The sequence below is a fragment of the Hordeum vulgare genome, chromosome 2H, assembly GCF_904849725.1.
Source record: "Hordeum vulgare subsp. vulgare chromosome 2H, MorexV3_pseudomolecules_assembly, whole genome shotgun sequence".
Lineage (NCBI taxonomy): Eukaryota > Viridiplantae > Streptophyta > Magnoliopsida > Poales > Poaceae > Hordeum > Hordeum vulgare.
In genome coordinates, this window is record NC_058519.1 from 14,945,660 (window position 1) to 15,017,748 (window position 72,089).

The following is a 72,089-nucleotide window of genomic DNA, read 5'->3' on the forward strand; positions in this document are numbered from 1 at the left end:
TCTTAGATTATTGCTTAATTTTGCTATTATTAATAGTTTAATTTTGCTATTGTATATGCTTAAGTGTTAATAGTTTATTTTTAGCAAGAAAATTAATAGAACTAGTTTATTTTTTAGTTCATTTTACGATGCCTATCCCGCATCCTCGTCGTCGACTCGGCGGACGACACCTGCTTGATCAGAGGGGCCCTGTCCAGGACTGGGCTCCGCCCGGCTGGTATTGGGAGGTGCTACCTTTCGGGGGGCGTAGGTTGGTGAGGAGCCAGCCCGTCGTTGACCCGATCCTTGTTTGGTGGCGGTCGCGTGGGCCAGTGAGGGTGTCGAGGCTTCCGAACTCCGCGGAGGTGGTACGTCACCGTGTCAGCGAGGAGGATGAGCACGTCCGTCGCTACATGGTTGCGTTGGAGGGCAGGTTCGAGCATACCTGGCAGGTTCTTCGGGGATCTCACTGGAGCTATGATCGTGTGATGGTTCCTTCTCTTTGGGTGTCCACCGCCAGCGCCGATACCCGTCGGGCGCTACGGTTCTATATGTATCAGTGATGCTATATGTATGATAGTATTCGAGGAGTATTAGTGATAATATTCGACGATGTACGGACAAAAGAGATGATGTATTTGCTTATAATTGAATGCATGCTAATTTGAATACTACTTTATTTTACGATTTGGTTTTGCTTATTGAATTCTCAGATTGGAAAAGTACTCCTACTTTGAATACTATGCAGAAATCTAGGAGTCTCAAATTGGAAAAGTACTCCTACTTTGGTTTTTGGTACAAAGGTTAAGAGAATCCGTTTTTTGCAGAACTATGGATCCACATATCAGGAACCTCGAAGAGGAAGAACATCCGGAAGATATAATCAAAGACGGCCCCGACGTTGAACCAGCTGAATCTCCGTCGTCATATCTAAACCAGGACGTTGGAATGGAGGTCGAGCGACACGAAGACGAAGCCGATGGGGCAGGAGATAGGTCCAATGACGGAGAAGGTGATAGCTCCACTGATGGAGAAGCCGGTGAAGAGGAGAAGTCCGGCGAGGTATACATATGAAGTTCAACAATCACTTGTAATATGTGAAAAATATTGGAGATAGCTCTATATTGTATACATATACATTCATTTGACGAATGTTTCTCCCTCTTAGGCCTCCACATCGAGCAAAACTATGAAACGAGGCCCGACTAGAAAGTTGGATGCACGAACGTATTACACATTTGAGGTGATATTGCCTACGGTCGAACCCAAGCTTCCTAAGAATGCTGCTGACACATTCAAGAAGCAATGCGGAGTTCTCGTTAGGGATCACGTCCCGATCAGCGTTCGGGAGTGGAACAAGCGCAAAGGGGCAGCCGATAGTGACTATGTCGCCGAAAGGTACAAAGATAATCTTTGGAATGATCTCATGTCACATTTCAACCTGCCAGAATGTGAGAATGAAGACGTCGCAGACAAACTGAGGGCCAAAGTCAAGCAGTGGACTCTAAAGAAGATGGCCGAACTGTTCCGTAGCTGGAAGAAGAAGCTATGGAAAAACTATCTGAAGACACAGAAAGTGCCAGTATTCGAGGGGTATCTAGCCAAGCAGGCGAATCACTGGAAGGCATTTCAAGAGTACAAGGAGTCAGAAGATGCCCAGGCATTATCAGAAAAGAACAAGATAAATGCCGACAAGAAGAAATATCACCACAAGCTGGGGCCAGGGGGCTATGAGACTGCCATCCCAAAGTGGTATAAGAAAGAGCAAGATCTGATAGATAAAGGCGTCGTACCTGAACCACTCCGTGATGAGTGGGAATTGAGAGCAAGAAATTGGTTCCTTGCACATGGTGGGTCGTACGACGAAACAACAGGGGACCTCATCTGCAATGACAATCTTAGGATACCCAGGGAGAATTGGAAAAGGATAGTGAAAGAAATTAAGGAGGGACAAAGAAAGTTCACTGCAGATAGAGATAAAGATTTGCTCACACTGGTCCGCGGCAATGACGAACATGGAGGACGAACGCGAGCCTTCGGTCCTTCTTACCCGTGGTGGCTTGCGTTTGCCAGAGACCAGGACAGTTACAGCAGGATGAGGAGAATGACAAGTTCAACCAGTTGCTTGCCAGGATTAACGAGCAACAGAAGCAGATTGATGAGCTTAGAGGAGTACCGCGCCAGGAAGATCCTGCAGTTGATATTACCGGCGCCCCATCTAAGCGGAAAAGCAGCGTGGCTGAATCTGAGGCCCCGCCCGACGATGAACGAAGAATGATAGAGGGCGGTCCCGGCTACCCCGTGGATGGAATAAAGGAGTCAACATCATGTGAACTCCATCAGAAATTCAAGAACATATCCATGAAGGTGGCCGTCGGACAAGCTTTACCTTCTGGCCCTGATGCACGCTGGCATGGTCGTGAGATTCCAGCTGGCTTTGCTAAAGTCGGGGTGGATGAAATCATGACGGGGTTTAATGATATGGAGCTCGACATAGCTGGACCCGAAGATGAGAGGACACTCGGAGAAGTACTGGGTGGAGTCATCCTATGGGACAAGAACTACATCAAGCTTCCAGGCTCGGCCCCAAGGACAACACCGCCTCCGAGTTGTCGCAGGTCACCTACACCTCCATTACCTCCAAGCCCTCCACATGACGTCGGCCAGCACAACACGAGTCCATCTCGATCACCGCCGCCGGACTTGGGTCGTCCGTCTCCGCCGCCGCCCGCACATGATACTAAGCGGAAGCGTGCCAGCAAGAACGCTTCGTCGATGATTTCTAAGGGATGGAGCTCCCCAAAGCACAAACTGTCGCCCCTCCCAAAGGTACCTCATGCTAATCTTCCTATCAGACCTTATGATCGTACCCCCGAGGAAAACGCCAGGATAGCAAAGGAACAGCATGATGCGCAGATGAAAAGGAAGGAACCCGAGCCCCGCCCGGAATACACCGAGAAGCACATAGCATGGGCAAAAGACTTCATAACCACTCCATCACAGTATGACTTACACTATAAGCCTGATGACTATACACGCACATTGCAGAAGGAAGTGAAAAAGAGCAGCTCACGTGCAAGTGCAAGTTGGAGCAAATCAAGTTCAACTACAAGCAAGAAAAAATCAGACGTTCCTCAGCTTGGACAACAGGCCAAACAGTCGATCCCACCCCTCAAGGTGTTAACCGAGAATGTTCCCCCTCCGGTGCAGGGGCAAGCTTTTGAAAAAGCAAAGGAGTTGGCGGATGAATGTGGTATCTCGGTTGAAGATTTGCTGGCTTCCCAAGACAACAGGATACCCAAGGCTATGGTAGCCCCTAAGCCACAGTTTGTCATGTGAGAGCCTTTGGTCAGCAAAGATGATCTCCCAACAAAAATGCGTTACTTGCATAAATGATACTTAAGTGAATCAAAGAATGGGAGAACGATGATCGTGCTGAGTGTCCCACGGGAGTACTACGGCCGCACCGAAGAAATCCATATCGACTTTGATGAACTCTTACAGATGTACAATGGCGACGCCCTCGACAAATCGCTTATGAGTTGCTATTATGTGTAAGTTTTTCAATTCTTTGTCTACATATAACTTGTTTAGTTATTTCAATTCATTGTCTATATATAACTTGTACTCTATTATGCAGAATGAAGATTCTGGAGTGTAAAAGTAAGAGCATCCTAAATATTGGGTTTATTGACCCAGATAAAATACATATAGCGACGCTAACTAATTATCCCAAGGAGACGGAGGAAAACCTTCTAAGGTTTCTAATAGATCAAAATTTCTGTGACCACATATTGTTTCCATACAACTTCAGGTGAGGGTCTTTACTCTGTTGTGTCCATTCACTTATAAGTGTAATTGATAAGTTACTAACACACACACACACACACACACACACATATATATATATATATACATGTGCAGCTTTCATTGGATTCTGTTGGACATTCAAATTGATAAGGGAAGAGTTGATGCCTTCGACCCATTATCGAGACCCTTGGAACAGTTCCAAAGCCTACAGGACATGCTCCAAGGGTAATTTTAATCATTCTTGCGCTCTATCGGTCTCTTTCGATGATTTTCTGATATATCAATTAATGAAAAACTTAGCAAATCATTATCCTTGTCGGGCAGGGTTTGGAAGCGGTTCAAGTGCGTGACTCCCGGTATCGAGCCTGAGAAGCTGACCTTTAGAGCGGCTCAGGTAAGTAGTAGTATGATATACTTCTATTAATTTTCAATACATTTATGATGCTAGATTATTATTTTGATTATATATATTCTATTCTCGTAAAGTGCGACCAGCAGCCACGGGGAACGCATCTATGCGGATACTATGTTTGCGAGACCATTCGCACGTTTACCTCTGAGTTCAAGGATCACAGATTCGACGTAAGCAATGAACATTCACAACTCTATTTTTACCCGTCATTCTTTGTTATCATGATTGATATTCATATTCATCTCCTCTTTTTATATAGCACACGGCCATGAGGACGAAGGTCCTACCAGAGCAACGTGCGATTGCTGTTGCAGAGGAGCTTGCGGGATTTCTGAGGACGGAAGCTATAAAAGACAAATGACGATTTAGTGTAGCTAAGGGCCATTACTGATGTTCGTCCATGTAATTGAATATACGGGCTCTAGTCCCGATAATTCAGATTTCCATATAATTGTATATATATGATCGTTTGTAAGATAAGTTAATCTTATATATATATATATATATATATATATATATATATATATATATATATATATATATATATATATATATATATATATGCATAACTATTTCTATTTAAATTATATGAAAACTAATTCCTGAACACCAAACGAGGCATCACGTTAATCTCCCGAACACCTAAACCCTAAAACCCTAGAACCCAAAAATAATTTCATTCAAAAAAAAAACCAAAAACCAGCAAAATCTGAAAATCTTTAGTCGCGGTCCTTGTAACGAACCGGGACTAAAGGGTCTGCCACTGGGGCGCTACGAGGCGCCCACGTGAAGCACATTTAGTCCCGACGTGTAAGAGGGCCGGGACGAAAAGGTTAGGCCTTTAGTCCCGTCCCTTTAGTCCCGGTTAGTGAACCGGAACTAAAACCCCTTACGGACCGGTGCTATAGGCTCCGTCCCCACTAGTGACTCTTCTCCCTGTGCTAGCACGCAGACCATCGACCAAGGAGGAGGTAGGTAGCTGAGACCTGAGAGTTTGACCATCTCTAGCACACCTTTTATATTGCAAATTGTAAAACTGCGTTTACAGTTCACGGCATGTCACGGATAAGGACAAAAAACAGACGCGGCCGAACATGGACTTTAAATCAATCTGTAAACAAGCGCGGGACCTACTTTTTTCATATTTTTTTTCTCTTCTTCCTTCTCACGCACGGACTAGTTGAGGCGCGACCCGCCGCTGCCCCTTCTGCCCTACCGCCGCCACCCATCCGCTGCCCCTCCGGTTGTGCCTCCCGTTAGTCCATCCCTCGCCGCGTATCCGCTCTCCGCGCAGTCTCGTGCACCGTCGCCGCGAGCTAGCGCCCCAGGACCGCATATGCCCGCCTGCCATGCATGGCCGCACGCACACGCTGGCTCCTTCTCCCCCTATCGCCGCGTTCGACGCGAGTCTCAGACAAGGCGTACCGCGCGGCGTGCACGGCGTTTGGGGCTGGGCGGTCGGACGCGGGCCGTTCTGTTGCTGCAGCCGCTGCTAGGCCAGTTGCCCGCCGGAGAAAGCCGCGGCGGTCGTGAAGGTGAGGTCTATGCTGGCCATCGCGTCCGCGCAGCAACACAGGCAGCAGCACCACGAAGCTTTGAGGGGAATTTTGGCCTGTCTTCGGCAAGCCTATGGGCGGAAGGCGTTGGCGGGAGCTGAAATTCCCCAACTGCTAGCGTTGACTGGTATTCAGGGCCGTGGCAAAATTGCCTCTGAAACTGAAGATATACGGGTCTCGGGCGTGTGTTCACAGGGCCCTGTAAAAAAATTAAGGGTCGGACAATTTTAAGGGGTCTGTTCCAGTCCGTTTTTCGATTAAAATTATAAAAAACGGTTATTTACAAGTTTGATCATTTATAAGGGTCTTTTAAAGATGCTCTTAGTCCGACAAAGAAGGGGTGCAACACGCACCTTCCTAGGACCTTTTCTCATATCTGTCAACTGTTACATTTGGTTGCCGCCTCTATTTAATTATCAAAACATATTATTTTATTTATTTATTTTTGGTTCAAGCTTTATGTGGGACCAGAGACAGCTACTTGATGGCATTCCTCACGTTTATCTCGTCTCCTTCACCGCAGGCGCGCCCACGGCGGCGCTCCTCATCGCCGGCGGCTCGGGCCGACACGCAGGAGAGAGTGACCGTGGGGAGCATCCACGTACCCCTGTGCGACCGTGTGCCGCAAGCCACGCCCGAGTCGGGCATTCTCGGGCCTAGGCCCGTGTCGAGCGTCGGGCAGGGAGAGGCCCCGGCCCCGCTAAGGGAAGGCTCGTGTGCTACAGGAAGCGGCGATAGGGTTTCGGCGATATCCCCACCCACCCCCGCAGCGTCGCCCATTCCAGATCTCGCCTCTCTCTTCGGCCACTTCTGGGGAAAAGCTAGGGTTTCGCCACCTAGGGTTTCGCCTTCCTTCGGCTGGTGGGAGGGGAAGGTTGGAGGGGATAGTAGATCATTCGCCGAGGTGACAGCGTCGCCGCCGCGGAATCCACCCATGGCAGGGCGAGAGATGGGTGGCCGTGGGTTCCGTGGAGATGGAGGTGGCGAAGGTCGATTAGGGCGCGGTGGACGTGGTGGTCGGATCGGACCTGGAGGAGGTCGCGGCCGTGGCGGAGGCGGAGGCGGACGCAACATGGTGTGGACGCGCGAAGCCGAAGACGGCAGGCAAAACTCCTCCAACATAGATCCACGACACGGTGGTTCCGACAAGGCCAGATGGGAGGCGGCAGCCATGGAGGTGCAAGGAGGAGCCCGTGGGAAGAAGTGGGGCGACAACAGCACCCAGGTCGCCGCGGGTAGATCTGCGGGAGGACGACTTCAGGAGACGCGTCCGCAACAACTTCATCAACCTCATGATCGTCGACATCCCACTCCCGGCAAGAGGAACGCCTCTCCACTAGTGGGAGGCGCTGAGGTTTGCGTCACTTGCAAGAATCCTGGGCACTTGCCTATTTGCTGTCCGCGTGCTATTTGTGGTAGATGGGGGATTCATGGACATCTGGCCCCTATATGCAATACTGTTCTTCCATGGGAGTGCGTAGCACCCATGTGTGGGTTCCAGGCAGAGTGGAAGGGCTTTTTCTATATCCATGATCATAGTACACCGAGCCAGACTACTAATAGGAACAGATTTATTGTGATTTTTGTGGTGGAGGGTTATGCATCTGGTAGACAGTTGGAGGAATTTTTTAACGGTGTTGTGATTAACCTGAGAAAATGGTTTGAATCTGTGGGGGCTAAAGGGGTGCTGAATGTTGCTTGGGTCAATGTGAGTAACATTCCTCTAGATAAGAGACATGAGAAGAATATTGCTTATGTGGGATCTCTTGTGGGAGTAACCTTGGAAATTGATAAAGCAACTATAAATAGGCCTGAATCTGTTAGAATTAAGCTGGGTTGTAGAGATGCTGAGGACATCCCTGCTTCAGCGGAAGGGGTGTTGGGAGGACACTTTTATGATTTCTTCTTTTCTGTTGATAAAATCCTGATTAAAAATCCTCCAAGAGAGAGAATTGGAGTGCATCAAGAAAATGAGGAAGGTAATGCTACTAAAAAAGCTAGGTTTAATACTGATACTCGTGTTGAAAGAAACATTGCATCCTCATCTAATATGGGGGAGTCTTCGGCTCCCCCAGGAACAGCTGAAGGTGGTTATGGGAAAAATGTGGTGATGAATCCTGTGGAAGAAAACATGGAGGAGGAAAAGAAACAAAATGAGAGTGAGAACATGTTGTCTGAGGAAGAAAGTGGGGGAAGTGGGAAATGGGCTGCTTATTGATACTATGGTGGAAGAGGCTGAAAAAAATCAAAACAATGAGGAAGGGGGAATGTGGACTCTCGGATGGTATCCTATGATGAAATTATAGTGAACTCTATGCAGATTGTGCCATGCTCTATTTCTGTTTCTGGTAAAAAATTCTCATCATATCTTGATGCTTGTATGGGAGAACTTGTGGTGACTGAGATGGACCCTAGTGAAACCTCTGGTAATCAAAAAAACAATCCTATTTGGTGCAGTCCCGTGATAATTCTGGTGAGAAAGTGGAAGTGATTCCTACTCCCCCTGTGAGGGAGGAAATGCAAGTCTGATGTAGCAAGTGGAATGTGGGGGCCAATGTGGAGCATATGGGTGTTACAGCTGAGAGGCTGGCTCAAAAGAGAGATCTACAAGGTAACAGCATATCTCCTGGTAATTCTTTTGAAGTTTTATCAAATCTTGAGATTATATCTGTTGTTGTTAAAATGGGCGTTAATATTCCTGATGATAATTTTGAAACCATAGATATCATAAGAGAACTTGAGATTTCCAGAGCTAACATTGCTAAAAAGGTTGATAAGAGTGATAATCAACATGATAAAATTTTGTTTATCACTAATGCTGCTGGAAAAGCATCTCCCTTAGATACTGAGTGGGTAGGAGATGAGGGCTTAGATGCTGATGACTTTACTGTGGTTAGATCCAGGAAGAAAGAAAGGAAAAAAGTTAATATTACTATATCTAAACCTGTGACTAGAAGTCAAAAGCAGAAAGTGGGGGATGGTCCAGGTAAGGCTATGGCTCCTGGCAAACCTAGCACCAAAACCCAAAATCCAAAAAACAGAAAAAAATGATTAGTCTCTTTTGGAATTGTAGGGGGATTGGGAAGAGAGGCATGGGGACATATATTTCTGACTTGGTCAGAGACTTTAAGCTTGATTTTGTTGGGATTCAAGAAACTATGAAGAAAGATTTTTCGCCTAAATTCCTGAGAATAATTGATCCTGGAGAAGCTTTCAGTTGGAAGTGGATCCCTTTGGAAGGGAAGTCGGGTGGAATATTAGGTGGCTTTAGAAGTAATGTGTTTGATCTTGTTAACTGTGTGGAGGGCAAATATCTTATGAATTTCGAATTGTGGAACAAAATTCTTAAGATGAAATGTTGTATTCTGGTGGTATATGGATCAACACATGAAGAATTTAAACTGATTTCCTGACGGAGCTTGCGGCTACATGCAGTCACATTACTTGTCCCTACATTGGGGGGAGATTTGTTGGGGAGAAAAATAAGAGGGTGAGCCTAGGACACTCCTCAGACCTTTTAAATTCCATTATTAATGCTCTTTCCTTGCGGGAGGAGGATATGAGTGGTGGCATTTATACCTGGTCTAATAATCAACAGAATCCTACTTTGGAGAAACTGGATAGAGTTTTCATGTCCAAATCCTGGGAACATCTGTTTCCTTTTACTTTTGTTAGGAAGATTATTAGAGAGATTTCGGACCACTGTCCCCTGATTCTTAATACTGATGATAATATTCCCATTAATTTTGGAAAGAGGGAATTCAGATTTGATCTGAATTGGTTGAGCAAACCTGATTTTAATACTTTAGTGGCTAAAATCTGGATGCAACCTGTATATTCTGGTAATCCTATTGATATCATGAATATCAAATTGAAGAGATTCAAAAAGTATTTTAAAGGGTGGGACTCAAATAATTTTGGTCAAGCCAGGAAGAGAAGAAAGTGGTTGAGGGAGGAATTAGGGCATATTGAGGAGTTGCAAGAAAATGATACTTTGAGCCCTGAGCTTTATTGCAAAAAAGTGGAGATGCTGGTAGAATTAAATAGCTTACTGATGGAAGAGGAGGTAGCTTGGCTACAGAAATCACATGACAATTGGTTGCTAAAGGGTGATAGTAGCACTGAATATTTTCATAGGATGGTGAATGGGAGGAGAAGGAGAAATACTATCATCTCTCGTAGTTGCGGGGATATGATAATAGAAGGGAATAAGAACATGCTTAAACATGCTACTGATTTTTATAAAGATCTTTTTGGCCCTGCTCCTGGAAACCTATGTAAGATAGATGGGAATATGTGGGATGATAAAGAGAAATTGGGAGATATTGAGAATTTTCTCTTACTTAGGCCTTTTTCGGATACAGAAGTTAAAAATGCTTTGTTCTTAATGAAACATAACACGGCCCCTGGACCTGATAATATCCCAATTGAATTTTTTCAATCCTGCTAGGATGTTGTTAAGGAAGATGTGATGTCACTTTTTAAATGGTTTCATGAAAATAATCTCGATGTGGAGAGAATCAACTATGGTATAATAACACTGTTACCTAAAGTAGCCGGAGCTGATAAAATGCAACAGTTCAGACCTATTTGCTTGCTAAGGTGTATTTACAAGTTGATTACCAAGGTGCTGACTATCAGATTAGAACCCCATGTAGACATCTTGTTTAGTCGACATCAGAATGCCTTTATCAAAAATAGAGATATTATGGACGGGATCATGTCACTGCACGAGATTCTACATCATACTTATGCTCAGAAGAAAAAAGGGATTGTCCTTAAACTTGACTTTGAAAAAAGCATATGATAAAGTTAACTGGGAATTCCTGTTGGATTGTCATAGCAAAAGAAATTTTGACCCGCGTTGGATTGATTGGATTAGGAGAATTCTGGTAGGTGGTACCATTAGCGTGAAGTTGAATGATGAGGTGGGAGAATATTTCCAGAGTGCTAAGGGAGTGAGACAGGGTGATCCCTTGTCCCCTTTCCTCTTTAATCTAGCTGCTGATTATCTTACTAAGATGGTCCTGAAAGCATAGGAGAATGGCCTGTTTACTGGGTTAGCGGCGGACTTAGTGGAAAACGGGGTAGCAATTCTTCAGTACGCGGATGATACTATCCTATGCTTTGAAGACAATGTTAGTAATGCTTTGAATATTAAACTGTTGCTTTATCTCTTTGAGATTATGTCTGGTTTGAAAATCAACTTTGTGAAGAGTGAGATTTTCTCAGTTGGTGTGGATGATGATACTATGAGGAATTATGCTGATATGTTCAATTGTGACATTGGGGCTTTTCCTATTAAGTACCTGGGTATGCCTGTTAATTATGCTGGGCTTAAATGCAGTGACTGGCTTTTTGTTGATGACAAGTTTATTAGTCATGGGGAATCCTGGATTAGTGAATCTTTGTCCAGTGGGGGTAGACTAATTAAAGTTAATGCGGTGTTATCTCATATTCCCTCATACTATATGTCCATGGCTTTGATAAAAAAATCTACGCTGGAAAAATGGGACAAACCTAGAAGAAAATTCTTTTGGCACCGCAAAGGGAGAAAAGGGTATCATATGGTGAAATGGACCCGTGTTTGTAGATCTAAAGCAAAGGGGGGTCTGGGGGTTAAAGATTTAAGGAAACAGAATATCAGCTTGCTAGCTAAATGGTGGTGGAAGTTGGAGAAGAAGAAGGGATTATGGTAAGATATTGTGAAAGCTAAGTACCTTAGAAGAACATCTGTGGCTAAGGTTTAGCAGAAAGCTACTGATTCCCCGTGTTGGAAAAATATTTTGAAAGTTAAGGAGCATTACATGGCTGGAGAGGGGTGGTGCTTAAAAAGGTAACATTGCTAGCCTTTGGCTAGATGATTTGGGTGAGAATATCCTTCTTAAAGATAAATATCCTGATCTTTTTGAAATTTGCCTAGATAAGGAGTGTACTATGGATAAACTGGAGAGTATGAATCATCTAACTTCTTTTAGGAGAAGGTTATCTCCAGCTATGCTTCAGAAATGGGATGAAATGAAGCAATGTGTGTTGGATAAAATTTGTGCAGATGAAGATGATGAGGTTTACTGGAGATTAGATAACTCCAGAGAATATTCCACTAAATCTATGTATAGATGGTTAGAAAAAAATCTTGCGGGGGCCCATTATAAGTGGATTTGGGGGACTAAAATTCCTTTGAAGATTCAAATCTTCCTGTGGCAGCTATTTCAAAACTCCATTCTTACTAGAGATAATATGAGAAAACGACAGTGGCAGGGAGATCCTAAATGTTCTTTCTATGATGAACTTGAATCGGCGCAACATCTGTTCTTTGGGTGCTCTGTGGCCAAGATTGTTTGGAGAACGGTTGGTGCTGTTTTTGGTACCAGTTATATTCCGAAAACAATTTGGCAGGTTTTCTCTTGTCGTATGCTTTTTTGCCAGGCTTATGCGAGATCTATAATGTTGGCTTAGTTGTAGTTTGCTGGTCTATTTGGTTGGCTCGGAATCAGGCTACTTTTGAAAAGAAAGTGGATTAAAACTCCTTTCGAAATTGCCTTCACAACGTGTGCGTTTATTGAATACTGGGCAGGTATGCAGAAACCGGCGATGGCAGAGAATGTCAAGAAGGGAGCTCAGTTGCTGAAAAAGAGCGCAGCTCAAATGCTGCGGCTGTGTGGACCACCAAGGCCAGAAGCGAGCGAGCAGGCTGGTGAAGAAGAAGTCTGGGATGAATGGTAAATGCAGGAAGGAGATGTTCGATTCCCCCCCCCCTTGGTGATAAACTTTGCTGGTTGCGGTGCTGATGGCTTGGTTTCCATGGTGATGTTTAGGCTCTATGTCCGAATTGGTGAAAACTTTTCGTTTTATTTCTGTGCTCTTTTGTGAGCCTGGTTCGGTGATGGTTGTTGTGGGGCTCCTGGTAGTGGTGTTGGTACATGGCAGTGTAATACTTTTGATCTTTGTTGCGTAGTTTTGGATAATATCAGGTTTTCACCCCGCAGTCTGTGTTCCTGATGACAGGCATGAACGGTGGGTTTCCTGATATTGTCCCGAACTCGCTTTTTTCCCTTTCCCTCTCTAAACATTAAGTGGCCACATTAAATGTTTTGACACCATAACGGAAATACAATGTTTTGACACCATTTAACCACCAATCGCATTAAGTGGCTGCCGGAAAAACCCACACAACAGGCATGCAGCCGAAGCTGATCTTGCCACATTGCCAAGTGCACGGACCACATATATCCTGAATATGAAGACTATCTTAGTTAAACAAAATTAGTTTAAGAAGATAAGTAATAAATCTCTCTCAAAAAAGGAAAAGAAAAAGCTGATTCTATTTGTTGGCTGGCCACTTTTGATGTCCACCGTCAGATCTTCGTAATGTCTACACGAAGCGGTGCCCTCGTTCTAAAAAGAACATAAGTGAAGAATTGGACAATGATACTAAACATTCCGAGTATGACTTTAGTATAACTGTATGCATCGATTTATACAGAGACTGAGGATTTGAACCTCCTTTTCGAAAAACTGTGGATAGGAAAGCTATCCAGCTCTTGTATTCTGTTTGTACTATGGAGCCAGTGATACCTAAATTACTTGTGTAATTTTTTGGGAGTCTTTTACATTATTGTAATAATTAAGGAGATAATGCAACCAAATATGAGGTTTGAAAGCTATGACCTGGACAGTGACGATTTACCAATACACCTTCAGAAAAAGGAGTTTCTATGAAAACCAGAATGTAACTAGTCTGTAATTTCATCTCTTTTTTATTTATTTTTAGAAAAAGAGGTTCAAACCCCGGCCTCTGCATCAATCGATGCATACAATTATTTTTATTAATTATTCCATAAAGGTCTGACAAAATCATACATCAAGCCACCTGAAGCCGCCATTCACACCTACAAACATGATAATGTTGAGTGCTCTCACTCTTCAAAAACCGTTGTCATCATCGATCCATCCCCATAACGTATCGGAACAACAAACGGTGCAGCAAACCTAAATCGTATACCACTTGCACACGTTTTAGAAGCCGTCATCCTCATCGAACCACTTTCCCATCTTCAGGAGAGAGATCCGTATCACCCTTGCCAGTCCGTCCATCCGTCGACGCCACCACGGCGCCCAACAGCGCCACCGCCCTGCGCTCGTCCATCCTGAAATGAATGCTCCGAAAGATCTGTCGTGCGTAGCACCTGCCGAGCAGGCATGATACAGCGTAATACCTGTCGGCCAGGCATGACTTGACATCTCCACCGAAGCTCCGATCAAGACGAAGCCGCTCCACCGCCTTCCTCCGTCATCCAGTGCTGCTCCAGAAACGATGCTCCCAAAAGAGGCACGACACCGTAGTGCCGCCATCATCCGACGATCAGATCTTGGGGTTTCCCCCTAAGCATCACGAGTGGGTCAACAGTAGTTACAAGACGATGCCTTCATCAAAGTAACGACACAGAACTCCGTCATCGTCTGTCATCGGCTCGGTTTTCACCGGGAACTATGTCTTCCTGACTCGCAGCCGGGACTAGATGACGGATCGCGAGATCCAACCACCCAGCCTCAGGCCGACTACCTCCGACAGAGGAGATGACCGCCACTACCGGCAGCACCGCCCAGAATAGATCTGATCCGAGGCCACCGAACAATTCACCAGACACTCGACACCGCCGCTGATCTGAAGCCAGGTGACGCGCCGCCGCAGCATAGCCAGTCGCTGCCACCCGAACCAGGCCAGCCGCCGCACGCCGCTGCCCATGACCGGCTAGCCGATGTGCCTGCAACCACCGTTGCCCGAGGCAGGGACGACCACCGCCGACGTCGACGCAACCATCGCCGTCGCTCCACAGGTCGGCCATGCCTCCGCGCGTTCAGGGGCCCCGCACCACCCGTGGAGACGTGTGAGAGAGGGATGCCTCTGCCACCGTAGTCGCCCCCTGAGTGTTGCCCGGCGGCGTGCCCCGACGACGACAGAGGGAATGAAGGAGGGAGCGCGCGCCTCCGACGGCTTGGGTTTGGGCGCCGCCCGAGTCGCCCTAGCGGGGCCGACGCGGGGGACTCAGATTAGGTGACAGATGAGCATGGGCTCTGTAATTTCATCTAGGAACCATCTTGTATCGTTTGTCGCTTAGCCGCCATCAAGGAGTTTGTCCGGCCAACCCGAAACCTTTGCACGCAGGCATCATTTGTTCTTCTAGCCATCCGTACATGTATATTTTGCATACTAACCATTCTTGTTGATACCCAGACAACAATATCAACGTTAGAGCTAAGATGTAAATCATCAACATAGACATCAACTTCATGTCATTGGTCAAGGTAGACCTTTGTGGAATAATTAATAAGATGGCTACATGCATTAATTGATGCAGAGGTCGGGGGTTTAACCTCCTTTTCTAAAAAAAATGGCATTGGTCAAGGACATCAGAGGTAAGCCATCTTCTGAACAAAGTTGTTGCTTTAATCTTATTGAACCGAAATAATAATGTACAATCAGGATCATTGCAAAGATTAAATAGCTGAGGGAATTAATCGCATAAAGATGCATGACCATTAAGTGAGTCTTTACCCGACCAAGCAACATCACCAACCTCAATTGTATTTTTTCATACTAGCCATACAAAGGTCCTTCAGTTTTAAGATGGATTTCCAACAAGGCTAAATAGAAAGGTTGAACAATGGCAACAGTCTTATTCCTCATACATATTGCTTTAACAATATCTTTGCCAAATTGTAGTTTGGTGTCTCAAGTTTCCACCACCACTCTCTGTAGAGCAACATATAGCTGTCCCAGCATAAAGAAAGAAATTTGTATTAACCATGGGAATTCAGGTATGGGCCATCGGAGTTCATCATCGTCACGTCCCTTGGTCCTCACACTCACTGAGAGTCATACGAACACCGACCTTTTACCTCGGGTTTTCTCACTTACATGATCTTGTTCCATTCGATGTTCATATGCACATTCCATAAGCAGGGAACATACCGCCTTGTACACTGAATCAAGTTTAGACTAAATCATCGCTCTATGACTAAATGCATGTTTAGTGCTCCAAGGACTAAATGCATGTTTAGTGCTCCAAGGTGCGCCATTCTTTGTACTAGTGTGTACTGTGTTTCCAGTCTAGACTGAATCATCGCTCTATGATGATTGAGCTCGCGTGAATCTGAATCCAAACATACCGTGTGTGTCTTAAAGAAAAGATCCCAATGCCTCACATGCCCGACAAGGACAATGACCAATGGATTAGTGGCCATTCCAGCTAAATGACTCCACATGCGGACCAGCAATACAATTGTAACTAGATGAAATATATCAAGCCTATTCCGTAGACTGGTTGCTCGATCAAATGCTGGCCGTTATGTATATGGGTTGATATTTGAGCTTCACCTACCACAGTACTTCTTGGCTCGACCTAATATTAGTAGTAATAAAAATAAATTGAATCACTGGAGGGGGGCTTGGATTGGAGACTATGCGGTGTGCATGCTCAACTTGTCAGCCAAAAGGGATTAAGTCTAGCAGCGGAAGCTATGGCATGATTATTGAGCATTCCTGGAAGCGTTCGTTTCAAGCTAGGCAAAGCAAACTAATTCCCAAGCCAAATAAAACATGTTCGTTCATTCATTCATCCGATCATTGTGGGTTTCTCTCGATGGTCTTGGGCCTCTGCTCTTTCGGGTTTCGGCACTTCCGCTTAATTTCCTGTCATCAGAAAAGAGTAATGAGGTTGCATCAGGGAAACAGCGCCTAGAGCGCATTTGCCGGCCTTCATCACATAAAAGACCAATGAAATGAACAACTACACAGTGTAAATGCGGTAAAACTTTCGGACATGAAACCTACTACTACTACTACACAGTGTAGAACTTTGATCGAGGCCCCAGGAAGCCAGACCCAAGAACCATGACAAGTAGGAGCTGTTTGTTGCTGTGTGCCAAAAAGGAAAACGAATGCTTTCATTGAGAGTTGAACTCAAGACCTCCCGCTTACTAAACGGGTGCTCTAACCAACTGAGCTATGAAAGCTGTTTCTGTTGTCCAAATCCCGATCTCTTACTTGTGTGGGCTGTTTCTTTTTTTTGTTTCTTTTTTGCCGAGTTGTGTGGGCTGTTTCATTTATGCAACGCTTCCCTGCTTATTCATGTTTTGTTTCAAATGTCCAAGAGCTTTTAAATGGTTTTCAAATATAACCACCATAAGCATGCTAAAGATGTTTGGTCTGCTAAAGGCATCTCTAGCCCATCACCCATAATTTAGTTCCTCATTTTTCTCAGGAATTAAACTTTTTTTTCATCTACCCAATCCCCCATAATTTCATTCATCATGTTTTAGGAATTAAAGTTTTCTTCATCTAGCCCATAAACAATATATATTTTTTGTTAATTCTTATCCAAATGTTTGCATAAAAACTACATTTGAACATATATTATCACAACATATTTATTTGAAGCTTGAAAATTGAAGTACATATCAAATTGAATGTTTTCAAACTTTACCATTCAAATCCGAACACAACATGTGGTAGAGAGGAATGTGAATCCAAATAAAACACGGTGAAGGCACAAAAATCAAGTGCTATATCGTAGCCAATGGTACTCAACAAGATCTTCTTGGAGTTGGTTGTGAGAGCTTCTCAGTTCTCGATCCTTCGGTGAGAGCTTGGAGGAATGTTTGGATCCTGTTTCGGTGGTGTTCCAGCTCCACCAAGACACCATTGTAGAGGAACTGGAAGTTCTCCAAGTCATCTCTCTCGTCCTCTGACGATGGTGTCGTGCAAGATAACAACAATGAGAGAGAGAAACAATACGTAACGGTAGCGTACCTAACTACGTTTGTACACATGTAGACGCTTAAGGCGGTGGTGTGCTCAGCGTTGCACAATACGTAGACCCTTGAGGTGATGTGTTCTATATTTGTTTTTAGATAAAGGTGAGGTGTTACTTGGTCTTGCAATAAGTGAAACCTAGAAGCCACACCCCACCCCACCCCACCACCAAACATGGGGGCCCGGTATTATACGAGCGAGCCCAACAATAAATGAAAGCCCAATCTGGTGTTCTACTCCAACAAAGGGGCCCGGTGATCCATGTGTGCGCCAATGAAATAGCACAATGATTCTTTGTGTTACTCAAACAACTTTGAACTCCTAGACCCACGTTATCATTTTCAGACATCACTTGCCTTCCTTTAGTTTTGGTTTTCCTTTTTCATTTTTGGAGATAAACTTGCCCTCTTTTTGTGTTTGTGTGTGTGTGTGTGTGTATGTATGTATGTATATATGTATGTATGTATGTATATATTAAGAAATCGTCCGTCTAGCATCAGTTAGGAGTTAGGGCGCACATTCATGGGCCTAACCCACCACAGTGAAAGGAGGCACGCGTCACCCCCCTAGCGAGCGGCAACCTCCTCAAAAAGCAAAGGACAACTAAGGCTCCTGGACGCACTTTTTTCTTTTATTTTTTGTTGTTTTGGTGTTGTTTATTCTGGTCGGTTTTTTATTTAAGTCAGTTTTGCTTTAATATTACAAATTCAAGTTTATTCTAGCATGAAAAATTCAAGTCTTTTGCAAATTCAGAAAATGGTCACAAACTTAAAATTCTTGTCATGAAATTCAAAAATATTTGGGGACTTAAAAATGTTCAAGAAAATATTCTGATATTCAAAAAATGTTGGTGTAACTAAATAAATGTGAATTCAAAACATGTTCATGAATTACACAAAAAATGTGAAATTCCGTAAAGTGTACGGATCCAAAAAAATATTCACAAATTAAAAAAAATCATGAATTTGAATTTCACAAGATGGTTTATGTAAACCAATTGAATTTACATAAATTAATGGAGCATTGGCAAACCAATTGAATTTCACAAGATGGTTTATGTAGTTTGCTAGGTTATTTATGGTCATTGCTAGTTATGGAGCCATTCTTAATACAAAACAATCGTATGCAATATCTTGGAGCAGTGACAAACAATATTCAATTAATCATTCGAATTTTGGAAAATATTTTCTGGTTTTTTTATACACGCTTTATAATCCTGATTTATATTAAGGGACTACAACTAGGAAAACTTTAAAAACGGGAAAAGGATTACACATTTTGGTGTATTTCGAGAAAAAAAAATGAATATATGGCGATTGAGTCCTATATATTCTGTCTCAACTTTGGTAGTCTCTCCTCCCCTGAGGAAGCTAGTTTGATAAAACTGTCCTCTCAGCAGTATGTACCCTGTTATAATTCCTCTATTACGATCTAAGGGACCATATCACCTCTATTAGGACAAAACAATAGTTTTCCTAATCATGTATAATTAACTACAGACATGGCTAAGAATAGTATAAGTTCTCGTCCGCCACGAAGGATGGATCTGTCGGATTCAGCGGGATCTAGGACCGACTGGTGGCATCCTTGGGCATCGCCCCTTTCCTCGTGGGTGATCATCATGGTTGCTTCTTCTGGGCACCCGGTCTTCCAGATCTAGGGTTCGTCTCCGTGCGGGTGCAATGAGCAAGCATTCAGGTGCAGTGGGTGGAACATTTACACTAACGCGGCAGCAGTGGTGGTCGGCTATGTGCTTGCGGTCCACCACCAGGTGGGTGGTGGATGAGGGTGGATCTTTTTGGTCGCCGGGGCGGCGCCTCCGTACGGTGGACACGACGACGCCATTTTGGCGGGTGTTGCTGTGTTGGTGCTCGTGTATCATTTCAGCCTCTTGGGCGGCGACGTGGTCCATTTCGAGAGTGTCTGTCGGGCGGGTATGTTCCTCACGGTCACCTCGCCAGCTTTGGGCGTCGTCTACATCTTGCCTTAGCCGGCCATGGCTGATGGACCTCGTTGGTGGGGGTCGTATCCCAAGCGAAAGTTTTTCTCGACGATGTCGGTGCCGATGATAGCGACGCTCCTGTGTCTAGTTTCCCTCCTTGGAGGTATCATCGTGGGTGACCTCCATCCACCATGGGTTGTGGGTGAAAACCCTTGGTTTGGCATGTTCTAGACCGGGCAGTGGCGGTGTTGTGGCATCATTTCCACCTTGGAGGCTCCGTCCTGTGAACAAGGTCTCATTTTGCTGGTTGTTGCACGGTTTTTGTGTATGACAGCTTCTTCTCGTCATGTGATGATCCATGCTTCAACAGTAGCGCACTCTTGAGGAACTAGGCTCGGCGTGATGGCTGTGCTCGAAGGCCTTCCTTTGTTGTCTTGGCGCCAACTTTCACATGTGCTCTAGGGTGATGAGCACTCCATCGTCCAACGGTGCGGCGCCCTTCGAGCCAGGGCGAGGAGCTGGGGGCTCCTTTCGGTGATGGAACAAGATGGCACTGTTGTGTCGGACGCACAGGCAGCGACAATGGCATAGCTTCCCCTGCCAACTGTTCTCCTTCTTGAATTTTGCTTCTTTCGCAACATCGGTTCTCAGATCATGTTTGAGGGCTCCAATGTCTTGATGTATTATTTTTTGAGCTTTGTTGCTGCTCCTGGGCATCCATGTATCTTGCCGGAATTATTTTTCCTTTCTTTTCTGTGTTGCGTTGAACTGTTGCATTGGTTGTAAGCGCTTCATTAATTTAAAGCGGGCGCCATCCTCTTTTCTGAAGAAAAAAATTATATGTGAGATTTCAGTTTCACCTCTGTTCATATCAGATACATGCAATTCCATGACTTGACATTCAGTACAAATATAGGTATGTATATGTTTCTATTAGCAATGATTATTATAACTTGTGGGTAAACTTATAACTTCTTGGTAAAATTGTAACAGTAGCCCCCTCTCTTCCAAAATTAAAGTGTATTAATATTTTCCTATAAACTTGGTCCAACATAGAGAAGGTTGACTTCTGAAAAATTAATATGCCTTACATTTGGGAACAGATTCTGAAATCAAATAATAGACCTTACTTATATTTTGGAACAGAGGGAGTAAATCATACTACTCTTGGTCTACAGCATGATAATACAGCATAGAACATCGAGCCAAAAAAACACTTCAAAAAAGGTAAAATGACAGTCCATTCATACCTAGATTCGTAGCCATATTAGTTAGTAGAAGTGCATGATCTTCCAAGCATTTGGATCAAAAAACTGACTGGTCTTCGGGGGCACATTGAGTGCAATCCTACATTGTTGTTGATCATAAATGTGTTCAGAGAGAAATAAATATGACCATCATGTTAAGTTCTCGTCATGGCAAAACTTAAAACAGAAAATGTAGCTTAAAGCCTTAAACATCAGCAAATGAAAGACAAAACTCACGGTGGTAGATATATTCTAAAGTATCTAAAGAAACCTGATCCTTGAGCTAACCATAAAGTGTCTTACGAAAAGTTTGTTAACTACCGGAAAAAATGGAGATGTCTTACCTGACTTCCATGATACCAAAAATAGGCAAAGCATGCATGATATATTCGAAATGTCATGGCCTTCCAAATGCAACGGTACGCAACCACATGGTACATATGACCTGACTACAAACCGACATGCAGATTAGTGTGAAGAAAAACATTTTCCTTCATTATTTTGTCTGTCTCACAGGTTGATCAACAATCTCTACTATCACAGGTTGATCTGATAATAAGCATGAAGGAAGTATTATGCCAAACTTCTGGTGCAGGTTCAAATCCGGTATTGCTCCGAAGGCCGAATACCACCAAAAACTTGCAGGAAATAGGACATTGCCATAAAAGGCTAATCACCATTTAATTAAAATGGGCACCAAACCATTCACAAGAACTTGGACATTGTTTCCAACATCAGTAGCACTCGCTCAACCAACGCTAACAGCAATCTTCCTTTTATTTAAGCCACTAATTATTCTACGATCTCAGTCCCCTCCCCCCTTGAACACTCGAATCGCTCATCTAAAGGCCCCAATCCGTGCCGCGGCAATAAGATTCAATTATTTCCGAGGGGAAAACTGATACTACAGAGCCCAATAGGCCCCTCGACACTCTAAGACTAACAAGCCCCTAACCCTAGCTTCACATGTGCCAATTTCTTGTTCTCCTCGCTGGTGTTGCCAGCAATTCCGTCGGTGGGCCGCACGGACGGGAGGGGCGACTCGTCGGCGCTAGGCGGTTGCATGAGGAGCTTCTCATCCAATCAACACATCTGGGAAGTTGTCACATGAAAAGAGAACTCATGCAATTCATCAACAAACATTTGATACAATGATATGTTAATTCAAGGCATGCCATAATGGTCTCTTTCCTTTACGGTCTTAATGGTCTCTTATTTTGATATTTATTTTCTTGGATTATAATGGTCTCTTTTCTTGGATTATTTTGATATTTATATGTTAGTTCAAGGCATGCCATAATGGTCTCTTTCCTTTGCGGCCATAATGGTCTCTTCATCACATGGACTATTCTCTCTTCATTCGCCTTGCTCTTATAAAATATACGAAAGGACTATATGGTTTATTACCTTTCACTCTATGTAATTGCAAGTTCATGGTCAGGGACAAACCATTTATTTTAGCTCTGCATGAGAAAAAGATCCACAGTATCCTCCATCCACGTGCCCATATTAGCAATAGGTACTCCATGGCCCACTGTCATTCACTGGTACACTATGACGCACCATGAAGATATTTGTTTGTTTCATTGATTTCAGCATTCCGCTCAGAAAATTCCACACAATTTACACTCTAGAGTACTTCCTAAGATGCCAATATATATCTCAGAAGTTCAACCTTTTTTCTCCAGATTTTTAGAATCATACTACCTTCAAGGTGAGGTAGAAAGAGTAAGAAATAGTTTAAGAGCGGTGAGAATGGGAACATGGAGGAAACCCCGAGCTATCCGTGTGCACCTCTATAACCAGGGGTGGCTATTTCTCTTAGTGTTTCCCCATTCCTCCCATTCCTATTGTTCTTAGGTTCTCCTTACCCTTCCTTTTACGTCATGGAAGTGAGGTCATGCTGAAAGCTTGATAAATTAACGTATGTAAAGTTGTAGATCATGAGGCCTTGAGAGAGACTAGGGAAAAGGAAGCCATGAGTATCTCAGAGCAGTGGGCATGGGAACATGGAGGAAAGCCAATACTTCTTGGCCTCTAAATTTAGGGGCCGAAATTATTTTGCATTTTCCTGATGCCTCCCATGCCTATTGTTCTTAGGTATTCCTTCCCTTTCCTATTTTCTTGCGTAATTATCAAAACAAAAGTGCACACTTTGGTTTAGATGATGGGGATGTGAAGGCAAGTCAGGAAGAGGAATAAAATGAGCATCTAGGAGCATTGGGCATGGGAACATGAAGGAAGATCCAAACCAGTGTCCCACTATAACTAGGGTCCAACATTTGTTTCTTAATTTTCCCGATGCCTCCCATACATATTGTTCGTAAGTGCTCCTTCCTGTCCCTTATGATTTGCAAAATTGTTGTGAATGGAGTGACAATAAACATCGTCTTGACTTTAATTTCAGTTTTCTGGTTCTGCTTATGTTTTAGTTCTATTAATTTGTTCATTTCACTCTTTTTTGGATATCTTATTTTTTGTGCCTTGAGTGGGCTTTTATTTTTTTGTATACTTTGTGCCCTCTTGAAATCACCCTTTAATGAAAAAATGGAACTATTTTTGTGTGTTTTCAAGGAAAAGGACATATACCCTACAGTGCTTGGGCCTCAGAGTTACTCTTTTGCTTGGTGTCATTTGATTTCTTACAAATAACTTGACTATGACGATTTCATAGAATTTCACCCAAATTATAAATATGAATAATTGCATGGCACATAAACAAGATAACACGGAAATGAGGACGACCAATTATAAGTGCAGAAGACAAACAGGAACAAGTGAAGAGGGAAACTCGCAATACAGTATCGATTCCCCGCATTCACTGTCTATGTAAATTGGATCCCCCTTCCATGCGCTGCCCGCGGCACAGTTTCCCCGGCCTCACCAGAGTGGTTTCTCCTTCGCGTGGAGTGGACGAGTGAGGATGAATGGATTCTACTACACTCGCCCCCTGCCTAATCCCACCCAAACAAATCAAAACCCTCGTCTTTGGTGAAGTTGTCCTTGGTGGCGGCGACACCATGAATGTATTCTCGGGGGTTGGCGGCAGTGTGGGGTCTGAAAACGGCATGGGTGTAGGGGCGTAGGTTAAGGATGCGCGGGGGGCTGCTGGAGCTAGCATTGCAAAAGATGCGACGTACACCACCTCGTTCAGATCTGCAGTGGGCCCTGCCATTTCTCTTTGAGTATGACTCCCACCACAACCGCCTGAGGATATTTCTGGTCTCCCTCCCCAATAATCATTTACACTCACTCATGTCCTAAATCATACCTTATTCTTCTTGTAGTCATGTGAGGATAATTTTAATTCATGAAACATATATTAAATTCATAAACATTTTCTAAATCCAAAATTATATTTTAAAATTCTTGAGGATTTTTAGAGTTCATGAACATTTTCTGAATCCATGAACATTTTTCAAAGTCACAGATACTTCTTGAATTCATGGAAATTTTAAAGTTGCAATTTAAAAAAAAATCAGGAAAATATTCAAATGAATGAACTTTTTTAGTTTGTGAACATTTTAGCAAGTTCGTGAACATTTCTTCAATCCAACTGTTTTTAAATATATTCTTAAATGATTGCAAAAAAAGTAACAATATGTTAGGATATGTAAAGAAAAATGTTTGGAAATTTCCTGAAAAGATAATTATAGTTCCAACGTCATAGTTTGAAGAATCATGGGCGAGCGTCAAAAGTGGGTTGGACAAACACAAAGATGAGCGACAGATGTGTGTAGGTGATACCAAGTTAGTGCTTGCTAGAAGCGATACCTAGCAGCGCCAAACTCCATAGGGTATGTTCAGAAAATAAACTTCTATTGGGTTAGATACCAATCTTCATTCCTACTGTAAGCTCATTTCAACCATTAGAAGGGCTCCAATATGGAAAAAAAAATTGCATCTGTGTGGTCTCAATTAAGATCGGATTATTGAAACTACTAGTTTTAACCAATTGGACATTAAACAAGGCAGCCACTCAGCTAGATAACAATCTTGAGACCAACTGATAATTAGCCTTTAGAGAATCCTAGAATTGTTGAGTCGTCCATAAGTGCTTTTAAAAAAGAGAATTGACTCATCTAACATAATCAAGAGGAGAGTGAGCTAATATGTAACAAACAAATATCTACTACATCTAGCCTTGTACTCTGGTTGGCAGCAATATCATCATTGTACCACATATACAACTGAAGTCAATGGACACATTGTTCGAAACTATAAAGGTCCACGAAAATTAGTTTGCATGTATGTTAGCACACAAAACGTTCATCTGGTACACCATCAGAATTTTCGAGAAATCATGTGCGCATTGAAAACTAAGTCTGAATACTACTTTCTCACCGCCAAGTGGGTACATTACAAAAATAAAAGTATGTGTAAGTACTACTTTCTCACTGCCAAGTGCATAATTTACAAACATAATATAATAGTCCAATTTACTATTTTTTATCTAGTATCCAATAGTTTAAGAAGTCTGCCTAAACTAAAGCCAACAATGGATCATGTTCACCTGATTGCCAAATCAGGCAAAGTTTTGAGAAAAACGATATTCCGTATATTTTTTCTACAATTACTTATACCTAGACATGTTTGTAGCTTCGACGCATTCCTTATTGTACAAAAGTTATGGGTTATCTTCTATAAATCCAGACACACTTTCGGATATGGTCCTTTGTTTTTGACAATATGAAAACTAATAAGTATTAGATGTTTTTATTCATTGACATGTATGAAATATCAAAAAAAGTACTTCCTCTATTTCATAATTCTTTAGTTCAAATTTAAACTAAAACAACGACAATTTTTTTGGAATGGGCGGAGTAGCTAATAACGGACTGATGGGTGAACAACAAGCGACATGGAGCATTTTCGTTGTCTAGCAGGGTAAGGTCTGGATTACCGTTTCTCCTCAAATACCTCTATAAGAAAAATACTTTCCCCATCGTTTTTGTTTCGGTCTAAAAATCTTCTAGCGGCCGGTAAGATACACCTGTAAAATTAATACGTATGTATTTGATTGCAGCCCTTCTAAGCCCGACCTAAGGCCATGTTTGGATTGACGTTTTCCCATCAAATACACTTGCATAGAAAATAGGGACCTCCGTTGACCGTTTAATTTCCAAGCGGAATCCTTCACAGCTCAGTAACTTACATCTGTAAATTTAATACCCTTGTATTTAAATACCCCGATGCCAAGCGCGGCCTAAAGGGTAAAGGTGGGTTTAAAAAGATATTGAGAAACACCATGCTTTATTACTCAAACTTCTCAAAAAGTGGGATACAAATCGGATTGTGGGGTTGGCCCAACCGTACATACGCCCCGATTTAAAGAATTTGAATGCTTGGCTAACAAGTCGGCCTCAAAGTTAGTGAACCTACTTTCAAAATGAAAAATACAATTACATTGAGAGCTCTCAACTTGATCTCCTTGATGATTTGCCCGTATATGCCACTATTATCCTTCTGATTGTCATTCACAACTTAATGGGACAACTAAAGCATTTAACAATACTGTAGACAAAACATCACTATGTGAAATTTGAGCTCGCACGAATTTGAATCATACAGCTGCAGAAGAGCTCATCTTTGTTACTGAACAGATCCCAATGCCTCACATGCCTAAACGACAGCCAATTTAGTGGCCTTGCTAAATGACTGGTGTGTCCTGTCTCCATGAAAAACATCAACCCACATAGACTAGTTGCTAAGCGGAGCGAAATCCCCGAAACGTTTTTCTAGGGTTTCGAGTGGAACGGCGGCGCTCGGGCGATTTTCTCCTCCGAGGAGCGATTTGAAGATCTAGACCGCGTCCTTCTCCGCCTGGCCTTGTGTTCCGCGGGAGGGATCGGCCGTGATGGCTAGCTCGTCAACGAATGCTGCGAAAGAGAAGGAGGGGATGGAGAAGATGATGGAGAAGATGAATCTGACGGATAGGGAAAGTGTAAAACTTGTGGTTGATGATGAGGAGGAGATGCAAGGGGGACCGATCTTGGGTGTGGTCGGGAAGGTGTTGAATAGGAGGGTTCTTCATGTAAACACCATTGAGGAGGCGCTTCGTCCGGCATGGGGCAATGTGCGAGGTCTATCATTTAGCCCTGCAGGGGATAGCCTGTTCCTTGCAAGCTTCGAAGGCAAGAGGGAGAGAGATAGGATTCTTGAAGGGGGGTCATGGATGGTTGGAAAACATGCAGTGGTACTGGAAATCTTTGATGCTAGGGCACGGCCTTCTGATCTGAAGTTTGAGATGATGCAAATTTGGGCTAGGGTAATCAATCTACCCTTTAACCTGAGATGTCCTCCATGGCCGGAGAGAATTGCAAAACTAGTTGGGAAGGTGATTAGGGTGGATGTTGATGCGAAGGGTTTTGCTTTTGGGGAAGCGCTGAGAGCAAGGGTTTGGATCAATGTGAATGAACCCCTAATGAGATGGGTTCGGTTGGAATCGGCAAAAACGAAAGAAGTGGTATTTTATGATATCCAATATGAAGCTTTGCCATATTTCTGCTTCTCGTGTGGTTGTCTTGGGCATGCAGATCTTTACTGCCCTACTCCGGCAGGGAGAGATGCTAATGGCTGACTCACATATGGAGAAAACTTGAGAGTGCTTACTCGTAAGAAGAGTTGGGGCAATATGCCCATGAGGGGTGGAAGGAACCCGACAGCTGGTCGGGGGGAAGAAAAGGGGGAAGAAGAAGAAGAAGTGGAGAAAGGAGAAGAAGTGACCTCTCCAAACAAGGCTACTAATGGCCGAGTGCAAGCAGCGGTATATCAGTTTAATGCTAGAGGTGGTGGATCAGGGAGAGGTGCTCCTTTTCAGAGGGGGCGAAACCATACTAATGGAAAGAACCAAGTCTACAGAAGGGTGAATATGGACGTCCATCAGGGAGATGTGGTGGGGAGGAAACAGACTCAGCTCATGCTAGTTGATCAGGAGACGCTGAACAAAAAACGAGCAAACGAAGAAGAGCTATCGAACGAGTCACGTACAGATAGCAGGGACACAAAGAAGAAGAAAGCAGAGGGGGAAATTGACACAACGATATTGGAGGATGATCAGCCCCGCCAGGACCAATGAATTGCTTCGTTTGGAACTGTCGCGGGCTTGGGAACCCGGAGACAGTTCGTGAACTCCACCATCTGGTGAGAGTGGAAGTGCCCGCCTTGGTGTTTGTTGCTGAAACAAAAATCGAGGGCTCGAAAGTTGTAGACTTAACAACGCGATTGGGTTTTGCTGGATGTGTGCCCGTAAGCAATGTCGGCTTAAGTGGCGGTTTGGCCTTATTTTGGTCACAAGAGGTGGACGTGAAACTCAATAACTACTCTGATCAACATATTGACGTAGAAGTGCAGAATGTGGGCTCGGACCGTAATACATGGCGGTTTACTGGTTTCTATGCCAAAGCTCGCCGTAGCGAGAGAGCCCAGAGTTGGGATCTTCTCAAGCAGTTAAACACAAAAAGTTCCTTGTCGTGGCTATGTGGTGGAGATTTTAATGAGATAGTCAACAATTCCGAGTGCTTTGGTACACATGACAGAACTGAGTGTCAAATGGAAGGTTTTCGCGAGGCAATAGATGATTGTGATCTCCATGATCTTGGGTTTAATGGGACCCCGTTCACGTGGGACAATCGGAGAGAGGGAGCAGCAAATGTGAAAGTTAGATTGGACAGGTATCTGGCCAACCCAGCGTTTCTGTCTATGTATGAAGCAACAAGAGTGCGCCATATACCTTCACCTAGATCTGATCATTGTATAGTGTCGGCCAAAATAAAACATGGGCATGCTGATGAGAGAAGGGGGATGCGCCGTTTTATCTATGAAGATGCTTGGCATCGGGAAGAATCGTACACATCCGCGGTGGAGAGTGGCTGGGAGCATGGGGAGGGACCTCTCTCCCTTATGGGTCTCCAAACTAGATTACAACATATGCAAAGCCATCTAACCGACTAGAAAGGAAAGAAGTTTGGTGATGTGAGAAGAAAACTAAAGAAGGTGAGGAAAGACTTTGAGCAGGAAAAGAGCAAATCCTTATACCGCAGATCCTCACAGCGGGAGAAGGAGTTGGCAAAGCAGCTGAATGAGCTACTGTTGAGGGAGGAGATCATGGCACGCCAAAGATCCAGGGTGAACTGGTTGCGTGCGGGCGATCGAAATACCGAGTTTTTCCATGCACAGTCAAAAGCTCGACGGGTGCGCAATAGAATCACAGCCTTGGTGGATGCGCAAGGCCAACTATCTGAAAGCAAGGAGGCAATACACGAGGAGATACAGCAGTTTTACACTAACCTCTATACTGCACAGGAAGATCTGGTGACGGAGGAGATGTTGCACCATGTGCCGGCTAAGGTAACTTTGCAGATGAATGAGAGGCTCACTAGGGAGTTTCAAGCCGAAGAGATCCGTAACGCTTTGTTTGGTATGGCTCCTTCGAAAGCACCGGGTGAGGATGGCTTTAATGATGGCTTCTATCAGAGGCATTGGGGGTTGATCGGTGATGATGTGACAAAGGCAATGCTCAATTTCTTAAATGGGGGCCACATGCCAGAGGCGGTAAATAGGACAGTGATTGTCCTTATTCCAAAGGTTAAAAAACCTCAAAACATTACTCAGTACAGACCTATATCCTTGTGTAACGTTATTTATAAACTTTGCTCCAAGGTTTTGGCTAATCGTCTTCGTGAGATTCTTGATGAGATCATTTCCGAAGAACAAAGTGCTTTTGTACCAGGAAGGCTCATAACTGATAATATTCTTATAGCTTATGAGTGTATCTATGCGATGAAGAGAAAGAAAGGAAAGCAGGGGTGGTGTGCTGTTAAAATAGATATGATGAAAGCATATGACCGGGTGGAGTGGGACTATCTACAAGGGATCATGTGCCAATTGGGCTTCTGTGAGGAATGGATATCTATAGTGATGAAATGTGTCAATTCAGTCTCATTCCAGGTGAAGGTGAATGGAGAGCTACTACCAAGTTTCAGTCCAACGCGGGGGTTGCGACAAGGGGACCCGATCTCTCCTTATTTGTTTCTACTATGTGGAGAAGGCCTGTCATGCATGCTAAAGAATTATGATGGAGGATGGATTGATAGAGGTATCTGGGCAGGCCAGAGATCTCCTTGGGTATCACATTTTCTTTTTGCAGATGATTGTTTGGTGTTTATGAAAGCTTATAGTAGGAGTGCAACTCGGCTAAATGAAATCTTAAGTGCATACAGTATTGGTTCAGGCCAAAGTGCTAATAAGCATAAGATCTCAGTGTTCTTTAGCCCAAAGTGTGGGGCTTCAACAAAACGTGGGGTACGGAATGTACTGCAGATACAGAGAGAAGCACTAACAGAGAAGTATCTTGGTCTGCCGACTGCAACAGGGAAGATTACAGAGCAGAACTTTGAACATATAGTCGAATCAGCAAGATCTAATGTTCAGGGGTGGAGTTTTAGGAAAGCATCATGTGCATGGAGAGAAGTGCATCTCAAATCTGTGATCCAAGCTTTGCCGGCTTTCTCTATGAGTTGCTTTAAACTCACAAAAGGTTTGTGTCGTAAGTTGATGACAGTAATGTCCAAATACTGGTGGGCGGGATCGCTAGATAAGAAAGGTATGCACTGGCAAGCATGGTCGAACATGGCGACTCCAAAGTCGAAGGGAGGAATCGGTTTCCGAGATCTTGAGTTGTTCAATGATGCCTTGTTGGCAAAGCAAGCATGGAGACTGTTGAACTTCCCAGAGACATTGTGTTCAAGGGTATTGAGAGGAAGATATTATGCGGAAGGTAACTTCTTGCAGGCCGGATGCCCTGCCAATTCATCTCGTACTTGGCGGGCAATCATACAGGGGCGTGAGGTACTTAAGAAAGGGTTGATCCGCAGGATAGGAGATGGCCGAACTACTGAGATTTGGCACGATCAATGGATAGATGGATCACCATCAATGAGGCCAGTATGCAGGTTGTCTGAAGAACCGGTGCAGCTTGTGTCTGACTTGCTACATGGAGACAGTGGGGAGTGGAACTTAGAGATACTCCAATGTTTGTTTCTTCGATCGGATGTTGAGGCAATCCTGAATATGCCTAGACCAAGGACTGTCGCAACTGATTTTTGGGCATGGGCTTGTGATCGATCGGGAACTTTCTCGGTCAGGTCGGCATACACAGAGCTGAAACAGCAACAAAGTGAGATACAAGGTGGGCCGAGTAGCTCGTCTGGCGATGAGGAAACATGGAAACGCTTGTGGAAGCTGAATGTTCAACCAAAAATACGGGTTTTCTGGTGGAGGGTGATCAAGGGATTTTTACCTGCAAGGGCGGAACTTGTCAGGAGACATGTAGGCGACGTTGCTACATGCGCATTGTGTGGCAATGATGATGAAACATTGTTCCATACATTCGTTACTTGCAATCAGGCGGCACAATTCTGGGTGGAAACACTACGGTTCTTTGGGGTAAAACTCCCAAGGTTATACCAAGCGACATGGACAAGGGACCTTTTGGATCCAAAGTTTATCGCTAAGGAGGAGGCAGCGGTGATAACCTCTGTTATGTGGACTATTTGGGGCAACCGTAACAAATACACACACGGTGAGACAATGTTTCAGCCTCTTAGATCGATGGAGATCATCCAGGAGCATATAAGATCACTTTATATCCCTACCAAGCAGCAATCTATTCAAAAGATAAGTGAGTTTTGGATGACACCGGATGTGGGTGTGATAAAGATTAACTCCGATGCGGCAATTGATGCAATGGGTGGACGAGCAGGTACGGGAGTTGTTGCCAGGGATCATGAAGGAAGATTCGTTGCGGGAAGGTATTGCCCATATGCTGGTATTACTGACCCTTATGTAAGTGAAGCTTTGGGATGCAGAGATGCTATGTTACTAGCTAAGGAGAGACGGTGGCCGATCATTGAAATCTTATCAGATTGCAAAACAGTGATAGATGACTGGAATGGAGGCAGGGACCGATCAAGTTGTGGTCCAATCTTTAGAGAGATGTCCTCATATCTCTCGTGTTTCCAGGGATTCGAACTAAAATTCAGTTGAAGAGAAGCAAATGTAGTAGCTCATGTACTTGTAAAAAGAGGGCTCTCCACTGAGATGCAAATTGTAACTTTTGATGTTATCCCTGACTTTCTGAATGCGGCTGTGTATTCAGATTATGTACGGTCTTTGAATAAATAAAGTGCAAAGGGCCGTATCTTAAAAAAAAAAACATAGACCAGTTGCTTGGCCGATCCGTGTTCGCTATATATCTGGGCCAAAAAAGAGGATAGACCGTCATACATTTATGACTTGGTTATACAAAATCATTCATCGACCATTCAATGGTTCACCTACTGCTCTACTCCATCTTCATCACTCTGTTCAAAAGTAAATGAAATGAAAAATGCGAGCCTTTTTAAGTCAAGAATATAATCTCAGTTGTCCATGATCAAGGTTATATTAGAAGATGTAAACATTACAAGTACTACCTCCTTTTCAGATTATAAGTCTTGTACGTATTTCTAGATTTATAATTTGATCAAGTTAAGATGAGTTGTATAGTCTAAAAATTATACCATTAGAAAGTAGATGGTTTGAAGTTTCTAATGACATATTTTTTGTGATATATAATTTGTATTACGATGACCTATTTGTCAACCTAGGGATACGCGCAAGCCTTATAAATCGAAAAGGAGGTAGTACGTTATTTAAGGATTTTGCACAAATATAAGGAATCATATACAGATAAAGGTAGTTGAGGAAAGAAATCAGAGGTCAGACATGTGCCATCTGACTCAGTGAGTTATTTCAACCAATGAAATGAAGTTAGTCAAGGTGTCACTTCAATCCCTAACTTCTGAAAAAACACAATAAGAGCAACTTCAATGGGGGCTATCCATTTCGTCCGTCGTCGTTCGTTTGGGTCGGCGCGGACAAAAGAGGAAGCCCAACGCGACGACGCAAACCCAAATCGAGTCTGCTTCGCGTCCACACCGACGCATTTGTGGACCAAATTTACGCCCCAAATGCGTCGGCACGGACGCCACGCGCGCCTTCTCGGTGTTCGCCGCGTCCCCACGTGACGGTCGTCCAACTGCACGCGGGCTACCTGGTCAGCTTACTTTATGACCTCAGGCCCACGCGTCAGCGACAGCGGTCGTCCTTTTTTAAGCCGACCGTGTGGTGGGGCCGTCCTCATTCGCTTCCAGCCAGCCCCTGTCCCCATCACTCGCTCCCCCGTCGCCGACAAACCATAACCATCCTAGCCGTGCCAGATGGGGCTCTTCTCCGACGCCGGCAGCAGCAAGGCCAAAGGCAAGTCCTTTGTCATTCCTTTTCCCTCGAAGTTCCTCCCGCCTCCGTCGGCGCCAGCTCACCGGCCGAGGCAGCGCGTCAAAGTGCCAGTGCACCAGGCGGAGTGGCACTAGCAACACTGCAAGCCTCTCCCGTACCCCGACGACACCCTGCCGCACGACTGTCACCTGGATCCGGAGAGGATCCCAGTGCCGATGGCACCGCGATCGGCTAGGGCGCACGCGGAGGAGGTGCGACGCCAGCGGACGCTCCTAACTCCGAAGCAGCGCCACGACCCCGCCTACGCAACCAACTCGCCCAACTGGACTCGTTGGTTCGCCTTCGAGCACGAGGAAGCGAGGCGACGCGGCGTTCACGAAGTCGACCGCACAATGCCAGCGCCCCCGCTCGTCGTCCGCGAGGAGGACCAGGCGGCCCTTGCGGCGGTCTACCAGGAGAGCGAGGAGGACGAGCGGCGCAGGGCGGCGGCGGCGGCCGAGCAAGAGGAGGCAGTGTACGAGGCGACCATGGTGCAGGCCATGGCCCTCTCCACGACAGGCGACTGCGTCCTGCCGCCGGTGACCCCGATGTCCCCTGTCGAAATTGAGCCGGAGCCGGAGCTGGACGGGAGTAGCGCGCGAGTGGGTCAACGCGCCACCAGTCTGGGTTGGGGCGACGCCGGCGCAGGAGGCGGCGTACCTCGAACATTTGCGCCAGCGACGGCTGGCCGAGGAGCGCCACCACGACGAGTACCTCGAGATGCTCGAGCGCGGCGTCGAGGAGGCGCAGCGCGACCCCGGGGAGGAGCATCGCGACGCCGAGAAGGAGCATTGCGGTCAAAATGGATCGGGCCATCGTTGGACGGATGCACCGACCCAAACGTAGAAGCGGACATTCGTGTCCGTCTGATCGACCCAAACGGACAAAAAGCGGACAAAATCACATTCTGTTTGGATCGGCCATTGAAGTGGCCATTGGAGTTGCTCTAGTAGTCTACATTTGTGGTGAAGAGTTGATAAAAACTTCCATTTTGATGCCAGAACACACAACTGCGCCCATTCAATTATACTTGAAGTAAAGTAACTTATATAAACCTGCAGCTCCGCTCCCATCGACCTTCACCACCGAACGGCTGGCTTGGTAGGCGACTTGATAAACCTAAAATCTAAGGGTTGCAGTGATGCTCTCTCAGGAGCAGGACTGTAACATCATCGCCATCATCTCCACGACCGGATTCCACGACCGGATTTACCAACATCTCAAGGGTTTCTCTGAAAATATATTGCCACGGCATGTATCAGCCAAAGAATGGCGTCCACATTAGCCTGGTCATTTAGGTATCTCATAGCAAAAGGACCCATGCGTTGCAACGGGAGAAAAATAATTATAATCTTCAAAGATGCTGATCATATTACGTCCTTAAAATTTTAGAACATTTCTTAAAATGCATGAACATTTTTTAAATTAGCAAACATTTTTTTCAATTGCACTCAAAAAATAATACACAAACTTTTTTCTCAAAATCATGGACTTTTATTGTTTTCACCAGCATTGTTCTCAAAATTATGAACATTTTTCTAAATATGGGAATACTTTTACAAATATCTCGAGCATTTTTTGAATTCACAAACATTTTATGTTTTCTTCAAAATTCTATTTCAAAATTCTCAGTTTTATAAGTTGCAAAAGTTTTTCAAAAGTCGATATTATTTAAATTTTAAAAAATGGAACAGAAAAGAAAAATAAAAAATGAGACTAAAAACAGAGGTACGAACTGTTTTTAAGATTTTCACACGGACTTTTGTTTAAAATTATTGACTTTTTTCATTTTACAGACATTTTCTAGAAATTTAAACATTTTTTTGTATATGCAAACATTTTTCAAAACTCCTGAGTAGTTTTTGAATTCTCAAAACAATTATGTTTTTTTAATATTTTATTTCAAAATTCTCAGTTTCTTAAATTTAAGAAAAGTTATTTGAAGTTCTAAATTATTTAAAGTATAAAAAAATGGAACTGAAAAAAAAATAAAAAACTAAACTAAAAGAACAGGCGGCCACGCATGGGCCGGCCCAAGTAGGTGTGCTGCATCTTTTTTCAATGTCCAGAGCGTAATAGGAGATGCCTACATGGGCCGGCCCACTCCAAAGATTTTTCTGTTTGAAACGTTTTCTATGACTTATAATTGCCAATTGTGAGTAATTTTCATATTTATGGACAATGTTAATGAGGGACGACAGAAGCACTAATTGCTTTATTTATAGGTAAAGATTTCCAATACAAAATCTTTAATGAACAAAAGTATCAGCAAAAAGTACAACTAAGAAAAGGTTAGCTTTCAGAAATTACATACTTCCTCCATCCAAAAATTCTTGTTTTAGGTTTATTTAGATATGAATGTATCTAGTCACGTTTTATTGTTTATACACTCATTTCTAGACAAAACTAAGAAAGAAAAATTGGGACGGAGCGAGTATATATTAGGTGTAAGTGAAACAGTAGTATTCGTCTAAAAGTACTCAACTGTCACATGGAGGAGCCCTGCAAAGCATCTGTCATGCTCCATACTGCCAAAAGCACAAAGTTTTTCCTTAACATTACAGATAACTATTGTTAATTCAATTGCAGTTTTGGATGATAGATTCATGTTTTCCAAAAAAGAACTGTATAGAGAATTTTTAAAACAAAATAATCATAAATCTCATGAGAACATCTCTCAGCATTTCTCTAACATTACATGCCAACTCTTGTCGATTCCATTGCAGTAAAAATAATTGTTCAAGGAAGAAAACCAAAACTTAAATTTCGTCTGAAACTGGCTTCAGGGCCTAAAGAAAGCATCTCTTCTGCTCAAGCTGGTCATCAAAAAAGCCTTCGAATCCACTACATTTCAGCACAAAACTACTCAATTGACTTAACACGAAACACTCAATTGACTTAACGGGCTAGAACGACATGTCTTCTGCTCGAGCTGGACACTAAAAAAGCTTTTGACTCCATAAAAATGTGACAGTAGAGGGATGCCTGGAGACGCAGTTCAAGGCGCAGCTTTTCTAGTGGTGCGGACAAAAGCAACAACACTCTTGACAGAGCCACGAAGCTTCACCTCACAAGAACTTGAATCCTACACCTGTCAAAATATCTACCGTTGTTACGGAGAACATAAGAGATCCCAATACCTCACATGCCTGACAAGTGACCAATGGAGTGGGCCTTCATGCTAAATGACTGGTATCTACATAAAAAATGTCAAGACTGTTACACTCATAGACTGGCTGCTTGATCGACCTGTGTTTGTAATGTATGTGGACAGAAAATAGGATTGACCATGCAGTACATTTATGACTTGATTCTACAGTTATTCATGATTATTCAATGGTTCACCTACTGCTGCTCTACTTGATCTTCACTCCATTCAAAGTAATTGAAATGAAAAATGTGAGCTTTTTTAACAAGAGATTTACCTTCTATAGTTAGTAAAAACAAGAGTATTATCGTAGCCGTCCATCGACAATGTAAACATAAAGTATATTGTTTAGAAGTTTCCAGAGAAAAAGAAGTGTGCTGATAAAGTTAGTTGGGGTTTCATCTCTGTAATAAGCATCTTATTTCACCTCGGATGCAAGTTCTCATGACATGTTATTAGCTCCTGCTCAAGTCAAGATTTTTATGCTTTGGTTAGGTGTACTTCTGATTGTGCTCTTTCCCACTTCATATTGCATAATACCAAAAGCCTCAGCATGGCAGAACTCGGTAAATTCTCTTGAATTCCTTAACAAAAATATGCACCGAGTATCTAAACATCACTAAAAAAACGCATCATGACTGAAGAAAAAGAAATCGGAGGTCAGACATGTGATATTTGATTCAGTGAGTTATTTCACCAAATGAAATCAGTTCAATGAAGATTCCCCCCTTCAATCTGGTATCTTCTGAAGTACACACAACTGCATTCATTCAGTTATAGCGGAAGTACCTTTATACAAACCTGCAGCTCCCCCACACCCGACCTTCACAGAGAAACAGGCTTCGATAACTGCTGGCTTGACAGGTGACCTGATAAACCTATAATCTTAAGAGCTGCAGTAATGTTTCTTCCAGCAGCAGGACCAGAACATCATCACCATTGGCTCCACAACCGAATCTTCATCACCAGCACCTCAAGGGTTCCTCTGAAAATATATCATCACAGCATAGATCAGTCAAACGATGGCCCAAAGGTCATCCACATTAGCCTGAACATATATGCCATGTTTACTGAAGTTCTGTAAATGCTAATAGAAACTGGAGAAACAGTCACCAACAGGACAGTGTAACACAGAAACTACAACGTATTTATTACTCCCTTCGTTGCTAAATATAAGCCTTTTTAGAGTTTCCAATACAAACTGCATACGGATGTATATAGAGTTATCGACATATTTTAGAGTATAGGTTCACTAATTATGCTCCGTATGTAGTCCATATTAAAATCTCTAAAAAGACTTATATTTAGAAACGGAGGAAGTACATTATTTCTAAATACAAAATCTCTAATGAACAAGTTATCACCAAAACTGTAAGTCAGAATAGATACATGAGTTGACACCAACTGGATGCTGCGGGTACTAGGACACCGCGGCAAGACGGGAGAAGCAGCTGCTTAGCTGTAGCAGACATAAGGGAGGAAGAAAAACAACATATAATAACTGCAGTCTTTTATATGCAGCAGGATTTCCTTATTTTGATCTCTCGAATGATTTTGATCGATTTGTTTTTAGCTTTCAACATATGACTCGTGACTACATAAAGGATCAGATTGATCGACCGGGGCTGATCATCCCGGATTTAATGAGATCGCGTCCCCCCGTCAAACTGTGGTTATACCCCAGTCGATCTCTAGTTTTGACCACCCAGTTGTCCTTCCTTGTTCTTGATCTGCAGTGAATCATAGCTATGGAGAATATCCCAATACCTCACATGCCTGAAGAACATCAAGTTACAGTACACTGCATACAGAATATTTTAAACAAAATAATCATAAATTTAATGAGATTAACTACATCTCTTGGTAAAATGATACGACAACCAGAAAGTTTACAAAGCTAGTGTTGTCCAGAACAACACAACAACAACTATCTATTAACAAATACTACAAAATGGAGCATCGGTGAGCCCGTCGAATTTCAGTACAACAACCAGAAAGTTTAAAACAGCTCAAGTGTTCTCCAAAATAACACAAAACATCCTCTTAAGCAACATTACAAAATGGAGCATTGGCAAACCAATCGAATTTCATAAGATGTTTTCTGTAGTTTGCGAGGTTATTTATGGTCATTGCTAGTTATGGAGCCATTCCTGACAGAAAACAATTGTATGCAATATCTTGGAGCAGTGACAAACAATTTTCAATTAACCATTTGAATTTCAGAAAAAGTTTGCTAGTTTTTTTTATAAACGCTTTACAATCCTGCTTTACATCAAGGGACTACAACTAGGAGAACGATGAAAAGAAACAGGAAAAGGACTACACATTTTGGTGTATTTCGAGAAAAAATGAATCTATGGCGATTGAGTCCTATATATTCTGTCTCAACATTGGTAGTTTAGTCTCTCCTCCGCTAAAGAAGCTAGTTTGATAAAACTGTCCTCTGGGCCATATCACCTCTGTTAGGACCAAACAGTAGTTTTCCTGATCATGTATAATTAACTACAGACATGGCTAAGAATAGTATCAGCTCTAAATAGGTGTGTTTGCAATAATATGTGAGATTTTCAGTTTCGCCTCTGTTCATATCAGATACTCCCTCCGTTCCTAAATATAAGTCTTTAAAGATGTTTCATTATTGGACTACATACGGATGTATATAGACATATTATAGAGTATATATTCATTGATTTTGTTCCGTATGTAAACTCCTGGTGAAATATTTTAAAAGACTTATATTTAGGAACGGAGGGAGTACATGCAATTCCATGACTTATCATTCAGTACAAATATAGATATGTATATGTTTCTGTTATCAATGATTATAACTTGTGGGTAAACTTATAACTTCTGGGTAAAATTGTAATAATACTCCCCTCTGTTCCAAAATATAAGGTTTATTAAAAAAAATTAGAAGTCAACCTTTTCTATGTTGGACCAAGTTTATAGGGAAAAAATTAATACACTTTAATTTTGGAACAGATTCTGAAAAAATAATAGACCTCGCTGTATTTTGGAACAGAGGGAGTACATCATACTACTGTTGGTCTGCAGCATGATAATACAGCATAGAACATCGTGCCAAAAAGCACTTCCAAAAAATTAAATTAGCAGTGCATTCATACCTGGATTTGCAGCCATATTAGTTAGTAGAAGTGCATGATCTTTTCCAAGCATTTGGGTCAGAAAACTGACTGGGCTTCAGGGGCACATTGAGTGCAATCCTACATTGCTGTTGATCAGAAATGTGTTCAGAGAGAAATAAATATGACCATCATTTTGAGTTCTCATCATGGCAATGTTAGGAAGTATTAGTATTAGTCTAGGAGTCCTTATTAGTCTATTAGTATTAGTCTAGGAGTCCTTATTAGTCTATGTTTACTTTCCTTGCACCTCAAGTCATGTGTAATATATATATGACCCTTGGGCCTTCAATACAGACAAGTTGGTTTCATAACATGGTATTAGAGCCTTAGGTTATTTTTTCGCGCCGCCACCAACCTCCTCTCGGCCGAACGCCCTCCCCTGGCGATGCCGCCATCGTCCTCTGGCCGTCTCGCGCTGCTCTCCCTCCCCCTTCACGCACCCTGCCCAGGTCCTTCCTGGTCAACGCTCTCTCCAGGTCAGGAGATTGGGCCGCCCCAGTCAAGGCTGGCTCTAGATCTTGCGGAGGGAGGCGAGAGGCTTCTTCTTCCTGCTCCCGCCGGATCCCGCTGCAGTCCCTGCCATCGGTCTTCAGGATCCCGCCGCAGGCCCGCTCTCTCCTGGATCTAGTCGCTCCAGGTCGCGCCGCCTCATCTCCCGCCGCTCCAGGTCGCGCCGCCGGACGGTGGCCCTGCTCCTGGACTCCCCATCTCCTACCGTTGGACCAGGATTGTCCCGATCCCGATTGGATCCGGATCTCCGCTTGCGATATCCACGCAAGTTGCGTGGGTGCCTACCGCCGGGCACATGCCACCCAGCTGCTTCGCCAAATCCAAGCTGGTGATGCCCGTAACTTGCGGTCGTGATGACCATCCACCCGTGACGTGCGCCTGCCCAGCCATGATCGCCCGCATGGCAGGCTGCCGACTCGATCCGCCCAATGGGTCAAATCTCTGGCTGACTGGCTCGACCTGGTTGGCTACTGCGCCGTGTTCACTCCCCCGTGCGCCAGATCGGGATGGCCCGCGTGCGGCTCTTCAACTACTGCTAGCGGTTGGTTGCGTTTTGCTGCTGCAGGCATGCTGCTCCGTCTACTGTCGCAAGCTGGCCTGACTAAATGATGCTGCTAGCTGCTTCCTCCTATACTATGTGGTGATGTTCCCTGCTACTACGTGCTGCTGCTAGCTGCTTCCACCTATACTATGTGGTGATGTTCCCTGCTACTACGTGATGCTCATACGTGGTGATGTCCCCTGCTACTACCTGGTGCTCATGTCCCCGTTGTTTCTAGTTCTTTTAGTTTCTATAATTCCGCTGCGTCCACCAAATCCGTTGATATTTTGTGTTTTCTCATGCCATGCGAGTCCACCATACCTTAGTCCATCAGCCTTTCTTTGGTCCTGATCCTTTCTATGCAACTTTTGTGGCCTATTTGCCCTTGTTGTTTTCTATAGGATTTCCTGGACTTCTTTTGCAATGTCGATCTACGTCCATCGTGCCTTATCCGCCGAGCTTCTTTCGCCGACGGTTGTCGTGGACTATGATTTTCCGCGCAATGCTTTATTCTCTTGATGTGCCATCTTCTTTTGACAACTCATCTTCTCTTGATACTTATCTTGTATCTTCAAGTGATGCGGTGTCTACCTCTGATGTGCCATCTCTTCGTTCTCTCCTTCAGCGACTCGACAAGTTTTGAAGACTCTTCATGCTACGACGGACACTCTCAAGACACGGATTTGGATTATCATTGTTTTTTAGTATTACACTTCTTCAAATGCAATGCTATTGCATACGCTTTGCATTTGAGGGGGGGGGGGGGGGGGGTGTTAGGAAGTATTAGTATTAGTCTAGGAGTCCTTATTAGTCTATTAGTATTAGTCTAGGAGTCCTTATTAGTCTATGTTTACTTTCCTTGCACCTCAAGTCATGTGTAATATATATATGCCCCTTGGGCCTTCAATACAGACAAGTTGCTTTCCTAACAGACAAAACTTAAAACAGAAAATATAACTTAAACATCAGCAAATGAAAGATAAAACTCATGGTGATAGATATATTCTAAAGTATCTAAAGAAACCTGATCCTTGAGCTAACCATAAAGTGTCTTACGAAAAGTTTGTTAACTACCGGAAAAATAAAATGTCTTACCTGACGTCCATGCTACCAACCATAGGCAAAGCATGCATGGTATATTCATACTGTCTTGGCCTTCCAAATGCAACGGTACGCAACCACATGGAACATATGACCTGACTAATGACTACAAACTGCCATGCAGATTCGTGTGAAGAAAAACGCTTTCCTTCACTATTTGCATGAGTTCAGGACAGACACAATTAAGCAAACAGTTATAATGATCAATCCAACCAACAGCGATCTCATCTGTCACAGGTTGAACTCCAATTTCGACTATCACAGGTTGATCTGAATCATCTGATAATAAGCATGAAGGAAGTATTACGACAAACTTCTGCTGCAGGTTCAAATCAGGTATTGCTCAGAAGGCCAAATACCACCAAAAACATGCAGAGAATAGGACATTGCCATAAAAGGCTAAGTACCATTTAAATTAAAATGAGCACCACACCATTCACAAGAACTTGGACATTGTTTCCAACATCAATAGCACTCGCTCAGCAAACGCTAACATAAATCTTCACTTTTGAAGCCACTAATACTTCTAAGATCCAAATCCCCTCCTCCCCTGATCACTCGATACACCCATCTAAAGGCCCTGATCCGTGCCGTGGCAATAAGATTTCAATTATTCCGGCGGAGAACACTGATACTACAGAACCCAATAGGCCCCTCAACACTCTAAGACTAACAAGGCCCTAACCCTAGCCTCCCATGTGCCAATTACTTGTTCTCCTCGCCAGTGGCGGTGCCATCGGCAGGCAGCTGCATGGTTTTCAGAATAACACAACAACATCGTTCTATTAACCAACACTACAAAATGGAGCATTGGTGAGCCAGTCGGATTTCAGGAAAACAGCCAGGAAGTTTAAAACAGCTCAAGTGTTCTCCAAAATAACACAAAACGTGCTTTTACGCTACATTACAAAATGGAGCATTGGCAAACCAATCGAATTCACAAGATGTTTTCTGTAGTTTGCTAGGTTATTTATGGTCATTGCTAGTTATGGAGCCATTCCTGACAGAACAATATCTTGGAGCAGTGACAAACAATATTCAATTAACAATTCGAATTTCAGAAAAAGTTTACTAGCTTTTTTTATACACGCTTTCAATCCTGCTTTACATCACGGGACTACAACTAGGGAACCGATAAAAAAAACAGGAAAAGGATTACGCATTTTGGTGTATTTCATGAAAAAATTAACCTGTGGAGATTGAGTCCTATATATTCTGTCTCAATTTTGGTAGTTTAGTCTCTCCTCCCCTAAATAAGCTAGTTTGATGAAACTGTCCTCTGGGCAGTATGTATCCTGTTATGATCCCCCTGTTACGGTCTAAGGGGGACCATATCACCTCTGTTAGGACCAAACAGTAGTTTTCATGATCATATATAATTAACTATAGACATGGCTAAGAATAGTATCTGCTCTAAATAGGTCCTTGTTTTGCAATAATATGTGAGATTTTCAGTTTCACCTCTGTACATATCAGATACATGCAATTCCATGACTTGTCACTCGGTACAAATATATGTATGCATATGTTCCTGTTATCAATGATTATAACTTGTGGGTAAGTTATACCTTCTGGGTAAAATTGTAACAATACTCCCCTCTGTTCCAAAATACAAGGCATATTAAAAAAATAGAAGTCAACCTTTTCTATGTTGGACCAAGTTTATAGGGAAAAAAACACTTTAGGAACAGATTCTGAAAAAAATAATAGACCTTACTTATATTTTGGAACAGAGGGAGCACATCATACTACTCTTGCTCTGCAGCATGATAATACAGCATAGAACATCGTGTCAAAAAGCACTTCAAAAAAAGTAAAATAGCAGTACATTCATACCTGGATTTGCAGCCATATTAGTTAGTAGAAGTGGATGACCTTTTCCAAGCTTTTGGGTCACAAAACTGACTGGGCTTCAGGGGCACACTAAGTGCAATCCTACATTGTTGTTGATCAGAAATGTGTTCAGAGAGAAATAAATATGACCATCATTTTGAGTTCTCATCATGACAAAACTTCAAACAGAAAATATAGCTTAAACATCAACAACTCATGGTGATAGATATATTCTAAAGTATCTAAAGAAATATGATCCTTGAGCTAACCATAAAGTGCCTTACGAAAAGTTTGTTAACTACCAGAAGAAAAGAAATGTCTTACCTGACACCTCCAAGCTACCAAAAATAGGCAAAGCATGCATGGTACTCCCTCTGTACCTAAATACTTGTAGTTGGGGAGAACTAGAACTAGTTTAGTTCTCCCCAACTACAAGTATTTAGGGAGTACATTGACACTGTCCTGGCCTTCCAAATGCAACGGTACGCAACCACATGGAACATATGACCTGACTACAAACCGACATGAGATTCGTGTGAAGAAAAACGTTTTCCTTCACTATTTGCATGAGTTCGGAACAGATACAATTAAGCAAACAGTTATAATGATGAGTCCAACCAAAAGCAATTCTGTCTGTCTCACAGATTGATCTCCAATTTCAACTATCAAAGGGTTGATCTGATAATAAGCATGAAGGAAGTATTATGCAAAACTTCTGCTGCAGATTAAAATCAGGTATTGCGCAGAAGGCCAAATACCACCGAAAACATGCAGAAAATATGACATTGTTGCCATAAAAGGCTAAGCACCATTTAAATTAAAATGAGCACCAAACCATTCACAAGAACTTGGACATTGTTTCCAACATCAGTAGCACTCGCTCGACCAACACTGACAGCAATCTGCCTTTTTTTATAAGCCACTAATAATTCTACGATCCCAGTCCCCCTCCTCCCCTGATCACTCGAATCGCCCATCTAACGGCCCCAACCGGTGCCGTGGCAATAAGATTTCAATTATTCCGGAGGGGAAGACTGATACTAGAGAGCCCAATAGGCCCCTCATCAACACTCTAAGACTAACAAGCCCCTAACCCTAGCCTCCCCTGTGGGGATTACTTGTTCTCCTCGGCGGCGGACGCGAGGGGCGGATCGTTGGCGCTGGGCGGCTGCATGAGGAGCGCGGTGTAGTAGGGCACCTGCACGAACGGGGCGACGGGGACGGCGGCGGAGGGCGCCTCCTGCGGGGTGACGCCGGTGCCGGTGGCGGCGATGATGGAGGGCTCGGCCTGGCGGAGCAGCCACTCGATGGTCTCGCCGTCGGTGCGGTGGCCGAGCTCGCGGGTGAGCTGGAAGACGCGGGCCGCGACCATGGCCGGGATGCGGACCCGGCGGCCGCGGCCGGCGACCTTGGCGTGGCGGTCCGAGGGGCGGCGCGGGCGCGCCCGGCCCGCGGCCGCGGAGGAGCCGTCGGCGACGAGGGGGGAGGGGAGGCCGGCGGCGGCGGCGGGGGAGGGGGTGGGGTTTAGGGTTTGGGCGGGGACGAGGTTGTAGAGGACGAGTTCGGAGGGTGCGGAGGACATCATTGGATTTGGGGGGTGGGGTGGGGTGGGGTGGGGTCTGGATGGTGGGGTCGGCGAGCGGTGGTGGGGTGCACGGCCGTGGTGGGGCTAAGGGGTTTTTATAGGATGGCAGGCCCTCGGCCCCTCAGGCTCAGGGTGGGGGGTGGTTGGGTTGGGCCGTTTCACCTGTTTCCATTTCCCATCTAAATAAATCTCCAAAACAAATTATAGTTTCAAAGATAACTCTTATACCTAAAAAATGTTACTCCCTCCGTACGGAATTATTCATCGGAGAAATAGATGTATCTAGACGTATTTTAATTTTAGATGCATCATTTTTCATCCATTTATGCGACAAGTAATTTCGCACGGACGGAATATTATTTTTCCTTTTCAAGTATGTAACTATGACATGCTATGTTAAATATAGATTATCAATACCCACTACAAAAATAGGTTAACATGGGGATGGTTTTTTCTTGGCTATTCTAATTCATGATTATCCATCCAATGGTCCTAGTCAAATTTTATGTCATCCTATAATTACTCGTGTATTTATAGCCTCTTAATTGTATTTAATTGTCTCATAAGTACCCTCTGATTTTATTTTTGAATGTGCAATAATTCTTTTGCTAATGTATTTGCTCTTCGGGTGCGCATGTAGGATTTCATACAATATTTCATACTGGCATAGAATCTTGCAATGACTGTCATGTGATGGACTACAAATTTCTTATGCTTGTGATATGTTCGAGTAACATATAATGGAGTTTATTGTGGCTTATAGTATACACAGCGAAATGTTCTTCATACTCTTTTCTTCATCAAAAGTTTTCAAGGCAAGAAAAACATGCAAAATAAAATTATATATATATAGTTGTAAATGGAAAAGTTAAAAAAAATATATGGTCTCATGTTTTGGTTGTGTTAGTTGAACTTGCTTGGCATGTGTACAGTCCCAAAGCAAACTCAAGGATGCAAAAGCGTATTTATCTTGTATCATTAACGATATAGTCAAGACGGTGTCATGATGTTAGTCTCCAAACTCGGTCTGACTCGGCCCGATCTGACCTTGCCCGCGGCCCAGGCCCGGGCCTAATTTTTGAGCCCAGTGGTCGGTCCAAGCCGGGCTCGGGCTTGATGTTTTTTGCGACTTAGGGAAAAAGCCCGGCCCAAGGCCTGATGGGCTTTTACACTGATGTGGTAGGGCCTGGGCTTGAAATCCAACCCTGACAGCCAGGTCGGGCCGTGCCCAAACCTGGGTTTTTTACCACGGGCTTTGTCATGCCCGGCCCAAGGTATGGCCAGGTACACTATGGAGACAGTATAGTAGGGATGTGCATGTTTGCACAAAAATCTTGGTGGTCACTAAGAGAAAGAAAAAAGGTGTGCCAAATAAAAGGGTACGACCAAATCGAAAAGCGTGATTTGTAGTTGTATACGGATTTGGTAACTAATGGAAAAAAGTTCAATTGCAAAAATGAATCTTTTTTCTATATTTTTTGTTAAACTTACTTCTTAAAAAAGTTGGGTTTATTTACAAAATAAACAAATACTCTTCTCTTAAATAAAAAATACTACTCCCTCCTATCCGAATTAATAGATGCAACCTCAATGTAATCGGAAAGGGTTTCACTTTTAGTTGAGTTATTTGGCACAAGAAAGTCCCAACATGTATATGATATAGCAAATAGATATGAAATAAGCACTAATAAAAACATGAACATTGTATAATTCTACAGTCCATAAAATTAACTAAAGACTAAAACATGTAGTCACATAACATTGTATAATTCTACAGTCCATAAAATTAACTAAAGACTAAAACATGTAGTCACATATTCCCCCCCCCCCTCCCCCCTCCCCTTCAACATTTTTTATGCTTCAATTGTTTATGCTTCCAGGGAAGCCTTTTTCATGAAATAGAAAGCAAATGTCAAACCAAATGGTTCCATTACATAACAAACCCCACCAAGAATTTGGTATTAGTTTGCTTTAAATATTACCCAGTTATCAACACATCACTTATTTAATCGATGATGAAGGAGAAACAAGCTAAAGTTCAATACGAAAAACATATATTAAGTTGGTAATATTTGTAATATAAATTAAAAGTTTCTACAAGGGAAAGATCCACATCATCTTTGCGAAAGATAACGTTTTAAAATTCCAAGAGACATCAAACTTTAGATTTACTTCTAAAAAATCATTATTGTTAATCCTTCGAAACCTTAATCTAACTACAACATTTTAGAGTAGTACATGTACACAAGCTAAATGAGGGCTTTGAAGAGTAAAAGAGCCTGGAGAGGCCACATCACCCTATGAACATCATAAAGTACATAGTAAATGATGAATAGACATGTGCCAAAATTTCCATGTCAGAATGATTGCCAAAATCACAAAGGTACAATTTTGCATTGCAAAAATACTAGCTGTGTATAAAATTAGTTGACTATATGCCTACTACTCCATCCATTCCTAAATATAAGTCTTTTTAGAGTTTCCACTAAAAGACTACATTCGGATGTATATAGACGTATTTTAAAATGTAGATTCATTCATTTTGCTCCGTATGTAGTCATCTAGTGAAATATCTAAAAAGACTTATATTTAGAAACGGAGGAAGTAGAAGAGAACGATACTTTGGGTGGTCGGGGTTAAACAGTCCTTTCAGGCAAGAAAAGAACAAGGAGGGAAAAGAGAGAACACGATTTTCAATACATTACGATGCCTATTAAAAAATATCAATACGAACAAACCCAAAGAAAATTATGTAACGACGATTGACTTAATCACAATGCAACATGTACGTAAAAATTCATCATAAAAGAAACTATAGTGAAATCAAACAAGTAATCAGGAACGAAACAGAATGCTAGGATTCTGTTTTTTGCTTGTTGGGTCCTATATGAGCCAAACAAAACATTATTGCTTCTTTCGATAATCTAGACCTAGTTTATTCAGGTATTGAGCTTGCACGCCTATCTAATACTATTAGATATAGTATCTAGGACATATATCTGCTTGCTAGTTGCAACAAATGTCTGGAAAAACAATTGGTGATCAGCCTCGTGATGGAAATCCAATGACTCGAGTTCTTTTTTGTTTCCGCTACCAGTCTATCGTTTCTCTTCTTCCTTCAACCGCCCCTGCTGGCACCGATCGATCCATTTATCTCTCACGATCGTGGACGTTGGCGCTCCCGCACTAGCTCCACCGCCCACCGCCGTGCGTCCGTTGCCCACAAACATCCTTCTAAAACCCGCACGCACCAGAATTCTCTGGATATCCCGCACCCCCCGGCCCCCCCGCACATGAACATCCAGGCTCTGACTCGTTTCCATCTGAGATGTCGCGGCGAGGTGCGTCGTCTCTGGCCATGGCTCGTTCTCGGCCAAGGCCATGTCAGCGTCCTCCCCAAGCATCGCCACACTCGCCCCAGCGCCCCTGTTTGTGGCCTCAGCGCCGCTTCTCGTTTCCTCCTTCCTTCTCCAATGAATCGACCGACCCAAATTAAAAATCCAGACAACTTACATTTCGTTATTGCGCTCACCCATACATTCAATTCCATAACTTACATGTTGAAATACAAAATTCAAATCCACACTATTTTCACCTTTGCACATGCCAAAAGCTCCCCTATATCGTGTAACAAAAAAAAAAAAAACATGTTGAAGGTTCCGGAGACGCCTCCAAACCCTGTCTTCCATCTCCATATAAAGCCACGCAACCTCATCCCTAAACCCCCCTCCCTCACCCTTCTGCCTCATCAACTCCCTCCTCCCCTGCTGCCTCCACCTTATCCTCACCTCAGCTCAGCAGCTCGCTCGCCCCACCTCCGTCTCCGCCCCCAGCCTCCAATGGCGTCGGCCAACGCCATCTCCACCGCCTCCCTCCTCCGCTCCTTCTCCTCCCAGGTAACCCCCCGCCCCTCTCCCGCGTGCCGTTTCTTCGCACGGTCCCGCATTCCCCTGCTCGCCCCTCAATCCGTCGTCTTATTGGCCGAATTTTCGCATGTATTTGCTCCATGAATCTTGGTTTCCTGCGAGATTATGACTACCTGCTCGAGTTTCTTCCCCGGGTTGATGTGAAATTTGGTCTCGGTTCGTGACGTGCGCTGTCTGGTTGGGTGTAATGAGCAGGGGAGGCTGAGGAGGTCCAAGAACGGCCGTTCGTCGCGGCTGGTGGTGCGCGCGGACGCCAAGGAGATCGCCTTCGACCAGAAGTCCCGGGCCGCGCTCCAGGCCGGCGTCGAGAAGCTCGCCAACGCCGTCGGCGTCACCCTCGGCCCGCGAGGTGATGCTCAGTCGCCTCTAACGAATTTTCTGTGTTGCCACTGTGGTTGTCAGGAAGGCCCATATGTTCATATATTCTGCCGAACCTGACTGCGCGCGCTAGCTAATTGCTCGGTTCTTCGGCAACTTATGCGCGCCGCGGTCTGTTGTGTGACCCGATTTTGAGTTAACAGGGCCACAAAATAGCATCGACTCATGAACATTGTGATTTTGGGGTTTGACACTGTCCCCTTGGTGATGGTTCATAACACTCTGAATTAACACCGAGCACTGTACAAAATATGTCACAAGCACGGTTCCAGTTGAAGCATACTCTATAGTTAAGGAGTTCCAATCAATAACTGTACAATCTAGAAACAGTTTTAGACTCCGAGGGGTGCCAAGATGGAACACAACCTAGTATCTTTCTAGATTTCTTTTACACACTATGCTAAAATGCCGTAACATATCAAAGTCCAGGACACAAGTTTGCACAGACTGTTATGCAGAATCTAGGACTTGTTACAAGAGTACTAAGCAATACCAAGACCCGACAACACCTAACACACACACACACACACACATTTTGTATTATTTGCATAAATACCAATAGTACAAACTTCTCATACTGAATAAAAAGAAATTAAGCAGCTGTTTTCTTTGCCAATTGACATTTGACTTCGTATGAAACCTGAGGCCGTGTGCATTTATCAATGTGGAGGCCAGGCTCATTATTGTTCCATTTTCTGAAAAAGTGGAAGAAATTTTGGTGTTGGTTTGCAGATTTTTGTCATTCAAGCTCTAATCTTTGGATGTTTTACAGGGAGGAATGTAGTGCTGGATGAGCATGGCAACCCCAAAGTGGTGAACGATGGTGTTACCATTGCCCGTGCTATTGAGCTAGCTAACCCAATGGAAAATGCCGGTGCAGCTCTGATTCGTGAGGTGACCTGCTTTTTATTAAGATGTACTATATTATATTCTTATGTTATTCCAGAAATTACAATTCCTAATGCATGTTCTCCACGTATTCATGATTGAAGGTTGCTAGCAAGACTAATGATTCTGCTGGTGATGGGACTACGACTGCTTGTGTCCTTGCTCGAGAAATCATCAAGCTGGGCATTCTGAGCGTAACTTCTGGTGCAAACCCTGTATCACTAAAGAAAGGAATCGACAAAACTGTCCAGGGTCTGATTGAAGAGCTTGAAAGAAAAGCTAGACCAGTCAAGGGCAGTGGTGATATCAAAGGTTATAGTTGTTTCTCTCATGTTCTACATTGTATTTTTTATTGTAGATAGCTTAGCGTGGTGACGACAAGGTTGGTATGAGTCTCTTTAAATTTGAGGTTTGAGTTTTAAAAATGAGGATTCTGAAGATAATATGTGTATCGTTTGTTCTTTAGTACAGTTGTTGCCTTTGTTTGATGATTCAGATAATAGGTGCCTAACTTCGATTCTGGTCTGTATTACAGCTGTTGCCTCCATCTCTGCTGGTAACGATGAACTTATTGGAGCCATGATTGCTGATGCCATTGACAAAGTGGGTCCAGATGGTGTCCTTTCGATCGAGTCGTCTTCGTCTTTTGAGACTACTGTTGATGTTGAAGAAGGAATGGAGGTTTGTTGAAAATTCAGCCTGTATTTTCATTGCCTCCCTTTATATCAAATAGTGGCTTCACATTTATATATATATATATATATATATATATATATATATATATATATATATATATATGTCAATGCATATATGCTGTCACATTCTCTCTCTACCTGAAGCTTTCTTAAATTTCGACGCAGATTGACCGTGGCTACATTTCCCCTCAATTCGTGACAAACCTTGAGAAATCGATTGTGGAGTTTGAGAATGCTAGAGTTCTTATAACTGATCAGAAGATCACAAGCATAAAGGAAATCATTCCACTTCTGGAGCAGACTACACAGTTGAGATGTCCGCTATTCATTGTAGCCGAGGACATTACTGGTGAAGCTTTGGCGACTCTTGTTGTTAACAAGCTCAGAGGTATTATTAACGTTGCGGCGATCAAAGCCCCAAGTTTCGGTGAGCGGCGGAAGGCTGTCCTTCAGGATATTGCCATCGTGACAGGTTTGTTCTGCAACCAATACTGAAGTTCTTTTCTTAGTTTTGTTTGTAAGTACCCATTTTTTAATCTTGTTATCTTTCCTGATTTCTTAAATATGTACTTATCCGACAACTACTTTCAGGTGCTGAATACCTAGCGAAGGATCTTGGTCTGTTGGTTGAGAATGCGACGGTAGACCAACTTGGGACAGCAAGGAAAATCACAATTCATCAGACTACAACCACCCTCATAGCAGATGCAGCTAGCAAAGACGAGATCCAGGCGAGGGTTGCACAGCTAAAGAAGGAGCTTTCTGAAACTGATTCCATCTATGATTCTGAGAAATTGGCTGAGAGGATTGCCAAGCTTTCTGGTGGTGTGGCCGTCATCAAGGTTGGAGCAACAACTGAGACAGAGCTCGAGGACCGTCAGCTGCGGATCGAGGACGCGAAGAACGCCACTTTCGCTGCCATCGAGGAGGGCATTGTTCCCGGTGGTGGTGCGGCATATGTGCACCTATCTACCTATGTCCCTGCGATCAAAGAAACAATTGAAGACCACGACGAGCGCCTTGGTGCTGACATCATTCAGAAGGTAACTTGCTTAGACATCAATATGTAACGGGTTGAACTATGTCTATCTCTTTCATGGCAATCAGATTGTAGGAACTGCATTTACCAGAAAACTGACCTGATAATAGTATGTTGAACACATGCTTGTGTATACTGATAGAGAATGTAGCAAAGGACGATCATTTAGGATAGTCAGACTTGTTAAAAGTTGATGTTCTGACTGAATAAGGTTTCAGGCTAAGGACGTGAGCTACAAAACATAGTACTTGTCGGGATTGTATATCTCTAGAAATGTGGAATAACACCTGTGTACTGTACTTACAATAGTTTGTCCATTCTGCAGGCATTGCAAGCACCGGCATCGCTGATCGCCAACAACGCTGGAGTGGAAGGGGAAGTTGTGATCGAGAAGATCAAGGATAGCGAGTGGGAGATGGGTTACAACGCGATGACAGACAAGTACGAGAACCTGATCGAGTCGGGTGTCATCGACCCCGCCAAGGTGACGAGATGCGCGCTCCAGAACGCCGCCTCGGTGTCCGGAATGGTCCTCACCACGCAAGCGATCGTCGTCGAGAAGCCCAAGCCGAAGGCTAAGGTCGCGGAGCCAGCGGAGGGGCAGCTCTCCGTCTGATCGAGCCTGTAAAGCTCTTCAGGCCTCGTCCGTGTTTTTTAGATGCTTCAGTTCAGGCCAAGCAGTAGAATTTTGGTTGAGATCAATTGAAAGTGAAAAAGGTCTAGAGTAGGATTGCCATTTTTGCGAATCGAAAGGTAACCTTCCTCGCCTGATCTGAAACTCTTGTGGATCAAAGAAATCTTCAGCGTCATTTTTTAAATAAAAATACCGATAAGACCACAGTGATTTCCATTTGGAAGTTTGTCAAGTTATTAAATTGTTGCACATCACAAATTTCACTGCCTGAAAAGATGATCAATTTGTTCCGGAGGTAGAAGAAGGCCTTGTGCTACTTGCTCATTTGCTCCCGGTGTGCAAGGCATGCCACAGGATTTTAATCACCAGCTCCACCAAGTCGTAGTCGTGTGCCGCCTCCTCGCCGGTGGCGGCGCGCCTGCACGTGTCCTCCAGCGTCGACGCCATTGCTGTGTGCGTGCTGCGCGAGGAGCAGGAGGACGAGGACGAGGACGAGGACGGAGGAGAGAGCTTGGAGAGTTGCCATGGTCGTCTGATTTGTTTCTCTGTTGACTCCAAAGTTGTACTATTAATTGATGGTGTTGTTATAAATTTGTGTTTATGTTTTGAAGCTGTTGACTCCAAAGTTGTACTATTAATTGATGGTGTTGTTATAAATTTGTGTTTATGTTTTGAAGCGTTTCCATTCGTTGCTCATGCATCAAAGTGAAACTCTTTTACTAGTTACTCCCTCCGTTCATATAAGACCTTTTAAGATCCCACTATGAACTATATATGGAACACAATGAATGAATATATTACTCTAAAATGTGTTTATATGCATCTGTATGTAGTCCTTAATGAAATCTCTAAAAGATCTTATATTTAGAAACGGAGGAAGTACATCACATTGAACAAAACTGAAACTGAATGTAATAATTTTTTTGACAAATGTAGCTAACGAGTGGATTTTTTTAGGAAAATCATTTTGTTCAGTCGACCGATCATGCACAGCGTTCTGTTGCCCACGCAGCCATTATGATCCAACCACACATGTTAACATATGTTTTTACGGCAAAATTGATAAATTTGACCTAGAACCAAAGTATTTCACAAACTAAACTTTGTTTCAAAAAATTCCACTCAGCTGACCCTTTTGTGTGACGCCCGACAGTTAGTCGTCACACTACACTGTGTGACACCTTTGTCTTAGACGCCACACAGTGTAGTGTGACGCCTATGCCTTAGGCGCCACATTAGGTCTCAGCCGTCATACAACATTGTGTCGGGCGTCACACAGTGTAGTGTGACGCCTAAGGCAAAGGCGTCACATAAAAGGATCACGTGGATGAATTTTTTTAAACATAGTTCAGTTTGTCAATTAGTTTGGCTTTTGGATTAAAATTTTCCATTTTGCCTGTTTTTGCCCACATGTCCCCTTACCTTATCTTGAATCCCATATGATCCAACCGTACATGTTAACGTATGTTTTTGCCCACCTACCCCTTTACCTTATCTTGAGAAATCTCCGTCGTCTTCTCACAACCATTTCTCTCTTTCTCTTGCAGGACACATCTTCCATCTGTCGCGGCCCCTAAGTCCTCAAGTCATGTCCGCCGGAGGCCGAGGCGATGCCTCCTTTTCTTAAAAAAAAGTCATGTCCGCCAGTGGCGAAGCTAGGCAGGAATGTGAGGGGCGCCAAAAGTCAACAAGAACAACTAAGATGGCAAAGATTGATCTTCTCCTTATCTAATCCCCATACAGTAATTTTTCTTCACTGATTTGCCTAAGCTCCGGCACTGATGTCCGCCGTCACAGGAGAGCATCGGCGTCCACGTCCAACGCGGGGAACCGCATCCACCGGCCCGAGGGAGCACCGATGGGCAACCCTGGTTGTCGCCTTCTCACGCTCCGTCACAACCGCGAGTGCTGTCACAAAATCAACTCCTGCAACTGTGCTACTGTTGTGCAGCACGGCGTTGTTTATGCAAAAAGAGTTACGTTGCAAAAATAAATCTGCAATAATACCTCTGTTGCAAAAAAAAAAAAAACTGTAACAAGACCCGTGTTGCAAAATGTTCTTCAAATTTTGCAACAAGACCTCTGTTACAAAAAAATGCAACACAACATTTGTTACAAATATTTCTGCAGCAAGACTTGTGTTGCAAAAGGGTTCTCACAACACGATTTCTATTGCAAAAGTGAGGAAGATGCTTGGCTGCGAGATCGTGTCAGATTGGACGGCTCTCGGAGAATCTTTTGGTCGACGTGCAACACACCCCAAAGAATTAGCCATAGATCGAGGCGAAATGGATCTAGTAATGAAAATGTGTGTGTGGGGGGGTGATAGTCTGGCTTATTAGGGATGATATACTACACATATCAATAAGGAATTTCCATGAATGAGGACAAAGTACGCAGAAAAGACTAGTATTGATATGTGAGACCAGTCTATATCCTGTCAGGAGTAACGACCGCCGTCGGGTGTGTCCGGGCTGTTACAGGGGGAGGCTGGGGGATAAATGTAGCAATGATGCATGTAGATTATGGGGAGAAACAAGTAAAGAGAGAGATGAAGAAGGGGTTAATATGAGAATGAAAGGGAGCCTTTGGTTACTGGGTGTGCCCGTTGGAAGATGATAGTTCAGGGTATCTTCAACCGATTCGGATGACGACATATTAATAGGATAGGTAGATAGTCATCTAGGCGTATTGATATCATCGGTACTGGCGTGATGGTCGCCTTGTATTTTTTTTTAAAACTACTTTGTATTTGTTTCCGACTGATTTCATGGTTAATAAAAGGCTGCATGCATCATTCGATGCAGAGGCCGAGGCGATGCCTCCTTTTCTAAAAAAAAAGAGAATAAAAGGGAATGGCGGAACAAGAGAGAGTGGACGGACATAAGAAGGGGTGGTGAATTATTAGGGCAAATGTTAGTAGCGTGTAAGGGAAGCGAACGCAAATAGTAGCAGCATCTAGGCCAAGTAAATGCCGCTAGCTGGTAAGACCCACATGTCAATGATCAGTCTATCAGACATCCAAGTAGCAGCTATCCGTAAAACATCACATGCTGCTAATGAGAGTGACACTAGCGATGCGCAGAGCTCCCGCATGCTTCTGCTTCATCCGTTCCTAAATATAAGATCTTTTAAATTTTTTACTATAGACTAGATACGGAGTAAAATGAATGAATCTATATTTTAAAGTATAACTACATACATCCGTATGTAATTTATAGTGAAATCTCTAAAATGTCTTATATTTAGGAACGAAGGGAGTAGTTAGTTGTGTCACAACGTCTGGTTTCATCTACCAACCTTGCAGTGTTCCTTTTATGCTAACACCGTTATTGTCTTCATGTCTGCAACGTTCGATTTTTTCATGGGCTAGTACTTCGTGAAGTTAGCGGTTCCGTCCTGGTTTTTCTGAAATGTTGTTAGTAGTAAAACGCCATAAGGTTTTGTTCTGTTACTCCCTGTCCCAAAGGGATTGGAGGGGATTTGGGAGTATTTGACTTGCATGGGATTCAATCCCCTTCAGTCCTTGCCAAACCCTCTTTAAATCCGTGTCAACCGAACGCAGCCTAAGAGCAAGTCTAATAAGTCCTAATCAACAGGCTATAGCGTTTGTCATGTCATCAAAATCTTACGTGGTAAAGAGAGAAGGGAGGAAAGAGATTGAAGCGGGCGCTTCCTGTGTAGCCCGGCTGCAGCACTGCACACGAGAAAAAAGTTAGCATGCAACCTCGGTTGCCTCCTTCCTTCCAATCATCTATCTCCATTCACATGCATGCATTAATTGCTTTGAATAATTAGTAGCTCATCTACAGTCAGCTTACTATACGAGTGGGCTTTTTTATAAACTTTAAGTGACATGGCACTTCTTATAGCCAGCAGCAAGCTTTGTTATTAACCATGCTCTAAGGAGTTTCTCTACTACTCCCTCCGTTCTTAAATACAAGTCTTTTAAGCGATTTCACTAAGGGACTACATACGAAGCAAAATGAGTGAATCTATACTCTAAAATATGTCTATATACATCCGTATGTAGTCCTTTAATGAAATCTTTAAAAAGACTTATATTATGGAACGGAGGGAGTAGTGGACAAGGATGAACACCGTCATTGGGATTAGGGAAGGTTGACTGGTCTTCGTCGAGGACGGCAACACGATGTAGTGAAGAGATTATGTCGGCAGCGAGGGCACATGAGACATGGTGGGCAGCTCGCGAGGGCGGTCTCTACCTGTGTTTCTCTCTAGAAAGATGGATGAAATTACCAAACGAGCAACCTCGTGCGAGCGAACATATGATGGAAGACTAGGCTGAGTAAATTTTGGTTGGGGTGGGCCCTTGAGAGTGGTAGCAATTCATTTTTGCATCGCTGAAGGGGTCTCGAGAGGAGCTAAAGGAAAGGGCCACATGGAGAAACCGATGCTCATCCGCCCCATGTTGTGGGCCGCCCATGTAGGCAAAATTGACAAAAATGACCCCTGGGACGAAAGAACTCACGGATTGACCCCTCGGGAGAAATAATTCACCGGCCTGACCCTTTTGTGTGGCACCCGACACCTCGGCGCCACACTGTATTGTGTGACGCCTAGGGGTTAGGCGCCACACCCCCGACCACGTGGCAGGGAGGGCCCCACCCCCAGGCAGTGTGACGCCTAAGCCTCAGGCGTCACACATTGTAATGTGTGGCGCCTGACCCTTAGGCGCCACACACTGACTTACAGAGCCACGGGCCAGCCCCCTCCCCACCCCCCCTCCCCACCCCCTCCCTCATTCAAACAGAAACTTCCATTGCGGCGGCTGGCTCTCATCCCCTCCCTAATCCCCTCCCCCATCTCCTTCAGATCTGAGGATTTCTTCCTTGGATTGATCCCCCAAGGTAATGTCCTCCCCCATCCCTTCCCTTTCCCATCCTTCTATCCAATTTTATTATGTTTTGGTTGAGTAGATTGATTTTAGTAGATTGATTTGAGTAGGTTCTTAGGATTTGACTAGTTAGGATTTGGTTGAGTATATGAGTAGTTAGTAGTTAGTAGTAGTAGTAGGTATAGGAATTGCATTAGGTTTTGGTTTTGGTTGAGTATATGAATAGTGAGTAGTAGTAGTAGTAGTAGTTAGTAGTAGAGGTAGGTATAGGAATTGTATTAGGTTTTGACTAGTTAGGATTTGACTAGTTAGTATATGAGTTAGGATTTGCATTAGGTTTTAACTAGTTAGGATATGAGTTAGGATTTGACTAGTTAGTATATGAGTTAGGATTTGCATTAGGTTTTAACTAGTTAGGATATGAGTTAGGTTTTGACTAGTTAGGATATGAGTTAGGATTTGACTAGTTAGTATATGAGTTAGGATTTGCATTAGGTTTTAACTAGTTAGGATATGAGTTAGGTTTTGACTAGTTAGGATATGAGTTAGGATTTGACTAGTTAGTTGAGTATATGACTAGTTAGTAGTAGTAGTAGTAGTTAGTAGTAGTAGGTATAGGAATTGCATTAGGTTTTGGTTTGTAGTTAGTGGTAGTAGTTAGTATTAGTAGTAGTTCATATGAGTATATGAGTCTTATTTGAATATTAGTAAATGAGTAATTTTTTTGTGATTTGTAGGATGGTGTGGCTTCTGAATGATGTTTATGACGCTGAACACCGGGCCTATTTCATGTCGGAGAAGAAGATGGTAAGTAGAAAATGATTAGTAGATTAGTAATATTTTGAAAATGTAATAAGCACTTGATATCTTCTTCTCCTATATGTTTGCAGGAGCTTACGCCCCTGAAGATCCGGTCTCATGGGGCATCCTCTGTAATGCATTACGATGAGCGGTACACCCCGTACATCGAGATGACGGGACTCCTTCCATTCGTGCAGCTTGTGAGTCGGTCAACTCCAAATCTGAACGCTGCGGCAGTCACAGCACTCATTGATCGTTGGAGGCCGGAGACACATAGTTTTCACCTCCGGACCGGAGAGATGACGGTTACTCTTCAAGATGTTTCCATGATCACCGCTCTTCCCATCGAGGGGAAGCCACTATGTATGAGCACTGATTCTGAGGGATGGCGGCATCAAATGGAGGCTCTTATTGGTATGTCGCCGCAGGAGCCGGAGGTGGAAGATGGAGGGAAGAAAGATAGAGTCCCTGCCGGCGCCACTTTCACTTGGATTGCCGCCAACTTTGCTCATTGTCCTGAGGACGCAGATGACGAGGTCATCCAGAGGTATGCTCGCGTCTACATGTGGTACGTCATCTCTAGGACTATCTTTGCGGACGGCACAGGCAAGAATGCTCCTTGGATGTGGCTGAAGGCGTTGACTATTTTGGACAACAAGTTCAGCTGGGGCTCGGCCGCACTGGCTTACTTGTATCGGCAGGTAATAAATTGTTAATATTAAGTACTCTCTGTTATCTTTTTCTGCTAAACTGATGCATGTTTGTTGTTACTTGTAGTTGGACGATGCTTGTCGCAGGACGACAAAGGACGGTGGAGTTGGTGGTTGTATGCTCCTACTTTCAGTATGGAGCTGGGAACGCCTACCTGTTGGACGCCCTAAAAGCTCAAAGTGGAATACCTGGGATGACCACGACAACCCTGTACGGCAACCTACATGGGCTTACAAGTGGGACTTGGTATCGGAGGTGGCAAGCGAAGTGAACCTATTGTACAAGCAATACACCAACGAGATGGATTCGCTTACCCCCGAGCAGGTAAGATGGTTTCAGAGTTGACTTCCAGCTTCTATGTTGTGAGTGAAATGAATTGTGGTATTCATCTTGTGTTGTAGGTTGAATGGGAGCCATATGGTGTCGGGACAAACTTTGGTGATGCACACACGTTCGAGCTGAATGCACTATGCGTGCAGGAAAGACATCTTTGGCTAATGCGTTGTCCCCTAATATGCAATTGGGCGGTTGAGTGGCATCTCCCGCATCGTGTGTTGCGTCAATTTGGTTACTTTCAGCCACACCCGCCGGAGTGGGTGGACACGGACACACAGCTTCACAGGTAACAAAAAATAATTAGTGATTAGTTTTGTTCTTAGTGTTGAGCGAGCTACTGATGTGTTTTGTTCAAAGCAGGTTGGATAGGAGGAGGCAGCGAAAAATCAAGGACTGGCAGAAGCATCATAAGAGCAACGTCCTTATGTTCGAGCAAAGTGTGCAGGCAACTTCGAGCATACAACGAACCCAGTACCGTCAGCATTGTGCTCTTGCGTTCAGCAACTACCTAAGATGGTTTCAGGAGAGTACTCGTGTCGAGATTTGTCCGCCGGCTTACGAGGAGGACATATTGGAAGAACCCACTGAGTACGATGAACTTGCCCAAGGCGGTTACAGCAAGTTGATTCGCGAAGGGTACCAAACTTCCTTCGCCCCTGTCCTGAACTTTGTGATAAGTGTGCTCCCCTATGTAATTTATGAATTCTAGCGGACCTATTCACTTGCACTTATTTGTTGTCATTGTCTTGTGATCATAGCGCAAAGAGGTCAAGAAACAAGCTGACGAGTCCGAAGATATTCTAGATAACACACCTGGAGGAAAAAAGGGAGAATCTGCACTTCATCTATTCATAAAGGTGTTGTGTCATTATTATTATTTTGCCCACGAATGCAACATTATAGGTTACCTAATATATGTCATTTATATTTGAATCTAACAGGAACAGGGCAAGAAGTTACGGCGCCTATCCAACATTTTAGGTTGCCGTGACCCTGAATATGTTTCACCTTCGAGATCCGGTTCATCCGACAGAAATACTCTTGACGATTCAGCTTCTTCGAGCGCTCGTATGGATGATGGTGACATTACCCAAAGAAATACTCAGGAGGATGATGTTGACACTCCTCAGGTATGACATAGCCATGCAGTTTGCACTTTCAACCTTCAGCCTTGAACCTTCAAATTTGAACTTTCAACCTTCATATGTATTAGGCTGCGGACGACATGACGTTGAAGGTTTTCCAACGCTCCGCTTACATGTTGAAGCCCAGGAAGGAATTTAAGCGCTACTCACCGGATGATTATGCGAAAGGGAAGAATCTGGTGGCCGGGAGCTCTCGTTTGTCAAGTATGAGAAGCAGGGAGGATGAGGTTGAGGATGACGATGACGATGAGTCCGATGACCCGGATCAATTTGTGGTTGCGAGAAGGAAGAAGCTAGTATCCAAGAGGGGACGAGGCCCTAAGTGATTTGGAGTTGGTGTTGCACTTGTCGAGCTGAACTATTTACTGTAGTCTTGAACTATTTCGAGTTGTGAACCATTTAGTTATTGTTGCAGTTGTTGAGAACCATTTAGTTATTGTTGCAGTTGTTTTTGGACTTCTTCTTTCGCGCCGTACACCTTCTTCTGTTGTGCCCTGTTACATCGCAATCTCCACATTGTGATCTCTCAGTAGGCTCTTGGAATTGGTTGTTCCCCATTTCTCTGCCACCACCATGGCCCCATCCATCCATGTCTCCTCTAAAACGCTTTGTCTTTCGTCTTCCCAGTTTCACAACCTTCCACTCTGGGTCGGGCCATAGTTGTACTCCATGATACTCCGGCCATTGTGATTGGTCAAAGTATGGTTCAAATCTAGGAGCCCATGTATGCTTCGTGGTCATGATCGAGAACTCGGACTCCCTCACGGTTAGTGGATGGTTGACATCCACATTCCTACTGCGAGCTGCCGTGTACAAATGCGAGCATGCGAGATGAAGCAACCTTGGTCTCCCACAAGAGCAATCACACAAGGATAAAGAAACCTTGAACGCCATGTTTCCGTGTTGCTGGCCATCGTTTGTCGTTCCTCCGGGCTCATTCACTTCGTATGTCCAATCCACGTTGTTGTACAGGGTAGCCGTTTGGGAGTCAGCCTTCCGTGATTGAAATACCATCCATTTGTCAACCTTTGGTGGAAACTGGTACTTATACTTTTTCTTGTTCTCTCTCGCAATCTGATCATCTGTTTCTTGTGAGTACTTTAGAAAGTATGCTCTCAACTTGTCGAATGTGTATTGAACTATTGCCGTCACCGGCAACGCACGGACACCCTTCAACACCCGGTTGAAGCATTCTGCCATGTTACTGGTCATTTGACCATATCTTCGGCCATCTTCGTCATAAGCTCGTGCCCACTTGGCCCGAAGTTCAATGTGCCTGTTAAGAAACTCAAGCCCACCTGCATCAAGTTTTTTGTTTACAAGCAAAGCATTGTACAATCTTGCAAATCGTTTGTCAGAAAATGCTTGACAACAATCCTGAAGATCATCCGCCAACTCCTTGCTACCACATGCCCGGTATAAGTTTGCACAGAAATGCCTCATGCACCATCGATGATGCAAAGGAGCATGGCCGGGAATGACAATGTCAACCGCGTTAAGTATGCCTTGATGACGATCCGATATGACACATATTTCCCTCTCAAACGGTAATACTTTGGTTCTCAAAATATGCAAGAACCATTCCCAGTTAACATTGTTCTCTGCCTCAACCAAAGCAAAAGCCAAAGGCATCAACCGGTTATTGGCATCACATGCTATTGCAACCAACAAAGTGCCCTTGAATTGTCCGGTCAAAAACGTGCCATCGATGGAGATGACAGGACGGCAGTGCTGGAAAGCCCTCACACATTGCTCAAATGCCCAAAATGCACGGCCAAATACGCGAACCCTATTTCCATTCTTAATCCTTGTTTTCTCCCCATACGGCTCGACCACATGAACCATGCCCGGGTTAGTGTGGGCAATAGCTCCCAACAACCTAGGTATGCGGTTGTATGCTTCCTCCCAATCACCATACAACATCTTGAATGCGGCTTGCTTTGCTTTCCATGCCTTACCATATTTCACCTCGTAGTGAAAGAGGGCTTTCACAAGGTCTTGTATGCTTTTTATGCTCATTGTAGGAAGAGAGGAGATGGAGTTGGCAAGCCTATAAGCGATGAACTCGGAGGTTAGTTGTCTATGGCTTTGCGACGATAGGGCACCATCAACCCTCTTGCCTTGACACATGTGAGGCATACAACTGACAATGTTCCATCCTGGCCCTCCTTTCCATGGTCTTGCACGGACAATCCAAGGACAACCTCTATCCTCACAAGCAACTGTGTAACGCAGCTTCATGTTTGAATGAACAACTTTGTGTGGCCTGTAATGCGTAACAGAATATTCATTCAACCACATCTTCAGTTCAAAGAATGTTTCAAACTTTGACCCCGGCAAAATAATATTCTTCCCATGTGTGTCCCGATGAGAAGGTGGCCTAACTCCAAACAATATGCCTTCGCCTCCGTCAACCACGGCTTCATCCGCAAGGCTAAGATCCTCGAACAATGGTGTCCGGTGATCACGCTTTAATACCTTCGTGAAAGCTTCAGCCTCCTTTGCCGTGAACCCTTCCTCATCAACTTCTTCATCGGGACCCTCATCGTCAGACTCAGAGGCATACCCACGTGAGTACGAAATGGAATGGTCCATTGTCTCTTGCAAATTATATTTGTCCAAATCACCAAGATTGTTGTCATGAAGAACATTACCATCATCATAGTGCTCATAATTAGCCTCTACCAATGGTTCATGTTCAATGTTGACCTCTTCGTTAGCCTCATACACACAAGAAAGAGGTTCAATGCTGGCCTCTTCGTTGATGGTTGCAGGAATAGCTTCAACAATCGAAGAAGAAACCCGGTTCAAATCCAACAAGTTAGGAACATTTGTTTTCATGGCAAATAACTCCAGAGCCTTGTCTAGTGATTCGGCCACCGTATCCTTGTATGCAAGCCAACGTTGCTCGGAGTTGACACGCATGGTCTTCCAACGAATGTGCATTCCGAATCCCACATTATGCCTACCAGCAAACTCAACTACATCACTAGGGTCCATCCAATTCAAATCCTTTCGGACTTGTTCCAACAATTCAGCATAGCTAGGACACAAATCGAACACCATGTCAAGCTCATCCGGGTCCGGATCAATATTGCCTTTTAAAAAGGCATCCTTGTCCACGTGATGAACATAACACATGTTCTTCCCATACCTAAACAACAAAACATAGAACCTTTTTATGAGCAATCATACAATTACAATAACCATAGCCTAACTTCCAAATAACCCTAACCCCCTCATAATCCTAACACAACCAAACATCCCTAACCCTAGCCTAACCATAGCCTAACCCTAGCCTAACCCTAGCCTAACCCTAAAACAACCATAATGCACACATCCAAACAACCCTAATCCTAACCCCATCATACCCCTTATCCTAACATACAAACAAATAAAACAATATGATATACATCCCACATTTCATGAAAAACTAGGGTTTCCTCAAATTTGCAAAAAAAAGAACACAAAAGATTTTCCTTTGGATAAGAATGAGGGGAGAGGTGGGGATTACCTTAGGGGAGTGATTGGACAACAAATGCCCGCTCCAAACCTTCAGATTTGGTGATGTAAAGAAGGATTTGAGGGAGGGGGCAGTGGCTGGGAGAGGGGCTGGGGGAGGGGAATGAGGGAGGGGGTGGGGAGGGGGGGTGGGGAGGGGGCTGGCCCGTGGCTCTGTAAGTCAGTGTGTGGCGCCTAAGGGTCAGGCGCCACACATTACAATGTGTGACGCCTGAGGCTTAGGCGTCACACTGCCTGGGGGTGGGGCCCTCCCTGCCACGTGGTCGGGGGTGTGGCGCCTAACCCCTAGGCGTCACACAGTACAGTGTGGCGCCGAGGTGTCGGGCGCCACACAAAAGGGTCAGGCCGGTGAATTATTTCTCCCTAAGGGTCAATCCGTGAGTTCTTTCGTCCCAGGCGTCATTTTTGTCAATTTTGCCGCCCATGTAAAGACGAGCGCTTGATCGCCATTTGGCTGATTTCTCCTTAATCACATTTTGGACCAGTGGCGGTTGACCAATTGATCGACCAACCATTGACTTTTGATAACAACTAGTATATGAAAAAGGTACATTTTTTGAAGAAAAAAAAGATTGTGAATTCAAAAATATTCACCGGCTTAAATTTTTTCAAGAATTTCAAAAAGTTCATCGAATTTGAAAATAGTCCAAAAATATTAAAGAATTATCTATTTTGAAGAAAAAAACACCAAACTAAAAGAATTTATCGAATTTGAGAAAAAATATTTTCATCGATTTTTTTAAAAAACAATGATTTGCAAAAAAATCATGAATTTAAGAGGAACACAAAGAAACTGAAAACAAAGCAAGGAAAAAACCCGTAGAAATCCACATGGAAACGCAGAGAAAAACGATCAGGGAAAAGAAATGAGCGGGCCCGCAAAAAGACCTAGTGTACAAGGGGGTGTGGGAGGATGAAAATGACACTCCCTCAGTTCACTTTTGCAAGACGTTTACGACATTTAAGACAACGCCCAAAACAATTCAATTTCATCAGGTGTCTAAAACAGAGAAGGAGCAATAGTGAGGCCTCAAAGTATTGGGCCGGTGGGCTATCTGCGAACAGAACCCACCCCTTGACGAAATACCCTCTAAGGCGTTGGCGGGAGCAGGGAAAAAAAGCAACGGTCCGTCTCCCCTTCCCTGCAATTGTTTGTTGGCGTCTCGTCTCGTCTCTTCCGCCGCCACCCACGTCTCCCGCTCCATCGCCCCCGATTTCGGCCGTCCGAGACCTCCCCGGTCCGCAGGGAGCCCGACTCTGCTCGGCCACCCCGTCTGATCGACCCCTCTCATACTCTCTAGCGCGCGCGGCAACAATGTGCATAGATCAAGAGGAGTGTGACGTTCCCAATCCCGACGAAGACGAGAGGAATGGTGAATGGTGAGTTCCTTTTAAGTCTATATATTCGAGGCGATTGATCTGTATTCTCATGTCTCCTCTCTGGATTTTTTTTTTACTTTGAGGAGTCTAGGACGATTCATTTCATATGCCACACTGCAACCTAGCTAGCACTTAATCTGACAGCCATGTTTGTCCCTCTAATGCTATTAGGCTTCTTTGCTTGCTTTCACATTTTGGACTAGTGGCGGTCGACCGATTGACCGATTTCTTCTCAATTACATTTTGGACAGGCGGTGGTTGACGATTGAGTGATTTCTCCTCAATCACATTTTAGATTAGTGGCGGTTGACCGATTGATTTCTCCTCAATCAGATTTTGGACCGGTGGCGGTTGACCGATCGACCAATCATTGACTTTTGATAACAACTATACGAAAAGAGTACATTTTTTTGGGAAAATAAAAAAAAGTTTGTGAATTAATTTTTTTCGCAAACTTATTTCTCTTCACGAATTTGATTTTTTTTCATCAAATGCGAAAATATTCCAAAAAATTAAAAATAATTCATTTTAAATAAAAACATCAAATTCAAAAAATGATCAAATTTGAAAAAAGTTATTTTCATCGAATTCAAAAAGAGTTCATAAATTTAAAAAAATAACCGATTTACAAGAAATTCATGAATTTAAGAACAAAACAAAGAAGCTGCAAACGAAACAAGGAAAAAACCCGTAGAAATCCACATGGAAACGCATAGAAAAACGATCAGGGAACATAAATAAGCGGGCCCGCGAAAAAAACTACTCCCTCCGTTTCTAAATATAAGTCCTTTTAGAGATTTTACTAGGGGATTACATACGGATGTATGTAGACATACTTTAAAGTATAGATTTACTCATTTTGCTTCGTATGTAACCGTGAAATCTCTTAAAAGACTTATATTTAGGAACGGAGGGAGTGGTGTACAAGGGGGCTGGGAGAGAGGGTGTGACACTCCCTCCGTTCACTTTTGCAAGACGTTTAAGACATTTAAGACAACATCCAAAACAGTTCAATTTCATCAGGTGTCTAAAACAGAGAAGGAGCAGTGTTTTTTTTCTTTTTCCCCAAAGTAATGAAAATGATATCGGTGGCCAATGGACCATAGATAGTGGCCTCAAAGTATTGGGCTACTGGGCTATGTAATCCACCCATGACGAAATTACCCTCTAAGGCCTTGGCGGGAGCAGGGGTGAAAAGCAGCGGGAAAGGCCGGCTCCGCCACGGAGGCAAGGGCGCCGCCACCCACGTCTCCCGCTCCATCCATCTCCCGCGATTCCGGCCGCCCGAGACCTCCCCGGCCCTCAGGGATCCCGACTCCGCTCGGCCATCCCGTCCGATCGACCCCTCTCCCACTCTCTAGCGCGGCAACAGTGTGCATAGATCAAGAGGAGTGTGACGTTCCCAATCCCGACGAAGACGAGAGGGATGGTGAATGGTGAGTTCCTTTTGAGTCTATATATTCGAGGCGATGGATCCGCAATCTCATGTCTCCTCTCTGGATTTTTTTTTTTACTTTTCCCCTTTCCATTGTTTACGCACGGGAATTACTTGGCCAGCGACTGCGCCCAGGGAAAGGGGAAAATGAGGAGTCAAGGACGATTCATTTCTTATGCCACACTGCAACCTAGCTAGCGCTTAATCTGACAGCCATGTTTGTCCCTCTAATGTTATTAAGCTTCTTTGCTTGCTTGGTTGTTCGATGGTGTCTTCTTTACATATGCATCAGCACGGAGGTGCTGATTAATCCACCATGTCTGTTTATTATTCCTGTATATGAAAATGTTGGTCAGTTAACCTCGCGTGTGGAAGTTTGTTCAGCTGCATCAGGACAATGTTTGCTCAAGTTGCTACATGTGCAGGCACTCAGGCACTGTGCCTTTTTGGTTTACAACTCACCTGAAAGTCTGTTCAGTTAAACCATCTTATTGCGCACGAAAATATGACATGTTCAGTTAGCCTCTCCAAGGGGAGTATTTTTTATTTATTGAAGTACTTACCTCAACATCTTTCATATTGAAATACTAGTTACTTTGTTATGCCTAGGTGTGGAACATGCAGCTGGCAATGCCAACAATGAACAAGATGAGAGCACTGACAATGCCAACAAGCCAAAGAAAAGACTCCCTTCCAAGTGCAGCCCTGGGATTCAGACTCACAAGAGGCAAAAGGATCAGGAGGCTATTCAGAATGGGTCTCATGAGGGACATGCAGCGCCCGAGCAGAAGAATCCTGCCTTGCCAGTTCTTTCGACTAACCAGAATAGGAAGAATCAAGGGGCCGATCAGAACATTTCTCGTGAAGAACTCGTCAGGATATTAGCCATGCACGGGACGAGGATGGTGGAACAAGATGACTTTTGGAAGCTTGTTGCTGACCTGAATCCTGCCGTCAAGATTCCATCCCACGTCGACCTGATGATGGGGACCTTTAACTTGTTTGATCAAGAGAAGGCCAAGCTGAAGGACAAGTTAACAGCTTTGCCATGCCGCGTTTGCCTGAGTGCATATGTGTGGCACTACAGTCCACTGCAGGCATTCTTGTGCTTGACTGTTCATTATATCGATGACGAATGGAAGAAGCAGAAAAAGATCATCGGATTCAGCCCCCTGGACCCCTCTTGCAGCGCAGAAGAAGTAAGTCATACCATATTGCGAGCTATTGGAGAATGGGGTCTTGATGACAAGGTTTTCAGCATCATACTGGATGACGCATTCAATGATGATTCAGTGGCTTCAAATGTCAAAGCCCGTCTTCAGAAAAGGAACAAAGTTGCTGCAAAACGGAGCTTGTTTGTGGCACGTTATGCGACTCATTTACTTGATGAGGTTATTCAGGTGGGGCTGGACGAACTTGACACAATCATGGAGGATACCAGCAAGTGTTCCAGGATGTATCCGACCCCTTCACTAGCACATTATCGCAAGCGCAGGTATGCATCAGCGGATGATTGGAAGAAAGCACAGAAAATTTGTAAGTACTTGCAAGACTTCAGTAGATACAAGGAATTGGTCCACAAACTGCCTAGTCCTGATAAAGTGTTTGATAAGGTGTGGAATGTGAAGGAAAAGGTACTTCGCAATACTGACATTGATAGGTTCAAGACACACGCGGAAGTCTTTTTACGTGACAAGGAGGAGGAGGGAATTTCCATTATGCGGCGGAATATGGAAAAAAAGTTCAAGAAATGCTGGAAAGTCTGTTTTTTGCATTTTTGTATGCCTATGGTCATGGATCCTAAATTCCGTCTGGAACACATCAAGTCACGCATACAGCCCTTCACTGTGCCAAGTTCCTGTACTGTGGACGACGACATAGATGATTTTATTTGCGAAGTGCATGATACACTGCTTAACCTCTATGGTGAATATTCAAACCAGGCCCAAGAACCTGACTGCACTTCTTGGTCTAAAATTAGGATGGGAAAGTTCATAGGTAGAGATATTCTGCATGAGTTATATATTCATACTGAATATCCGTATCGTCAGCGACCACTGACTGAACTTGATTATTACTTGCAAGAGGCACCACTTCCAGCAGGTGAGTCCAGTGCTCTTCAATGGTGGAAAGAACATAGCCTGACCTATCCTTCAATTGGTCGGATGGCGCGCGATATATTGGCACTACCACGCCGTACTGATTGCAAGGTAGCAACAAGAACTGCGAGGCTAGTAATGTCTGCGTCGGGTAATAAAAACCGGGTTGAGGGTCTTGTCTGTATACAGGACTGGCTTGCACCTGCTGGTATAGTCTGTGCTCTTGCTTCTCTTGATTTTATCTCATTATCTCATCAGTCTTTTAATAGCTGAAATCGTCATGTCTTTATAGGTACTACAAGTGTGGAGTCAAATCTTCAAAACTGAAAACTTTACCATTCCTGAATCCAACATTCCGGTGAGCCCCTTTCTTAATGCGCCCCTGTAAGTGCTGCGAGCAACAATGGTTCTACGATGCAGGATTCGAAGATGGAAAACTGCGAGGCACTTCGGATGGTGTTAAGACAATTTCTGGATACTAGGTTAATTAAGGTACCGATGGAGCTGTAATGAATCTTATAAGTGTGGTGAGTAGAGGACCTCTAGTTTCAGATACTTGCCCTATGTGTGCCCTCTCTGCTAAAGTGCTTATATTCGACAATTAATCATATATTTGAATGTCCTAATGTAGTAATGTTCACCTGGTACATGCATGTTGTGTTAGAGTGAGATGGTGGTAGTCCTAATACTCGATAAGTGCTCAAGTTCTTCTCTCTGGTTGACTCCTGCAGCACTGCTGCACCAATTTCTGGATACTAGGTTAATTAAGGTACCGATGGAGCTGTAAAGATGGATGAAGCGGGCGTCGTCATCACACAGCCCCTCGAGGCTGCGGATCCGGTGGAGCGAGGTGAGTTTGATGAGGATATTGTGTCGAGGTGAAGGTGCCAGGTGCAGCAATGTTGTATGGTGGCCAGCAGGTGCTGCAGGGCCATCTACCGCATGTGTGGAAAGATCCTCAGGAACTAAAGAGATTTCCTTGATCGAACCATTCCCCGAATCTGTCCTGAATGAACAAGCTGGGAAGATGTTGCTTGAAAACTACGAGGAGTATGCATGCCTTGCAAGGTCAACCTTCGACTATGTATTTTTTAACCCTAGTGTGATGCTCGCAGATCTTGTCGTACAAAGCAATTTTGGCACATGATCATGAATCTCATGGCTGCCATTTCTGTCAGATCAGATCAAAGATGGTACTGAAGTGTGAAGTAGAGCTTTAACCTAGGCATTGATGATTTCCCATGCTCCTTCATGCAGCCTGTACACCGGCATTCATGCACATAAGCAAAAGAATAAGTCCAAGAACGGAGCCATTTATGAGTCAACAACAGCTCTAAACATGGGTCAGGGCAATAGCACTGTTCCGAGCAAGAACATACCATCGGGGCCAGCACAAGTATCCACCTCCACCTCAACCAAAGTTCTCGGCATACAGGATCAGAATGCAGCTCCTTCTGGTCCTTCTGTAGGTTCATCAGCGAAACACAGAAAGGATGGGCCGCTTGCCGTCAAAATCCCAGCTGAGAAGAAGAAGATGGAAGCCAGGAAGAAGAGCCTGAAGAGGCTGTTGTTGGTATTTGATCTAAGGCCCAACGGGCTCTAGAGAAAAGAAAGAAAGAAAAAAAGGCCAAAGGATAAACATGAAAGAAACGAGAAAGAGAGGGCCACGATCCAACGAACGTGCCCTCGTCACAACAGAAGCGCCCTGATCGGGGGCACCCTAACCAACGTGGTTTTGGTCCGCTGTCGCCCGCGCACATAAAAGGGTTAGGGGCAGCCGGCACCTGGGCGTGAGATTCTATTCGCGTACGGACTACTGCTGCTCCCTACATCCCTAAAACCCTAACCGATCTGGGGGAGCGATGCACGACGGGAAGACCATCACGAAGCTCTGCCCCTGTTCCAGGACAGTGCCGGTGGCGCCCGGAGGGACGCCGCTTCCCGCCACGATCCTCTACCCCGAGCCTGCATCACGCCTGCATCGAGCAGGCACGGGACATCGCATCGGCTACACCAATGGCCTCAACCATTGGTGGTAAGAACAAATCTCTCTCTCTCACTTATACTGTTTAGTTGGTCTAATGCTAGGCATACGGTCCACTCATGTTAATCCTACGGGATTATATCTAACATTGGTGTCAGAGCAAGTTTCAAGCCTAGATTAGATCCCTAATGATGATTTGGTCACGTTAAAAGTTATTGTTCAAGTTCATATCATCATAGTTAAGGTCCATGATTAATGCCACTTTTGATTATGCCACGTTTCCGCATTATGTTCTGTTGTTTAGGCCCTGTTTTTCGTTTCCGGATAAGAATATGGAAGGAGGGGATTCGAATGTCTGCGAAATCATGAAATTACCCAAATTGGCAGATCTGAAACCCTAAGAAATTCCCCAATTTTTTTTTCCGAATCCAAATCCAAATCCAAATTGGATAGATGTTTCGGGGCTCACCTGCTTAACGCCGGCACATGGATCCGCGCGGCCGCCGCCGTGCGTGCATCCATGGCCGAAACGCAGCTGTCTTTTGGGACGGCTTGCGGGAAGATGCAGCCGCCGCTGCGCTAACGGACGCCTGCGTCGCATGGCCCTGTGCCTTGCACGTCGCCGTCGCCATTTAAATGGCATCACCGGAGCCACGCTCGACGGAGGAGCGCGCGGGACGAAGTCCCTCTGCACGCTGCCCCGGCGAGCGCAGCTGCTGCGACGCCCTCTCTTGCACTACTCGCCGTCGCGCTCCTCCGTGGCCATGCCTTGCCGTCGCCGTCGCGGACGAGCTCTGTGGAGTGAGGCGGCGCGAGGGGAGGGAATGGGGAACAGGGGCTCGACCCGCCGTCATGGCGCGAGATGCGCGAGGGGGGAAATGGATTTGGGGGCTAGGGTTTCCCCCTGTCCCGGTTTTCCCTCTGCTGGGAGCGATCCGAGCCGCTGGCTCGATCGCACGGTCCAGCCGAAGCGGCGCCCAGACTGGGCTTCGGCCGCCTAACGGGCCGGTTGCGCGCATGGGCTTCGGCCCGAGTTGTTTTAGGCCACAGACAAATAAAAGTTTTTTTTTCCTGTTTGTTTTTATTTTACGTTTTGTCTGCTGGGCTAGAAGTTATAATGGGCCACAATAAGATTCTGCGCATTTTCTGTTTTATTCAGTGCATTTTCTAAAGTTGTTCTAAAAATGTTTTTGCACTGTTATAAATAGAAAATTAACAGAAGAATAATGTTGACAAATTATGTTTAAGTTTTCTGAATAAAATGGAATCAACGAGAAATTTTATTTGGAATTTTTTTATGAAAATAATGTCT

At 44.0% G+C, this 72,089-nt stretch overlaps 3 protein-coding genes, 1 long non-coding RNA gene and 1 other non-coding gene across 5 annotated transcripts; 2 read left to right on the forward strand and 3 right to left on the reverse strand.

Annotated features, from left to right (window-relative positions):
- Positions 1-16,702: 16,702 nt before the first annotated feature.
- Positions 16,703-16,776, reverse strand: TRNAT-AGU. Its single transcript has one exon. It is a non-coding gene; the product is annotated as a tRNA-Thr (tRNA).
- Positions 16,777-36,793: 20,017 nt separating this feature from the next.
- LOC123424469 lies at positions 36,794-39,598 on the reverse strand. The gene is made up of 2 exons (XR_006621690.1): positions 39,356-39,598; positions 36,794-37,215 (listed from the first exon to the last, which is right to left on the reverse strand). It is a non-coding gene; the product is annotated as an uncharacterized LOC123424469 (long non-coding RNA).
- Positions 39,599-44,149: 4,551 nt separating this feature from the next.
- Positions 44,150-44,946, reverse strand: LOC123424468 (transcription factor PCF1-like). Its single transcript, XM_045108087.1, has one exon. The coding sequence runs from the start codon at positions 44,944-44,946 to the stop codon at positions 44,476-44,478; it is 471 nt and encodes a 156-aa protein (XP_044964022.1). The 3' UTR covers positions 44,150-44,475.
- Positions 44,947-48,668: 3,722 nt separating this feature from the next.
- LOC123424470 (ruBisCO large subunit-binding protein subunit alpha, chloroplastic) lies at positions 48,669-52,724 on the forward strand. The gene is made up of 8 exons (XM_045108088.1): positions 48,669-48,842; positions 49,068-49,221; positions 50,023-50,144; positions 50,243-50,450; positions 50,674-50,819; positions 50,999-51,305; positions 51,425-51,876; positions 52,198-52,724. Exons 1-8 carry the CDS (start codon positions 48,786-48,788, stop codon positions 52,486-52,488), a joined length of 1,737 nt encoding a protein of 578 aa, XP_044964023.1. The 5' UTR covers positions 48,669-48,785; the 3' UTR covers positions 52,489-52,724.
- A 16,858-nt stretch (positions 52,725-69,582) lies between these two features.
- LOC123424992 (ubiquitin-conjugating enzyme E2 22-like) lies at positions 69,583-70,400 on the forward strand. The gene is made up of 3 exons (XM_045108670.1): positions 69,583-69,643; positions 69,756-69,861; positions 70,051-70,400. The coding sequence occupies exons 1-3, from the start codon at positions 69,583-69,585 to the stop codon at positions 70,394-70,396; spliced, it is 513 nt and encodes a 170-aa protein (XP_044964605.1). The 3' UTR covers positions 70,397-70,400.
- The last annotated feature ends 1,689 nt before the right edge of the window (positions 70,401-72,089 follow it).

What these genes read in the sequence shown, in the direction of transcription:
- LOC123424468 (XM_045108087.1), bottom strand. Translation starts at nt 44,946, where the DNA reads ATGATGTCCTCCGCACCCTCCGAACTCGTCCTCTACAACCTCGTCCCC.
- LOC123424470 (XM_045108088.1), top strand. Translation starts at nt 48,786, where the DNA reads ATGGCGTCGGCCAACGCCATCTCCACCGCCTCCCTCCTCCGCTCCTTC. An exon ending in CGTCACCCTCGGCCCGCGAG is followed by an intron (nt 49,222 to 50,022) that starts GTGATGCTCAGT and finishes GATGTTTTACAG; the next exon opens with GGAGGAATGTAGTGCTGGAT. An exon ending in GGGCAGTGGTGATATCAAAG is followed by an intron (nt 50,451 to 50,673) that starts GTTATAGTTGTT and finishes TCTGTATTACAG; the next exon opens with CTGTTGCCTCCATCTCTGCT.
- LOC123424992 (XM_045108670.1), top strand. Translation starts at nt 69,583, where the DNA reads ATGGATGAAGCGGGCGTCGTCATCACACAGCCCCTCGAGGCTGCGGAT. An exon ending in TGCGGATCCGGTGGAGCGAG is followed by an intron (nt 69,644 to 69,755) that starts GTGAGTTTGATG and finishes AAAGATCCTCAG; the next exon opens with GAACTAAAGAGATTTCCTTG. An exon ending in GAGTATGCATGCCTTGCAAG is followed by an intron (nt 69,862 to 70,050) that starts GTCAACCTTCGA and finishes TCCTTCATGCAG; the next exon opens with CCTGTACACCGGCATTCATG.